Source organism: Jaculus jaculus, chromosome 6, assembly GCF_020740685.1.
Source record: "Jaculus jaculus isolate mJacJac1 chromosome 6, mJacJac1.mat.Y.cur, whole genome shotgun sequence".
Taxonomy (NCBI): Eukaryota; Metazoa; Chordata; class Mammalia; order Rodentia; family Dipodidae; genus Jaculus; species Jaculus jaculus.
This window is the reverse complement of record NC_059107.1, coordinates 67,717,699-67,789,787: the sequence shown is the minus strand read 5'-3', so window position 1 is coordinate 67,789,787 and position 72,089 is coordinate 67,717,699. Positions and strand designations below refer to the sequence as shown.

Here is a 72,089-nt window from a genome sequence, read left to right as displayed (position 1 = left end):
AACTTGTAACAAATGTAGTAGTTTCTTACAAAGTTATTACTTTAAATATAAAAATCCAAAATAATTCTTTAGTTTTTTTTCATACTAGGTGTTAGTGTGTAAATTAATTTTTCATCCTGTTTAAGTTCTCTAAGTTAGGTACCATAATGAATGGAGAACACCATATTTTATGACACTGCATGTCTGGGCTTATGTGGTTTGGGCTGGTGAAGGGCTTGGCATGTGTGGTACCTCTGTGATCTCAGATGATGAAGGGCACTGCATGCCTGGGCCCTCTTCAGTCTAGGCTCCAGTGGGTATGGGGCCTGTGAACTCCAGGCTGTGTTGTCTGGACTCCTGCTGGTGTGGGGCTCAAGGGGGATTGGCTTGTATGGGGCCTATGTTGTCCAGGCTGATGAGTGGCATGGAATGTCCATTAGCTGTGCATTCTGGGTTCCTGTATGTGTGGGACCTGTGAGTTCTGGGCTGGTGAGGGGCATAGCCAGTCAGGATCCCGTATGGTCTGGGCTGGTCAAGGGTTCAGTGTGTGTGCAGCCTGTGCAATCCAGGCTGGTGAGAAGCTTGGCCTATGTGGATCCAGTAAGATCTGACCTGGTAAAGTGCTCAGCATATCTGGGGACTTGGGCAGTCCAGGCTGATGAGGGGCTTGTTGTGTTTGAGGCCTCTGTGGTCTGAACTGGTAAGGAGCATGGTGTGTGGGGGAATGTGCAGTCTGGCCTGCTGAGGGGCATAGCATGCATGGGGCCTGTACAGTGCAGGTTCTTGTTGGTATAGGGACTGTAAGCTCCAGGCTGGTGATGGGCTCTGTATGGGTGGGGCCTGTGCAGTGCATGCTTGTAAGAGATATAGCATATGTGGGGCCTGAGCAGTCCCAGCTCCTACAGCTGTGGGGCCTGTGAACTCAGAACTTCTGTGGTGCTTAGAATGCTTGGGGTCAGTTCAGTCCAGCTGGTAAAGGGCTTGGGGTGTCTGGTGCCTTTGTGGTCTGGGATGATAAAGGGCTTGGTGTGTGTGGGACCTGTGCAGTCAGGGTTTGTGAGGGGCTTGGCATGTGTGGGACCTGTGTGGTCCAGACTGGTAAGGGCCATGACATAGCTAGAACCTATGCAGTCTGAGTTCTTGGAGGTGTGAGCCCTGTTATCTCCCAGCTGGTGAGGGGTTAGGTGTGTTTGGGGCCTTTGTGCTCCAGCCTGCTGAGGTGCATGGTGTGAATGCATTATTGTGTTCCAGGCTGGTGAGGGGCTCAGCATGTCCGGCCTCTATGGTCTGGACTGGTGAGTGGCTCAGCATATGTGAGACCTGTGCAGTCCAGGCTTGTGAGGATCCTATCATGTCTGGGACCAGTACAGTCCACTCTCCTGCAGTTGTGAGAATTGTGAGCTCTGAACAGGTGAGGGGCTCAGCCTGTGTGGGGCCTGGCTGCTGAGGAGTTCAGTGTGTCTACGGCCTATGTATTCAAAGCTCCTGTGATTGTGGGGCCTATGAGCTCTGGTCTAGTGAGGGGCCCTGCATGTCTGAGGCCTGTGAGCTGTTAGGGTTAGGGGTAAGGTTAGGGAGAATTAATATTGTGAAAATGGCCATTGTACAAAAAACAATATACAGATTCAATGCAATACCAATAAAAGTCCCAGTATCATTCTTAACAGAGATTGAAAAAATTAATCTCAAAATTCATATGGAATAGCAGAAAACCTTCCAGATAAGAGGAATGGAAATGTTTGTGGGGAGGAAAATGGGATTGTGGGCAGGGGACATAAACAAAATCCAAAATGAATTAGTACCATAGAAACTTTCCTCCTGGATAGCAGGCTAAAAGATATAACCTTTCAATAGGAGTATGGAAGGATCATCTGTTAAGATGGACCTTGAAGAAGGTGGGATGAAATCTAAACCCTCACCACCCCAGACTGCACAGGCCCCAGACATGCCAAGCCCATCACTAGCATAGACCACCTAGGACCCAGACATGCTGAGCCCCTCACCAGACTGCAGCACACAGGCCACACACACACCAAGCCACTCACTACCCTGGAACTCACAGGCACCACACCCACAGGAGTCTGGATGGCATAGGCCCCACACATGCCAAGCCTAGACCACACCGGCCCCACACAAACTGAGCTCCTCAGGAGCATAGGACCCAGACATACCAAGCCCCTCAAGAGCTTGGACCACACTGGCCCTACACATGGTGAGGCCTTCACCAGTCCCGACTGCACAGGCCCCACACCCACAGAGCCACTCACCAGTCTAACCACAGAGGCCCCACATGCATAGGCTCCAGACATACTGAACCACTCACAAGTGTGGAATGCACAGTCCACAGACACACCTCACCAGCCTGGACCACACAGATTGCACACATGTCAAGCCCCTCTCTAGACCAAGCCCCAGACATGCTGAACTTCTCACCACGATGGACCACATGGGCTCCATACATGCTGAGTCCCTTATCATCCCATATAGTACAGGGCCCAAACCACATGCTTGTCAGTTCTCAGGATAGAAATTTCCCCTTAGGGAGAAAGAAGTATGGACATTAACTAGGTCCCCATTAGAGGATGAGCATGTCATGTTTGATTGTGCAGGATGACTGGGAATACTTTCAGGCATGCTCAACCTTTTGACACTGTGATGCATCACTCTCATCTACATAGTTCATGCTTGAGCACCAAAACACAAGTCACAAAACACAAATAACAAAACCTCATAATATTTTATATAAGTCTGTGATTTTGTTTAGGGATGCATTCACAGCTCTCCTGGGTGCATGCAGCCATTAAGCTGTAGGGTGAACACAAATGTAAGGCATGCTCATGTGGCATAATTGCACTTGGCCTTCAAATAACCCTTTGTTATGAGGAAGCAGCTTTCATTATGATCTACCACCATCCAATAAAACCTCAAGCCTGAGATTATCATAAAATATTCCAAATGAAGTTTGGATGTGGAGCTATAAGGAATAATGGACACAGGGTGAACCTGTGCCCAGGCCTTCCACAATCATATGCTGTTGAGAGCTACATGGAGCCAGGAGGAAGCAAGGTACTGCCTGTGTGAGACACTGACACTTTCTTTGTCTGGACTAGTTAATGTAGAGACAATAGAGGAAAGAGGTCTTGGGATGAACTTGCTCTTAGCAATTATAGTTTTAAGGAGATGACTTGAATGGCCTGCTGTGCATTGTCCCTATAGTTATTGAACTCTAGAAGAAATGAGGGCCTGGGCTGCAGCATCAGGTTGGAGTGCACTTTTCTAGTATGCACTAGAGTTCTATCTTCATCAGTGAAAATAAAACTTTGTTTTTTCCAATGCTGGAGATTGAATTCAGGGCCTCATACATTTAGCTACCGCTGACTTATTAAGTTTCAACATTCCTAATTTGGCTTTGTTTTTAATTTTGAGACACCTTCCTAGGAGGGACTTGAATTCCCTCAGATCAAACAGGCTAGTGCTTGATCCTCCAGTCTCAGCCTGCTGAGCAGCTAGGATTACTGGACTGTGTCATCAGGCCTGGATAAAACAAATAAATAAACAAAAACACCACCAACAATAAAACATATTTAAATGAAGATACACTCAACTATTATCTTACTGTCATAATTTGCTCAATATTATTTAGTAAATAGTTCCTACTATGGAAGTCACCAAGTACTCCTCAGTAATTTTCCCTGAAGATGATTTTTAGTTTTTCCCATGCTTGGCTAGTTCTGCTGAGGGGAAGCATTCTGAAGGTTTTCCTAGTTGCTTGTTCTATTTTAAAATATATGGAAAATGAAACAGGTATATCACTGTTGTTATAGTGGAGTGATATGTACTGTGTAAGTGATAAAAGGTGACATTGGGAAAGTGCCAATGCAGGGCCTGAAAGTTACTCAGTAACACAGGAGCAGTGCTCTTGAATAATGTGGAAAGAGCTTTGATGTGAAAAGAAACACTGAATTGTGGACTTCTGTGGTGGTTTGATTCAGGTGTCCCCTGTAAACTGAGGTGTTCTGAATGATAGGTTCCCAGCTGATGGAGACTTGGGAATTACTTCTTTCTGGAGGCAATGTATTGTTGGGTAGACTTATGGATGTTATAGCCAGTTTCCCTATGCCAGTGTTTGGCACACTTTCCTGTTGTGGTTGTCCTCCTGATGTTGGCCAGAGGGTGATGTCCACCCTCTGCTCATGCCATCGTTTTCCCTTGCTGGGCTCCACTGGGGGGGCGGGGGCTGGTAGTACTGAGGTTAGGACCAGGCCTGTTGATTCCTCCCAAGGGGTTAAGGAGGAAGATGAGCGTCAGATGACTCAGACCTCTCCTAGCCACCGGAGAAAAACCACAGTGAGTCAGGAGTCTTTTCAAAGCAGAAACTCACAGGAACTTGCTTTATTGCTATGAACAGTTGCCTATATAATGTTGGGGACGAAGGTGGGGATTTTAGGATGGGGGCGGCGGGGCGAGAGGTAAGGGCCAATAATGAACTGTGACTATTGAAATGGTAATTTCAACTGCCACGCAAAGGTGGCAGGCAAGAAGCCATTAGGCATCTTTCTGAGTCCTAGCTGGCCAGAGACAGGTCGCCAAACTTTAGCTAGGCTCAGGAAATTCCAATAGGCCTCACGCCTGGGCCTTTCAGGGCCCAACACCTCCCCCTTTTGTTTTTGTAAGAGCATCAGTCACCATGGCCCCTGTCTTAGGTTGTCCCCCTCTGGGGATCTTACCTGTCATTGGGTACCATGTGTTTAGCTCGCTGAGAACCCACTGCATGGCCTGTCTTAGGTTGTCTTAATCAGTCTGAGATCTTACCCATCTTTGGTCACATGGAGGACAGAGGAGGTGGCAGTGGGTCATCTGAGGAACTTAATTCCTGAGTTGCCAGCCTGTGATATCTCTACCTGATGAAGTTTTATTGCCTCTAGCCACTGGTGAATAAATTGTGTAATTTTGTTAATTACACAAGGCCCGACAGTGAGGAGAAGGAGAAGGAGGGGGAGGGGAAGAGGGAGGGGGAGGGGTCCAGGTAAAGGGATAAGGTAGGTTAAAAAGTCATGTAAGCCCGTCCACAGCGGGTTGTCCTGGAGGTCCTGTTGCCTCCTCTCCAAGTGTTCCTGGAGCCTCTTAATCTTGTCTTGGATGATTCCCGATTTATTGGCATAAAAGTGGCATTTTTCCTGTAAAAACAAACATACACCTCCCTTTTCAGCCATTAGTAGATCTAGTACTTTCCTGTTTTGTAGGACTACCTCAGCCAGGGAATCTAGCTGTTGCTGGAGATAGGTCTCCCTCCAATATAATCAAAAGAAGGCATAGGGAGGGCCTCATTTCCAGGAATGATACCTACATCTGGGATTAAGGTGGCTGGGGCACAAAGGCCTGTCCAATTGGTGGGCAGAAAGTCATAGGTCATCCTGCCTCCGCAAATACAAACCATTCCAGAAGGCAGGCAGTATTGAACACTGGGCTCAGTTATGTTAAAAGTACAGAAGGAAGGATGAATGTATCCCACATCTATACTGGAATTACTCGGGGAAGGCAGGGCCCAAATGCCCAGAGGAAACATTGAGAAAAGCTGGATGGGGATGGGGAAGGTGGCTGAGCAACTGTACTGTAAGCAGCCAGGGAGGCCCAGATATTTTAGGTCTCTCACTGGTACCCAAATGGGTCTTTTTATTTTTATAAACTTTTCCCATGGACAAAAATTCCATGAGCTTTATACAAGTTTCTATCAAAAAACTCCTCTCTGTTACAGAGCTTTTGCACTTTAATCACTTCTCAATATAAAATATTATCCCAAAGTTGGGAAACAAACAAACCCTTTGGGATCTCAGCAATATAAATATAAATATTAAGGAATGGCCAGCTCTTATCAGTAACACTGAATGTATATAATCTTGCTTATATGTAGGTGCTAAAGTTTTGCTCTAAAATGGCCCAGAGCTATGGATACAAGGCCAGCCAAATTTCTTTAGACAATTCCTTCCCTGTTTTTTTATTTTTTATGAACCGGGCCCTTTTGGGCCTCGGTGTAGAAAGACTGTGTCTGTCTTAGGTTGTCCTCTACTATATTTGGGCATTCATTCCCTGTCTTAGGTTGACCTAACTTGAGAGAATCTTACCCGTCTTTGACTACCAGCTTCTGCAGGGGCTTTAAGATAATGTCTCAGGAAGCTGGGGTTGGGTTGTAGCTATATCCCATGTATTTTTGTATGGCTATCTATAATGGATCTCAAAAGGCATTTAACAAGTATGGGCAGCAGACACAGAATGAGCAAAAGACAAACACCTAAAGCAGTAAAGCTTCCTATCCAAGAAGTGAGAGAATTCCATCCAGGCAAGGCAGACTTAAAAGCAGATATTAAGTCATCAGCAGCTTTAGCTGCATCAAAAGTAAGATGATTATTTTGTAAAGACCAAATCTCTGAATGTAACTGAATTAGATCCAAGGAAATATTTTTAGAAGTAACACAAACCCTACCTCAAGTCTACATGACACTTTAAACGAGTTCTAACTTTTAACCCTTGTATACAGAGCATCTAACAGGTGAAACTGTATCTAGGGTAAAGATCGAGCCCAAGATCTTAAAGGGAGGTACAGTTTGAACTTTTTCAGGAGCTTCATTAAAGCTGTGAGTATGAAGCATAGTTAGACATTAAAAGTACAAGCCTAAAGCCAAATGTCACAGCACACTTTAGGAACTCCTGCTAGGCACACTTTGTATATCTTTAGATTGAAATCTGAAACCCACCATCACACCTTAAGATAAGTAATTGAATATATTGGGGGCCATCTATTTAAATTACCACATTTCGCCCCTGGCTCCCAATAGATTTATAACTATCACACATTATAAATTTTCAGAAAAAATAAGAATATTTAGGGTAAATAATGCCTTTTTTTAGTTGGTCGTTTTTTTAGTTGGTTGTTTTTGTAATTGAGACTTGAGAGTTTGATTATATCTTTTAATGATAGCCTGGCCCCAGAGATTGTATGGAATGCCTGTGGAATTTGAGATTTTCCAGGTCTGGAGAAAATCTACAAAGACCATGCTTACAAAGCAGGGTCCATTATCTGTTTTAATTTGATCAGGCACCCCGAGAGTGGCGAAACATTGAAGCATATGACTAATGGCATGTTTAGATTTTTTTCCCGGCATGTGCCAATGCCCAGTAGGTGCGGGAAAAGGTCAGTGAGCCCAGTCACCATGAAAGGGCAGACTTCCCTGTCCCCACCTGGGTCAGTCCAAGGGGCCACGTGGCAGTCTCCCAGGAGGTGGATTACCCACCAATTCTAGGTGGGGAGGGTCGGGCACAAGCTGCCAGGAGGGGGCCATTTATTTAAATTACCAAATTCTGCCCCGGCTCCCAATAGATTTATAACTATCATATATTATAAATTGTACTCAGTTCAATTTTAAAGGTCCCCACAGTCTTGACCAATTTAAGATATTAAGGCCTATAAAATTAAACAAGTTGAACACTTCTAACATATAAAGCCACAGAGCAAATATTTTTAACTTGTATAAGGCATAGCAAGGAGTGACTAAAACAATGTAAACTGAACCACCATAACCTAAAATTAGTCTCAGTGCCTGTAATTTTAACTTGCTTGAGGTTTTCTAGCTTAAAATCTTAAGTCTCAGCTGGGCATGGTGGTGCACGCCTTTCATCCCAGCACTCGGGAGGTGGAGGTAGGAGGATTACCATGAGTATAAGGCCACCCTTAGGCTCCATAGGGAATTCCAGGTCAGCCTGGGCTAGAGTGAAACCCTACCTCAAGAAACCCAAACAACAATAACAAAAAACAAATTTTAAATCTGTCAGTCCAATATCTCTAGCTAAGCATATCAGTCTATTACAAATTTAACCTTGATTAAACTCTCTGGGCCTGGGTAGCAGGATGCAGCCAGCCCTTATGCCAGTAGCCCAGTTCCAACAAAGTCCCCTGCAGTCTTTTTTTCCTCTTAAAAAACTCATAAGCCAAACTTCGAAGTTTAATGTTGTCTGTACTTAGCATTCTCAGACTCTCATCAGAATAGTCTATAAAATTTGGCTTACCACTCCAGAAGACACCTTCAGTTGTAAGCACCAAGTCCTTGTCTATTTCTCCAAAACAAAGGTTCCAAAAGATTAACATCCACATGGTCAGGTTCATCTCAGTTCATTCCTCGGTAAATATGAAGATTGCCTCATAACTTATGAGGGTATGCTTATCTGCACATGTATACCAATTACCTCCTCAACGAATGCCTCTCAAGGGGCACTAGTCTGTCAGGTTCCCAGAGCTGCACGTTAGGTGCCAGATGCCGGGCTCTGCCAGCGGGCAGGTAGTGCTGAGGGAAAGACCAGGCCTGCTGGTTCCTCCCAACAGGTTAAGGAGGAAGATGAGTGTTGGATGACTCAGATCTCTCCTAGCCACAGGAGAAAAACCACACTGAGTCAGAAGTCTTTTCGAAGCAGGAACTCACAGGAACTTGCTTTATTGCTATGAACAGTTGCCTATATAATGTTGGGGATGAAGGCAGGGATTTTAGGATGGGGGCGGGGGGGAGAGGTAAGGGCCAATAGTAAACTGTGACTATTGAAATGGTAATTTCAACTTCCATGTGGAGGTGGCAGGCAAGAAACCATTGGGCATCTTTCTGAGTCCTAGCTGGCCAGAGACAGGTTGCCAAACTTTAGCTAGGCTCAGGAAGTTCCACTAGGCCTCATGCCTGGGCCTTTCAGGGCCCAACATTCCCTGCCATCATGTTGCTTCCCACTCAAACCTGTAAGCCAAAGTGAACCTCTTTTTTCCCACAAGCTGCTCTTGGTTGGGTGATTTCTACCAGCAATATGAACTTGACTGTGACAGTAAAGTGATACTGAGTTGTGGTGTCATTTGCTGCTAGACACCTTACTGTGTGGCTTTGGCCTTGTGGAGCTAATTTTCAAGAGGAATGTGGAAGAAGTTGAAACCTTGGCCTAAGAGATGCCTTGCAGTGCTGTAAGTACAGCTTGCTGGACTATTCTGGTCATAGTTGAAAGTAAGAACTATGAACTGTGAGATTTGGCTTATAAGGGTGAGAAAGAGCATTGCTTGGAATGGGCTAGCAGTTGGTGTGAGAAGCTTGCTATTATGCCTGTGTCCTGTGAATTTGTTCAGGGTTGCTTTATGTAGAAATGAATTGGTATGACCAGTGGGATATTGCATAGAAGAAAAATTTGTGGGGGGGTGGTGAACTGCTGCCCATTCAGCTGCAATTGAGAGATTACAACATTTGATAGTGGGCTAGCTGACCTGCACTAGAGAAACAGGAAGAATGTTGACTCTTTTGAAGGGTCCTGGGTGCTCAAGGAGTGTCCTGTTTTTCAAGGACTGCTTTATTCCCCCCTGAATTAACAGATTGGCACCCAACCTGGTATTGTGGAATAAGAAGTGCAGGAAAAAGATGGTATTGAGTTTTCAACACAATCTTGTGTTTTGGAAATGGTTTTGGGCAGTGTGAAGCAGGTTTACTGGATGCCTGCATGGAGACCCCATGGGGCCATGAGGATGAAATGTGGGTTGCAGTGGAGACCCAGTGGAGATGTGGGGACCACGAGATGGCTGCCAAGGAGAGCTGCCAGCCCTGGATGAAGGTTTTCAGGACTATGAGTAGCCTAGCTGAAAGGGTGCAATTGGAACTCCAGAGATTATTACTGGTTAGAATTATTGGACTTATAGATTTGTCTCTGACTAGAGTTGTTGGACTTGAAGCTACAGAATTGATGTTTGCCCTGGTTGTTTTAAATCTTGTTTTGGTTAAAAAAAAATTTTTTTTTGTTATGCCCAATGCCATCTTTTGTAGTTTGAGTATTTATTCTGTGCCATTATGGGTTTTTGAGTCTTTTTTGGTACTATGGCTCAGTTAAAAAACCTTGGATTGGGACTTCTGGCCAAGATGGCGACCGCCTAACTGCACCCCAGATCCCTGGGAAAGAAAGGCAAGAAATTAAGGGTTCACTGAGTCTCCTAGGGGACAGCAATCTCCAATACATTGCCACTGGGAGGTCACAGAGGGAGAAAAACAGGGAATCGCGGATTACCTCGCAGGCAGGTAGCTGTCCCCTCCCCCCAAGCAGCTGCCGTTCCCACAGTCCCAGCTTCAGGAAACTCTCACACTTACTGTAGGAAAAGGGTCCCAGGCCAACATAGTTCATGCCTCACTGCACAGGGGCAATCTCCCTGTTACCCCTGCCCACAAGTGACCTGGGCCATGGTGCGCATGCTGGCCCAATGGAGCTCAGGCTCCTTTGATCAATTTGGGCACAAAATAGCATCAGTGCAGACTGATCCCTGCATGTGGAAGCTTAGTCTGCTCCACCCACTCACTCACTTACTTCTCTGGCCACCGCACATTCACGGAAGCACTGGCCCAGAGCAAGTGCCACATGAGTCCAGACTATGTCTGTCGCTTACACCAGCTCAGGTCCCATCCCCTCCCTGTCTTCCACACCAGCCAGCATCCATTGTCCTGTTGTGCAGAAGCGCAGACTGCTTCTGGATCCCAGTGTTCCCCTGCCAGAGTTTGGGTTACTTCAGTGCTTGGTGCCTCAGTACCCCTCCTAGTGCAAGCACAGGCAGCTTTGGCACATTACCTTGTGAGAGCGCAGGCAACTTTGGTGCCATGGCCAGGAAGGAGCTCAGGCAGCTTTGGCAAGTGAGAGCCAAAGCCCAGGCTGCTGGGCAACTGCCTCAGGCTGCTTCAGATTCCGACTGTGCTTGAGTCCAGGCTGATCCACCCACCTACATGCCCATACACTACAATGGGAAGACCACAGAACAAAAGAAATAACATGAGAAATCAAATGCAAGAAAACCCAGTTAGATCACCCAGTCTTACAATGAACATCTATAATCAAAACATAGAAGAGTCATTAGGATCAGAACACCAAAATGAAGCTATGAGCAGTGCAACCCTGACCAAGCTAGTGGGGGAACTTGCAGAAAAGCAACAAAGGACTGATAATCGTGTGGATGCTGCCATCACTAGACTAGACCTAATAGATAAGAAAATGGAAGGAGTTCACAGACAGTTAAGAGATTTGAGGGAGAATAAAAGAAAAGAACACCTCAAAAATCAGCTTGCCATGCTAAATGAAGACATAAAAAAACACAAGGATGAATTCCAAGAAGCATCAAGAAAATCAGAAAATGATATGAAAAGGGACCTTGACAGAGGGATGGAAATTACACATAGAAAATGCAAACCAAATTGAACAAGTCCAAAACTCTCTAGAAGATCTCAAGAATAGTTAGCCATGTGGAAGATAGAAACTCTGATCTGGAAGACAAGAAGGAAAAAAGAGTTTGAGAGTTGAAAAATTTCAGTAAGTTTAAAAGTTTCTGTGAACAGAATATGAGAGAATTGTGGGATACCATAAGGAGAAGAAATTCAGATCAAGGGCATGGAGTACTTATTTAACAAAATAATTGAAGAAAACTTCTCCAGTCTCTTAAAAGAAAGGCCCATCAAGATACAAGAAGCTAACAGAACTCCAAACAGACTAGACCAAAGGAAAAACTCTCCAAGACATATTGTCATTAAGATTCTAGTCACTGACACCAAAGAGAAAATCCTAAAAGCAGTGAGGGAAAAACAGCATACCACTTTTAAAGGTAACCCCATCAGAATTACTCTAGTCTTCTCAATGGAAACTGTGAAAGCTAGAAGGAGCTGGAATGAAGAATTGCAAAATCTAAGAACCTATGGCTTCCAACCCAAACTACCCAGCAAAAGTATCCCACATAATAGATGGTGAAAGAAAAACTTTCAATGACAGAACTCAGCTTTACAATTATATGAACACAAAACCAAAACTATATATTTCAGGAAATTCTCCACAGAGAAGAATCAAATAATCAAACTCAAATGCCTACAAGAAGCAGATCACATCAACCAAATTCAGAGTAGGCACAAAAAAACTTCAAAGTCGTTGAAAACACCAACCCACATCACAATATGGTAGGGATCAAATCAAAACTCACAGTCATTACCCTAAATACTAATGGCCTTAATACACCCATCAAGAGCCACAAGCTAACAGGATGGATCAAAAAACTAGATCCTGGGCTTGGAGAGATGGCTTAGTGGTTAAGCGCTTGCCTGAGAAGCCTAAAGACCCCAGGTCGAGGTTAGATTCCAAAGGACCCATGTTAGCCAGATGCACAAGGGGGTGCACATGTCTGGAGTTTGTTTACAGTGGCTGGAAGCCCTGGCACTCTCTCTCTCTCTCTCTCTCTCTCTCTCTCTCTTGCTCTCAAATAAATTAAAAAAAAAATTTAAAAAACAAACTAGATCCCTCAATCTGTTGTCTTCAGGAAACCAACTTCACCACTAAAGACAGACACCACCTCAGAGTGAAAAGGTGGAAAACAACATTCCAAACAAATGGGAATAAGAAACAAGCAGGTGTAGCTATATTAATATTGGATAAAATAGAACTCAAACCAAAAATAATCAAAAAAACCCCAAAGAAGGCCACTTCCTTTTCAAGGGAATAAACCATCAAGAGGATATTACAATCATAAATCTCTATGCACCAAACACAGGGGCACCACAGTTCATAAACCAAAACCAACTTGACAACAAAACAGAAATAAGCAACAATACCATCATAGTTGGGAACTTCAATACACCATTATCTGTAATAGACAGATCATCCAAACAGAAACTCAACAGGGAAGTAAGAGAGCTCAACAGAACCATAGATCACTTAGACCTAACAGAAATATACAGAACTTTCCATCCCAAATCCACAGACTACACATTCTTCTCAGCAGCCCATTGAACATTCACTAAAATAGACCATATACTAGGTCACAAAACTGCCTCCACATATTTAGGAATATTGACATAAGTCCCTGCAGGATATAAGATCACAATGCTATATTGCTAGAAATTAACAACAAAAGACCCACAAAGAATCCCAGCAGCACCTGGAAACTGAACAGCACATTTTAAAACAATAAATGGATAGTGGATGAAATAAAAAATGAAATTGCAAAATTTCTGGAATTGAATGACCATGAGAACACATTGTACCAAAACTTATGGGACACAATGAAGGCAGTCCTCAGGGTAAAATTCATAGCACTCAATGCCTTCAGAAAAAAGACTAAGACCCTATTGCTGAAGACTCCATATGCAGCTGACACGTAAAATCGAACGACATGGCTGGAAGCCAGGAGAGAGTCAGTCCCCAGACAGTCAGCGTGTCTAGTGCCAGAAGGTGCTACATGGGCGACTGGGGGAAATGACCAATATCTGTCTAAGCAATTTATGGTCTAACCTAATTAGCAACAAATAACCTGGTGTGATGCCCACACAAGTGCAATAGTGGCACACAGCCATGGTGGGGAACCAACTGCTCTTGATTTGGCTAACTGATCCCCTCAGTGGTATGAGACCCATAGCTGGAGCTGGGAAACAAGTCAGAAACATATCCAAACATAAGTCCACTCTCCAATATCAAGCTACCATTAATCATGGGGTAAAAGAGGGCCTACACCTATTAAACTCTCTATCAAAAACGTAAGTGTTATCTCAATTTTACAGATGCTAACTTACTCTCCATTGGAGAATCTGCTTCTCTTTTTCAGATAGATGCAGATCCTAAGGAGAGAGCTGCCCCAACATACCTCAAAAGGGGCCCGAGTGAAACTAAAGAAAATTGGTGAAACAAGCAAGGGTGATGTTTTCCTGATTAACCAGATACCAGCACACAGGAGACCAACACAGAGAAAAATCAACTCCTACCAAATCAGAGAGCCAGAACCTCAGAGGCCCCCAACACCTCAGCACTGAAGCAGACCAAAAATGAACCCAACATGGCTCAGGGAAATTTTGTGGAAGAGGGGGAGGAAAGAATGTCAGAGTTACATGTTGGGTCATGATATGCAGAGACATTTATCATACCAATAACTGTGGACTAACTCCACAATGCATGACCCATTTACATCAACAAGGAGGGTCCAATGGGAGGGGCTAGATCATGGAATAACCTAAACAATGTTACCAAACTGCCTGTATTTGCTGAAAAGAAAACTAACAAATTAAATTTTAAAGAAAGGACAGAGATCGCAAATCAGTAACCTAACCATCCACCTAAAGGCACTGGAAAAGCAAGAACAATCTAACCCAAAGAGTTCCAAAAGGAAAGAAATGATTAAAACCAGAGCTGAAATTAATAAGCTGGAAACCAGGGAAACAATTAAGACAATTGACAAAATAAAGAGCTAGGTCTTTGAAAAAATAAACAAGATTGACCATCACCTAGACAATTTGATCAAGCAAAAAGAAAAAAGAGATGCTTCTAATTAACAAAATTTGAAATGAAAAAGGAGAGATCACAAAAGACACAAGTGAAATTGGAGAATCATCAGGACTTATTTCAAAAACCTCTACTTCACAAAACTGGATAATGTGGAGGAAATGGATAAATTCCTGGATACATACCATCTATCAAAGCTAAACGTGAGGCAGATTAATCTCAATAAATCCATGACACTCGTGGAGATTGAAAAAGTAATAAAAAAAAAAAAACCTCCCCAAAGAGAAGAGTCCAAGACCATATGGCTTCTCAGCTGAATTGTAACAAACATTCATGGAAGAACTCAACCAATCTTCCTCAAACTGTGCTACACAATTGGAGAACAGGCAAAGCTACCCAACTCCTTCTATGAAGCTAGTATCACCCTAATCCCAAAACTAGGCAGAGATGCCACAAGAAAAGAAAACTACCAGCCTATTTCCCTAATGAACATAGATGCAAAGATCCTGAACAAAATACTCACAAACCGAATCCAACAACACGTCAAAAGCATTATCCACCTTGACCAAGTGGGATTCATCCCAGGAACACGGGGGTGGTTCAACATAGAGAAATTCTGTCAATGTAATATACCACAGAAACAACGTTAAACACAAAAACCACATGAACATTTCGATAGCTGCTGAAAAGGCCTTTGACAAGATAAAACGTCACTTCATGATCAAAACATTGGAGGGAATTGGCATGGTTGGTTAATATCTTAACATAATAAAGGAAATATACAAAGCTCCTAAGGTCCAAATAATACTTAATGGAGAGAGATTGAAAGAATTCCCATTAAGGTCAGGAACAAGACAGTTGTCCACTCTCACCTCTGCTCTTCAACATTGTATGGGAAGTCCTAGCTCAAACTATAAGACAGGAGAAGGAAATAAAAGGGATACACTTTGGAAAGGAAGAAGTTGAGTTTGCTCTATTCGATCATGACATGATTGTATATGTAAGAGACCCAAGAGACTCCATCCCAAAACTTCTGAAGGTGATTAACTAAAATAGCAAAGTAGTAGGATACAAAATTAACACACAAAAATCAGTAGCTTTTCTATATGCAAATAACAAAGATACAGAGAAAGAAATAAGGGACATGGTCCCATTCTCAATAGCAACAACAACAAAAAAATACCTTGGTATAACGTTAACCAAGGAAGTGAAAGATCTATACAGCAAAAACATTAAAACACTCAAAAAAGAAGTTGAGGAGGACTTGAAAAAATGGAAAGACCTCCCATGCTCCTGGATAGGCAGAATTAACATTGTGAAGATGGCAATCCTACCAAAGGCAATATACAGATTTAATGCAATTCCAATTAAAATCCCAACAGTGTTCTTCACAAAGATAGAATAAATGATCTCCAATTTCATATGAAAAGGCAGAAGGCCTCGCATATCCAGCCATATCCTCAGCAAAAGACATACCTCTGGGTGCAACACCATATGTGATCTAAAGCTATATTACAAAGCCATATTAATAAAAACCACATGGTGCTGGCATAAAAATAGGGTATAGGAGACTTCCGGTTAAGATGGCGGCGTAGGTACCACGCCAAAGCAGCCTAGGGGGGAAAAAAGACCAATAAAACTCAACAAAATACACACTTTTACTAAAAAGTGAGGTGTATAGGAAATTGAAGTGGCAGCAGAGTAGAAGAGTTCCAGAGCATCCAGAGCCTGCACAGGCGGGAAAAGCGGCTCCGGCAGCTCGGCCAACTGATACAGCCGCGGCGCACCAGAAAGCCGCCAGACTCGGCTTGAGCTGCAGGAAAAGCCAGGTGCTTTCCCTCACGCTGCGCTCTCCGCAACTCGGGAAACGTGAGGGGAGAGCGGCAGCGAGCAGCGGAGGAGCAGACCGCGAGGTAGAAGAACGCTTGGAGCAGCAAGAGAACCAGAGCAGCTGTGGCTCCCTCCCCTCCCCCACCACCTGAGCCCAGCTCCAGCGAACAGAACAGCAGCCCGGGACCCGGCCATGCCAACAGCGGGACCCAAGCAGGAGCAGAGTTCAGCAGCAACATCAGCGGCTCCAGCACCAGTAAGAGCGGCCCCAGCAGCAACAGTCCCAGGAGTGGCAGCAGCAGCAGAATCGGCAGCAGCAGCTTCAGGGGGATCAGCGGCAGTGGACACAGCAGCAGCAGCTTCAGCAGCAGTGGTGGCTCCAGCAGTGGCAACTACAGCAGCAGCAGCAGCAGCAGCGGTGGGTCCAGCAGCAACACCTTCAGCAGCAGTGGCTACAGTCCCAGCAGGGGCAGCTTGAGCAGCAGAAGTTCCAGCAGCAGGGGTGCTGATATGCAGGGCCACACTTGCCAGGCTCGGTTTGCCCCACAGGAAAAGCAAGTGCCCAGCTCCAGAAATCAGAACAGCAGCCAGACGGCCCAGGCAGCAACTTGACTGAGACCAAAATCATCCAAGGTAACTGGGATTGCACCAGGGAAGGGTCTCACTTGGTCGCAAGCTGACTTGGATCCCTCAACAGACTAGAAATCTTAACCTCTTTCTTGATAGAGGATCTGGTCATTATAATGACTACTCTTGCATACATACTTGGGGCTGTTTTTGATTGAATGTGTACAGTGTTTAGTTAAATTTTAGAATCTACCTGTATTTTATTCCACTCAGCCTGCTTGAATACTCCTATAGCAGGGAAACTCAACCCCTAAGAAGATCTTTGTAGATACTCTGAGAGTGTTAAGAGCCACACCAAACACCTTAAGGTCCTACCCTGAAAATATATTACATCAAATCAATTGATACAGCTAAGAATACACAGCTAGCTAGAAAATCCAAGCATTAACTTAATCCAAAATGCAAAAATATATACATTATAACACAAACACTAAAAAGCAAGACGATATAAACCCACCTAAAAGTACTAATGCATCAGAAATGTCCTCCAGTGAGAAAGAGTTAGAGGAAATGCCTGAGAAAGAGTTCAAAAGAATGATTGTAAATATGTTCAAAGAAGTCAGAGAACAAATCAAAGGAGTCAAAGAGGAACTTAAAGAAGAAATCAAAGGAATCAAAGAAGATGCAGGACACCAATTTAATGAAATAAAGAAGGCAATACAAGACATAAATAAGGAAATAGAAATAATAAAGAAAAACCAGTCAGAATTACTAGCAATGAAGAACACAGTTAATGAAATAAAAAACTCTGTAGAAAATCTTACCAGTAGGATGGATGAGGGAGAGGACAGAATATCTAAGCTAGAAGACCAGGTGGCAGACCTAATGCAGTCCAACAAAGAGAAAGACAAACTTACAGAAAAGTATGAGTGGGAATTTCAAGATATTCAGAACACTATGAAAAGATCAAATATTAGAATTCAGGGCATAGTAGAAGGAGAAGAATTCCAATCCAAAGGCATAGTAGGCGTCTTCAACAAAATCATAGAAGAAAATTTCCCCCAAATTGGGAAAGAGGTGTGAATGCAGATACAGGAAGCCTTTAGAACCCCAGCCAGACAAAACCCAGAAAGAACCTCTCCTCACCATGTTATAATCAAACTTCCAAACACACACACCAAAGAAAAAATATTGAAAGCAGTTAGAGAGAAAAATCAAGTTACCTACAAAAGCAAGCCCATCAGGATTACAGCAGATTATTCAACAGAAACATTTAAAGCCAGAAGGGCTTGGAGTGATATATTCCAAGTTCTGAAAGATAACAACTGTCAACCAAGGTTACTTTATCCTGCAAAGTTATCCATTCAAATAGATGGAGAAATAAAGACATTCCACGGCAAAAGCAGGTTAAAGGAGTATTTGAAGACAAAACCAGCTCTACAGAAAATACTTGATAGAATCCTCCATGCTGAAGAAAAGGAAAAGCACACATATAAGGAACCTAGGAAAAACAAGCAATACTCAAATACTAGTTAACAGAAGAGAGTGCAGGTAGAACCAGAAACACACACACACACACACACACACACACACACAAATGGCAAACAAAAATACACACCTTTCAATAATATCTCTTAATATCAATGGCCTCAATGCCCCAATGAAAAGACATAGATTTGCAGACTGGGTTAAAAAGCAAGATCCTACAATTTGTTGTCTCCAAGAAACTCACCTTTCTACAACGGATAGACATTATCTTAGGGTGAAAGGCTGGAAGATGGTGTTTCAAGCTAATGGGCCTAGAAAACAAGCAGGGGTTGCTATCCTAATATCAGACAGGGTAGACTTTAGTCTGATGTTAGTCAAGAAAGATAAGGAAGGTCACTTTATATTGATTAAGGGCACACTCCAACAGGAGGACATTACAATCCTAAACATATATGCACCTAACATGGGGGCTCCCAAATTCGTCAAACAAACACTAATAGAACTAAGGTCACTGATAACACCAAACACAATGGTGGTGGGTGACTTTAACACCCCACTCTCATCAATTGACAGGTCATCCCGGGAAAAAATAAACAGAGAGGCATCTGGACTAAATGAGGTCATAGAAGGAATGGACCTAACAGATATATACAGGACATTTCATTCAAAGGCTGCAGAATATACATTCTTTTCAGCAGCACATGGAACATTCTCTAAAATAGACCATATATTAGGACACAAAGCAAATCTTAACAAATTCAGGAAAATTGAATTAATTCCTTGCATTCTATCTGACCACAATGGAATTAAACTACAAATCAGTAGCAAGAAAGGCTATAGAGCATACACAAAATCATGGAAACTAAACAATACACTACTAAATGATGAATGGGTCAATGAAGAAATCAAAAAGGAAATCAAAAAATTTATAGAGTCAAACGATAATGAGAACACAACATACCAAAATCTATGGGACACAATGAAGGCAGTTCTAAGAGGTAAATTTATAGCCTTGAGTGCCTATATTAAGAAATTAGAAAGATCGCAAGTAAACGACCTAATGCTTCTCCTTAAAGCCTTGGAAAAAGAAGAACAAGGCAAACCAAAAATCAGTAGACGGGCAGAAATAATAAAGATTAGGGCAGAAATTAATGAAATAGAAACAAAAAGAACAATCCAAAGAATTAATGAAACAAAGAGTTGGCTCTTTGAAAGGATAAACAAGATTGATAAACCCTTAGCAAATCTGACCAAAAGAAAGAGAGAAGAGACACAAATTAATAAAATCAGAGATGAACAAGGTAACATCACAACAGATTCCAGAGAAATTCAAAAAATCATAGGGACATACTATAAAAGCATATACTCCACAAAGTATGAAAATCTGAAAGAAATGGATGATTTCCTTGATCTATATGACCTACCTAAATTAAATCAAAATGAGATTAATCACTTAAATAGACCTATAACAAACATGGAGATCCAAACAGTTATCAATAATCTCCCAACTAAAAAAAGCTCAGGCCTGGACGGATTCACTCCTGAATTTTACCAGACATTTAAGGAAGAGCTAACATCATTGCTTCTTAAGCTTTTCCAGGAAATAGAAAAAGAATGAATTCTACCAAACTCCTTCTATAAGGCCAGCATCACCCTGATACCAAAACCAGGCAAAGAGAGAACAAAAAAAGAAAATTACAGACCAATCTCCCTCATGAACATAGATGCAAAAATTCTCAACAAAATAATGGCAAACAGAATACAAGAGTATATCAAAAAGATCATTCACCCTGACCATATAGGCTTTACCCAGAGATGCAGGGATGGTTCAACATACATAAATCTATGAATGTAATACATTACATAAACGGGTTGAAGGACAAAAATCACATGATCATCTCATTAGACACAGAGAAAGCATTTGACAAAATCCAACATCCCTTCATTGTAAAAGTCCTACAGAGACTGGGAATAGAAGGAACATATCTCAATATAATAAAGGCTATTTATGATAAGCCTACAGCCAACATATTACTAAATGGGGAAAAACTGGAAGCTTTTCCACTAAAATCAGGAGCAAGACAAGGGTGTCCACTGTCCCCACTTGTATTTAATATAGTTTTGGAAGTCTTAGCCATAGCAATAAGGCAAGAGACACACATAAAAAGGATACAAATTGGAAAGGAAGAAATCAAGTTATCATTATTTGCAGATGACATGATTCTATACATAAAGGACCCTAAAGACTCTACTAGCAAGCTGTTAGAGCTGATCAAAACCTACAGCAATGTAGCAGGGTACAAAATAAATACACAGAAATCAGTAGCCTTCATATATGCTAACAACAAACACACAGAGGATGAAATCAGAAAATCACTCCCATTCACAATTGCATCAAACAAAATAAAGTACCTTGGAATAAACCTAACCAAGGAAGTAAAGAATCTCTACAATGAGAACTTTAAAACACTCAACCAAGAAATTGCAGAAGACACTAGAAAGTGGAGAAACATCCCTTGTTCCTGGATTGGAAGAATCAATATTGTGAAAATGGCAATCTTACCTAAAGCAATCTACACATTTAATGCAATCCCTATCAAAATTCCAAAGGCTTTCTTCATGGAAATAGAAAAAACAATCCAAAAATTCATTTGGAATCACAAAAAACCTCGAATATCTAAGATAATACTGAGCAACAAAAAAGAGGCTGGTGGTATCACCATACCTGATTTCAACCTATACTACAGAACCATAGTAACAAAAACAGTATGGTACTGGCACAAAAACAGACATGTAGATCAATGGAACAGAATAGAGGACCCAGATGTAAGCCCAAGTAGCTATAGCCACCTGATATTCGATAAAAATGCCAAAAATACTCATTGGAGAAGAGACAGCCTCTTCAGCAAATGGTATTTTGAAAACTGGATATATATCTGCAGAAGGATGAAAATAGATTCTTCTCTCTCGCCATGCACAAGAATTAAGTCCAAATGGATTAAAGACCTTAACATCAGACCTGAAACTCTGAAACTGCTAGAAGGAAACGTAGGGGAAACCCTTCAACATATTGGTCTTGGCAAAGACTTTCTGAATACAACCCCAATTGCTCAGGCAATAAAACCACAGATTAACCACTGGGACCTAATGAAATTACAAAGGTTTTGCACCGCAAAGGACACTGAAAAAAGCAAAGAGGCAACCTACAAAATGGGAAAAAATCTTCGCCAGCTATATATCTGATAAAGGATTAATATCTAGGATATACTAAGAACTCAAAAAGTTAAAAAATAAGGAATCAAACAAGCCAATCAAAAAATGGGCTATGGAGCTAAATAGAGAGTTCTCAAAGGAAGAAATACGAATGGCATATAAGCATCTAAAAAAAATGTTCTACGTCACTAGTCATCAGGGAAATGCAGATTAAAACTACATTGAGATTCCATCTCACTCCTGTCAGATTGGCCACCATCATGAAAACAAATGATCATAAATGTTGGCGGGGATGTAGAAAAAAAGGAACCCTTCTGCATTGCTGGTGGGAATGCAATGTGGTCCTGCCATTGTGGAAAACAGTGTGGAGGTTCCTAAAACAGCTAAAGATTGATCTACCATATGACCCAGCTGTAGCACCCCTAGGCATATATCCGAAGGACTCATCCCATTTCCTTAGAAGTACGTGCTCAACCATGTTTATTGCTGCTCAATTTATAATAGCTGGGAAATGGAACCTGCCTAGATGTTCCTCAACAGATGAGTGGATAATGAAGATGTGGCACATTTATACAATGGAGTTCTACTCAGCGGTAAAGAAATATGAAGTTATGAAATTTGCAGAAAAATGGATGGACCTGGAAAGTATTATACTAAGTGAGGTAACCCAGACCCAGAAAGCCAAGCGCCACATGTTCTCTCTCATATGTGGATCCTAGCTACAGATGACTGGGCTTCTGCGTGAGAATGAAAATACTTAGTAGCAGAGGCCAGTAAGTTAAAAAGGAGACATAAAAGGTAGAGAAAGGAAGAGGGTAGGATACTTAATAGGTTGATATTGTATATATGTAATTACAATGATTGTAATGGGGAGGTAATATGATGGAGAATGGAATTTCAAATGGGAAAGTGTGGGGGTGGGGAGGGAGGGAATTACCATGGGATATATTTTATAATCATGGAACATGTTAGTAAAAATTAAAACAAACAAACAAACAAAAAACCAGGGGTATATACCAATGGAATAGATTTGAGGACCCAGACTTTGTGTCAAGCCACTATAGCTACTTGATATTTGACAAAGGCCCTAACAATATAGGCTGGAAAAAAAGACAGCATCTTCCACAAATGGTATTAGACAAACTGAATAACCATATGCAGGAAATTGAAATTGATCCAGTCATTTCACAATGCACTACACTGAAGTCCAAAGGATCAAAGACCTCAATATAATATCAGAAACTCGACTACTACTGGCAGAAAATATAGGAAGTACTTTCCATGATATAGGAATGGAAAAAGACTTCCTGAACAAAATCCCAGTAGCTCACGATCTTATATAGTTACTCAACCAATGGGATCACATGATGCTGAAGAGTTTCTTTACAGACAAGCATATAATAAACAAAGCCAATAGATTACCCACAGAATGGGAGTAAATATTTGTGGGATATCCAACTCATAGAGGCCTAATCTATAGAATCTACAAGAACTCAAAAATCTAAATAGGAAAAAGTCAAACACCCCACTCACAAAATGGGGCAAAGAATTGAACAGGCAGTTCACAGAGGAAGAAATACAAGTGCAAACACACACTTAAGACAATGTTCATCGTCCCTAATCATCAAGGAAATGCAACTTAAAACAACTATGAGATTCTACCTTACCCTAATAAGGATAGCAAACATCAAAAAATCAAATGAAAATAAATGCTGGTGAGGATGTGGAGAAGTAGGAACACTCATCCACTGCTGGTGGGAATGTAAGATGGTACTACCACTTTGGAAAGCAATATGGAGACTCCTGAAAATACTTACTGTAGAGATATTAACAGACCTATTTATTCCCTTACTGGGTATCTACCCTAGAACCTTCAAACCACAGGCCATGGAGATTTGTTCAACCATGTTTGTAGTGGCTCAATTCGTAATAACTAAGAGCTGGAATCAACCCAGATGTCCATCACTAGAAGAATGGATAACTAAAATGTGGTATATCTACACAATGTGATTCTATATCAGCAGTAAGAAAAAAATTACACAATGAAATTTGAGGAAAAATGGCTGAACCTGGAAGAGATCACTCTCAGTGAAGTCACCCAATCACAGAAAAAAAATCACCACATAGTCTCACTCATCTACAGCACCTAACCTGACTCTAATCTAAGATGCCTTACATACCCAGCAAGCATCTCATGGACTAGTCAATAGGTCGTGTAGGGATGGAGGGGAGGGCAATGGAGTGGGTGGGAAACACAAATCTAGACCCAAAAGGCAATGGTACCATAAAATTCTACATCCTAAAAGGCACACCAAATGGCTGAACCTTCACCAGGCCCTTAGAGGGAACACGTGAGCCACAAGATACTAGAGAGGGTATGATGAAGAGTGACTTTAATCTTCTACAGATTCTCTCTCTCTCTCTTCCCTCTAATTCTTTTATGTTAGTTATTTTTTACTTCCTTTTCTTAGTGAGCACTGACCTGTAACTCCCAGTACCAGCATGTGGCTATCTTCCACAATGAGCATTTGACCAGAGAGACCTACCAGATTTCCTTAAAGAAAGACAGATTTCTGTCAGAGTACTTGATGACCCACCAAAGGCTAGTGATAAGATCCTATTGCTGAAGACACTTTTGTGGTTGACAAATAAAATGGAATGGCTTGGATGGAAGCTGGAACAGAGTCAGTCCCCAGACAGTCAGTGTGTCTAGTGTCAAAAGGTGCTACATGGGCGACTGGGGGAAAATGACCAATATCTGTCCAAGCAACTCATGGTATAAGCTACTTAGCAATATATAACCTGTCATGTTGCCCACCCAAGTGTAATAGTGGCACATAGCCATGTTGGGGAACCAACTGCTCTCAATTTGGCTAACTGATCCCCTCAGTGGTACAGGACCCATAGCTGGAGCTGGGAAACAAGTCTGAACCCTATCCAAACATAAGCCCACTCTCCATTATCAAGCTACCACCAATCGTGGGCTACAAGAGGGCCTACACATATGAAATCCTCTATCAAAAAAAAAAAAAATGTAAGTGTTATCTCAGTTGTCTGGTGCTAACTTACTCTCCCTTGGATAATCTGCTTCTCTTTTTCAGATAGATGTAGATCCTAAGGAGAGAGTGCCTCATCATTCCTCAAAATGGCCCTGGCTGAATCTAAGAATAATTGGCAAAAGAAGCAAGGGTGCTGTTTTCTTGGGGAACCAGGGACCAGCACAAGGGTGGAGATCAACACAAAGAAAAATCAACTCCTACTAAATCAGAGATCCAGAGACCCAGAGGCCCCCAACACCTCATCACTGAAGCAGACCAAAAAAGAACCCTATATGGCTCAGGGAAATTTTGCAGAAGAAGGGTTGGTAAGAATGTCGGAGCCACATGTTGGGTCATGATAATCAGAGACATTTATCCTACCCATAGCTGTGGGTTAACTCTAGAATGTATGACCCATATACCTCAACACAGAGGGGTTAAGGGGAGGAGGTAGGTCACGGATAAGCGTAATAATGGTACCAAACTGACTGTATTCCCTGAGTAAAAAACTAATTAATAATAAATTAAAAAAATCCCAGAGATTGGGTGGAGAGTTGGTTGGCTCAGTTGTTAAAGGCACTTGCTTGCCAACCCTGATGGCCCCTGTTTGATTCCCCGGTACCCATGTAAGCACAAAGTGGTGCATGTGCTTGGAATTCATTTACAATGGCAAGAGTCCCTGTTGTATCTCTCTAATAAATAAATAAAACATAAAACCCCCTGAGAGACAGAGATTTGGTGCTCAGGCTTTGTAAGTTGTTTCCCTGAGTCCATGTCAACATGAATAAAACTTTTGATTCTCAAAAAGAAAAATAAATTCTTGGCTTATGGGGATGTTTGAACATCACTGAAATTGATAAAAACTATGGGGACTTTTAAAGTTGGATAAATGCACTGCATTTTTCATCATATCATGTATGGTTATCAGTTTATGGGTACCAGAGGCAGAATGTGATGGTTTTATTCAGGTGTCCTCCATAAACTTTGACGCTAGGTATCAGCTGATGGTGATATGGGAATTCAGCCCTTCTGGAGGCAATGCATTGTTGGAGGTGGGCTTATGGGTGTTATAGCCAGTTTCCTCAAGCCAGTGTTTGGCACACTCTCCTTTTGTGATTGTCCTCCTGATGTTGGCCAGGTGATTTCCACCCTCAGCTCATGCCACTGTAAAGAGAGAAAAACATTATTATTCTCTACATTTCTTTATACCTAGCTTAGAGAAAAATAGAAGTCACTGTTGTGCCAAGACCCCCGGTCACACAGGAGTCACCTAGAGAAACTGCCACAGAAGCCGAGACACTCGAATGTAAAAGTGGCAGGTTTCTTTATTGCAAGCCTAAGCCTGGGCTCTGTCCACATAGTATGGCACAGTAGTAGTGAGGGAGAGAGCCTCAAACCTCAGAGGGAAGGAGTTTATAAAGAACAAAACATCACCAAGGTTACATCATATTGCAACTTTTAAAATGATTGGTTCTAAGAGGGTGTACGGGTATTTCAGAGAGGGCACATGTGGGAACTCCAGCCTACTTATCTTAGGTCAGTAATGTGTTTGAAGAACTTTTGCAAGAACTGTTTGCAGAACTTATCTTTTGCAAGAGGCCAGAGCCTCCATGGCTAGGTATCTCTGGAATGTTCTTGGGTAGAGGCTTCCCAGGAATTGAGATGGGGGGTGCTATAGCTAAGCAAGCACAGATACAGAAGCAACAATAGCACATTAGTCAGCTAGTTCCTCATCTAAGGTGGGCCTGGGCTCTTTATTTACTCAAAATGGCTGTCTGATTTAAAATGGCAGCACCACTGTCCAGCCCCTAAGCAAGGTCACAGAAGCCAGATGCAGCATGTTACTTCTCCTTAGTCTCTTATTTCCCCCTCTCTATGTACTTTGGGGACCTATCTAGGATTCCTATTTGGGAGTTCAAATATTTCTGTATGGTAGTGACCAAGGGTTAATAGAAGCAATTTCTTTGGTCCATTAATTGAATGGTGCCCAATCTTTGTTTCATGAATTGTACTACTCTATTGAGGATACAAGGGCCAAAGGTAAGCAGCAGTAGCAGAATAAGCAGAGGCCATAGGAGGGTTGATATTAGGGTAGTAAACCTGGGGGAGCTATTGTACCATGACTCAAACCATCCTCTATCAGCTTTTCTTTCTTGTGTTTTTTCCAAATTCTCTTGTATCTTTGCCATTGAGTCTCTAATTATACCTGATTGGTTGATATAAAAACAACATTCTTTCCTAAGGCCACATGTAGTCCCTCTTAGTAGGTGGGTTTCAATATACCCTTCCGGTAGACACACATTGCCAGCCAGCACAGTAGAAGGCTTCAGGTCCCCCACAGCCCCTTTGATTCTTGCTTTCCCTAAGTGTCCAGGGCATACGTAGAAATAAGAAATTTCCTGATTTGCCAGAGTCCCATGAGTTACTCACTAGTTGATGGAGGTTGAAGATCAAATCAGGAAACCAGGTTCCTGTGAGGCAAGATGTGATTTGGAGTAAGCAATTTCCCCTGTGGCAGTGTTCGTTATTATTCAGGTCAGATTATAAACTTTTTGGGGAGTAGCTGCCACAATACATACAGTTAGGAGCACAGTTAGGATCAGGAGCGTTTGAGTTGAATCTTGAGTGGGGTGCTGTCACGCCCGCCTCACCAGCAAGGAGGACGCCACAATCAGGATTCTTCTGAACACACTTTATTGGGGACTGCCAAACTGCTAGATGCGAAGACGCGAAGACCCAGAACCACGAAAGGCAACTGTTTATATAGGGTTTAGGCTGCTTACCCACAAATGATTGGTCAACTGTGGATATGTGGCCACCAGTGATTGGTTACTTTCTGGATGCCTCATTAGCATCGGCCCGCAACGGGTTGGAGCATGTGCACTGTGCTAAATTTACACCAGCTGTGACCAATAAGAGGCCAGAAACCGGCGCCAGCTTGTAATAGCGTCTGCGCGGCTCCTAACATCTCCCCCTTTTTTTATTATTTAGACACCAAGGGACCAAATCACCGATCTAGCCTTTCCCACTTCTGGCAACAGGCGATCAAGGTTATAAGGCCTTGGAAAACTCACAACTCACCTTATCCTGTGCAATGAGTTATTCCTCAGGGATGTGCAAAGGCTGAGTGTGAAATAAAACTAAAAGTCTTATGCCTAACCTGGTGCAATGAGAATAAGCTCTCAGGGTGCAAAGGCCACAAGACAGCTCAAACGAAGGGAGAAAACGTCCAGGTCAAGCAATAGCAAAATTACACACAGGCACATCATGCAAGTACCAACGAGGCCCAGAGTAAGCACCAATCACTGGTTTCAGCTCCCTATTGTTTCAGAGTTATCAATCAAGCATTAGGTGAATGTCCTGTTTCCAGTGCAGCAAATGCTTGCACTAGCATAGCATTGTCTCTGAGTCTTTGACTTCGCATTTTACAAAAACACCAAAAACATCCGATTGCAGCAGCAATCATAAACAGCATCATGGAACCCATTCCAGCCCATTCCTTCAAATAAAGGGTAGCTTTCTATATCCAGTCCAATAATCCCGTAACCAAAAACAAGTCCACTCATGTTGAATTCACATGGGTCAGCAGTCCAGTTAGTAAGCAAATAATGTGATAACTGGCGTGACAGATTATACACAATCCATTTTCCATTCACATTCCAATTGTGCCAATTACCATAAAGTATCAACTTGTTCTTACACTAAATTAATTCTTTGATTAACAATCATTAACCCTCCTCTTAATTGTGCATTAATAAAAGTTTGAACATCCAAAGTATTAGCTACATTAACTGATAAATTATTCAAAGTCGCCGCAATTTGTATAGTAATAGCAGCCACAATGGCTGTAGTAATCCCAAAATCTCTTTTGATTCTAAACAAAGTCATAGAACTAGGAGAACAGCATATAGTAATAGCAGCCACAATGGCTGTAGTAATCCCAAAATCTCTTTTTGGTTCTAAACAAAGTCATAGAACTAGGAGAACAGCATATAGTAATAGCAGCCACAATGGCTGTAGTAATCCCAAAATCTCTTTTTGGTTCTAAACAAAGTCATAGAACTAGGAGAACAGCATCATGTATTACAGGTAGAGGTTTTGGGAATACTGAGAGTATTCCCCAACGGGGTTCTGTCCATATCCCCAGCAGGTTGAACAGGGGTAATATCATCAGCACAGCAATCACGATCTTCCTTTTCTGGACTCTCTTTGACCACTCGCGTCAGTCTGGCAGGAACCCAAATGGGATTGTCTTGATCCTGTGGAAAAACACAAACAGCTCCCCTGGATCTTATTAAAACAAGATCCGGGCCCTTCCATTGATTAGATATAACATCTTTCCATTTTATTTTTTCTGAAACTGGTGATGGTGGCAGACAATGCCTGTCTGCTGCTGACCTACCCATCACGTCCAAATTTAAAAAATTAAGTGTAAAAAGAGCTAGGGAAATAGTTCCTTTAGGTCCCAACGTCGTGGGGCCTATTCCCCCTTTTTGTTTAGATAAATATGACTTGAGTGTACCATGAGCACGTTCCACAATCCCTTGTGCTTGTGGGTTATAAGGTAATCCTGTCTTGTGTTCTACACCTAAGCGTTGACAAAATTGCTGAAAAGTCTTTGAAGTATAGGCCGGACCATTGTCTGTTTTAAGACTGTAGGGTTTTCCCCAAGCAGCCCAGGCCTCCAAGCAATGAGTGATGACATGGGACACCTTTTCCCCAGCAAGGGCTGTGGCATGTATAATACCAGAGTAAGTATCCACAGAGACATGAAGATATTTCATTTTTCCAAAAGCAGGAATATGAGTTACATCCATTTGCCACAAATGCAAAGGGCGCAAGCCTCGAGGATTAATGCCCAGACAAGGAGTATGTCTGAACTCTGCGCAATTAGGACATTGGAGTACAATATTTCTAGCTTCAGCTCTAGTTAGCTGAAATTTATATCTTAAGGTTTGAGCAGGAACATGATACAGTTTATGAAAATCTACAGCAGCTTCGTACCTGTTTGCAACCCAAAAAAGGTGTTTTGTGGCGACATCAGCCAATTCATTAGCTCTAGCCATAGGGCCAGACAACAGAGTGTGAGCTCGAATATGTTGTATAAAAAAGGGATGACACCTATTTCTGATAGAATTTTGAATATCATGAAAGATCAAATTTTTATTTTTGGAAATTGTTGTCTTATTGGCTTAATGACATGAGAAACAAATAATTGACAGATAGTTGGGCTATTGGCCATGCCTTGTGGCAGGACCTTCCACTGATATCTAGCATCAGGTTCCTCATGATTGACAGATGGTAAAGTAAAGGCAAATCTTTGTCTATCACTCTGATGCAAAGGGATGGAGAAAAAACAGTCTTTAATATCCACTATAATAAGTTCCCAATGTTTTGGCAGCACTGACAATAAAGGCAGACCTTTTTGTATAGGTCCCATAATTTGCATTTGAGTATTAATAGCTCTCAGGTCATGTAAAAGTCTCCATTTTCCTGACTTTTTCTTGATCACAAAAATAGGAGTATTCCAGGGTGATTGTGAGAATTCTAAATGTCCCTGCTCTAATTGTTCCTGCACAAGTTCTTTTGCTGCTCTTAATTTCTCGGAGGTGAGAGGCCATTGGGGTACCCACACAGGTGCCTCCGTCACCCAGGGTATGGGCAAAGCATCCTCAATGGCCCCTAGGAAAAACCCAGTCCTTTTCGATCTAATTTTTGAGTACCAGTCACAGGCTCTGGACTTCCTTGTGACATTTTTCCTAATCCTTTTTCTGGAACACACCCCATATCTCTCATAATTTGTTGACTCTGATTAGAGTAATCATTAGTCAATTTAAACTTCATCTGATGTAAAATATCTCGTCCCCACAAATTTACTGGTAAAGGGAGTACATATGGTATGAATTCTCCCGCACGTCCTTCATGATCCCTCCATCTTAAAGCCTGAGCACTTATACTAGGAGAAGACTCATATCCCAACCCTTGTAGAGTTTGTGAAGACTGATTGACAGGCCAATTAGAAGGCCACCATTTGGTGGAGATAATACTAGTATCTGCTCCCGTATCTAAAATACCAGAGAAAATTTTTCCTTGAATAATTAACTCCAAGGTTGGTCTTTCATCCAGATCCAGTGAGACATAGGCACATCCTCCTCTGGAGGATCCAAGACCTTTTGTTCCTCTAATATCCTTTTTATAAGGGAACAAGCCATGTAGGCTAGGCAATACTAAAAGCTGAGCAATACAATCCCCACAGGAAATAGAAGATATCCCTCTAGGGGAAGAGCACAGAATTTTTACTTGTCCTTCATAATCCTCATCTATAACTCCAGGGTGAACAATTAAGCCTTTCAGAGCTGAAGATGAGCGTCCTAGCACCAAGCCTACTGTATCAGAGGGCAGGGGTCCTTTAAAATCAGAGGGGATTGGTTGACAACCCATTTGTGGTGTTAATACTGCTCCGGTGGTGGCACAGAGGTCCAACCCTGCGGAACCCAGAGTGGCTCTCCGTGGCTCCCCGGTGGCCTCATGGATACCTTGGGTGGCTCGACATTCATGGCCCCATACATTTGAGGGCCCTGGGGTCGAGGGCCCCTCTGTCCGTTTTTTGGCTGGCTATTAGAATCATTTGTGAGCACTCTCCCCTTAATATCTTTAACTAACCTACACTCATTGGCCCAATGTTTACCCTTCCCACAACGTGGACACATCCCAGGAACTTTCTTCTGTACATTAACTCTGTCTTGACTTCCTGGAATCTGACTCTTACACTGCCTTTTTATGTGTCCTCTTTTCCCACAATTATAGCAAGTAATGTCTCTAATCCTCTTTGCAGCAAGGACAGCTGCTGCTATCCCCGCATTAGACAAAGGACCTCCTATCTCTCTGCATGCTTTCATCCAGGCATTAAGCCCTTTTCCTTTCCATGGTGTAATAGCATTTCTACACTCCTTTGTACATTGCTCATAAACAAGCTGTTCTATAAGGGGCATAGCAGTATCAGGGTCTCCAAAAATTCTACCTGCAGCCTCCATTATTCTTGCCACAAAATCCGAAAAAGGTTCATTTATGCCTTGAACTATTTTTGTTAAGTTGCCAGTAACTTCTCCTTTATTGGGCAGGCTTTTCCATGCTCGTACAGCTATCTGGTTAATCTGTCCATATACCTCCACAGGGTAGGCCGTCTGATTAACCGTCCATTGTCCCTGGCCAGTCAACATTTCATAAGTCCAAAATGGCTGACCATTAGCAGCATTTTGTCTAGCCTGAGCGGCACAGGCATCTTGATAGATAGATTTCCAATCAAGATATTGTCCCATTGTTAAGCAGGCTTTCACTGTATTATACCAATCTGCAGGAGTCATTGCATAAGCAGTGAGCCTCTCTACCTGAGCCTGAGTAAAGGAGGCATTAGTCCCATACGTCCTAACTGACTCTGCAAGATCTTTTAACTGTTTATGTCCTATGGGCTCATGATATCGGCCCTGAGCTGGATCGTCAAACACTGGAAATATTTGTTGAATTTTTCTTATTTCTTTTGGCTTGCAGAAAGAAGTTCCCTCCATGTATCTCAGTACTTCCCTATTTGTTAAAGGTGGGGCAGAAGGCACAACAGGTGGGTCAGGGCGATATCTCTCAGCCTGATGCCTGTCAGCTTCCTCCTCTAACAGAGCCTCATCATACAAGTCCAACTCCCCTTCGCTATCTGAAGATTCAAAAGATCTTACAGAAGCAGTCTCAGAACTTGATGAGCTTGCCACATGTAAATGTTTGAATTCACTTAATAAAGGATACAAATCATTACCTTCCAAATCTTTAACCTTAGTTTCCTTTTTATCATTAACCTTCATTACATTTTGTTCCTTCCTTTTATTACCTTCTAAATCTTTAACCTTAGTTTCCTTTTTATCATTACCCTTCATTACATTTTGTTCCTTCCTTTTATTACCTTCTAAATCTTTAACCTTAGTTTCCTTTTTACCATTAACCTTAGTTTTCTTTTTACCATTACCCTTCATTACATTTTGTTCCTTCCTTTTATTACCTTCTAAATCTTTAACCTTAGTTTTCTTTTTACCATTAACCTTAGTTTTCTTTTTACCATTAACCTTCATTACATTTTGTTCCTTCCTTTTATTACCTTCTAAATCTTTAACCTTAGTTTTCTTTTTACCATTAACCTTAGTTTTCTTTTTACCATTAACCTTCATTACATTTTGTTCCTTCCTTTTATTCTGTTTTCCTTTTTGTTCCCTTTTTTCTGTTTCTGACATACTGTCCTGATGTTCCGCTAAAGTCCTCTGGCCCTCTTTCACTTTAATGAGCACACAGGGCAAGAAGAAAATCATAACAATAGCATCAACCTCCCAGGGCAGCATACCTCTCAGAAAAAAGTCCGGATCCGACCGTCCCGTGTGTCAGTTCTGAATCCTCCTTAAAACAGGGGTCTTCGCTGGTGCAAGATGTTCTTCAATTCCCGGGGTTTCCGGCACCACTTGTCACGCCCGCCTCACCAGCAAGGAGGACGCCACAATCAGGATTCTTCTGAACACACTTTATTGGGGACTGCCAAACTGCTAGATGCGAAGACGCGAAGACCCAGAACCACGAAAGGCAACTGTTTATATAGGGTTTAGGCTGCTTACCCACAAATGATTGGTCAACTGTGGATATGTGGCCACCAGTGATTGGTTACTTTCTGGATGCCTCATTAGCATCGGCCCGCAACGGGTTGGAGCATGTGCACTGTGCTAAATTTACACCAGCTGTGACCAATAAGAGGCCAGAAACCGGCGCCAGCTTGTAATAGCGTCTGCGCGGCTCCTAACAGGGTGCTGCATTTCCACTGTGGTTGATAGTCCTCAGGTTCAGCCAGTGGATCTGCTGGTAGGGTGTAGGTGTGATGAATCCAAGTGGCAATTCTGTCCATCTTCACAGTGGTAGGTGTGGTGTGGTCAAGATGAAGATTTAGGGCCCCTTCCAGTGGGGTTCCAGTGTCTCACAGCGATGGTGACACCCAGTCTCCCAGATTACTTACATTTTTTAGGTTTGAAATCAACCCTCTGAACATCTACATCTGTTTTTTTTTTATTATTATTATAGAATTAAAACTATGGGGAAAAGATGTCTTAATGTTTGTTTCCCCTCTTGGAAAGCTCTTCTGTTACTTAATAGGCCATTCATATAACGTAAGGTATTTTTTTTTTAAATCTTTGGTTATACATTTCTCTCTGAGTGTTTAAGACCATGTAGATAGCCATATTTAACTAAGGATTACTTTTGGAGGTCACTTTAGGGACACAGGAGTAGCTCCATAGCTTACTAGTATCTTTTGTCTGTTAGGATGAGTCAGGGCCATGCTGGCCAAGTAGTTTTCCCTTCTTTGGGAAATCAGGAGGACTGATTCTTCCTCAATTGTGACTCTCCTGTTTCAGACTGTACACCAATTTTGTTTGGGTCTTCATATCCTTCCTGCTCAGGAAGACAGGTGACTTACCAGGGGGCCAGTGTAGAAGTGTCCCATAATCTCCAGTGGCCTTATGACCTGGGAGCACAGGCCAAAATATTGGTGCCTCTTTCTCTGATGATTCCAATTGGCTTTGGCTTCTGGGTAGGTAATTAACACACTTAGAAAGGAAGTTACACCAGCCTAGAGGTATGCACATATAGAACACATTTGATTACTGAAATAGACTTACTTAAAGAATGGCACAAGGGGCCTCCTGAAGCTGCTCTGAACTGGTGACGGGAGTCGCATGCAAGCCAGGGAGGAAGCGTGGGCATGGAGCAGGCCACCGTGGAATCCTGGGCAGGCACCGCAGCCTAGGGACACAGAGAGCAGGGCAGGGCACGGTGACCCAGACCCGGCCGTGCTGATGGCCCTGAGCACGCGGCCTGTGCTCACATTCCTGCTGTTTCTGGCCACAGGCGTGGGAGGCCAGGAGCAGGACCAGACCACCGACTGGAGGGCCACTCTGAAGACCATCCAGAACGGCATCCACAAGATTGACATGTACCTGAACGCTGCTCTGGACCTGCTGGGCAGCGAGGATGGGCTCTGCCAGTACAAGTGCAGCAACGGATCGAAGCCTGTTCCACGCTATGGATATAGACCATCCCCACCAAATGGCTGTGGCTCTCCATTGTTTGGTGTTTATCTTAACATTGGCATCCCTTCCCTGACCAAGTGCTGCAAGCAACACGACAGGTGCTATGAGACATGCGGTAAGAGCAAGAATGACTGTGATGAGGAGTTCCAGTGTTGCCTCTCCAGGATCTGCCGAGATGTACAGAAGACACTGGGGCTTGCCCAAAACGTTCAGGCATGTGAAACCACAGTGGAGCTCTTGTTCGACAGTGTCATACATCTAGGCTGTAAGCCATACCTGGACAGCCAGCGAGCTCCGTGTTGGTGTCGTTATGAAGAAAAAACAGATCTTTAGAGATCCTGACAGCTGTTGGACAAACAAGGACAGAAGGATAAGATGTTTGCCAAAAACTGATGTTTTCACAGCATAAAGCTGCCTTATTTTGGGGAAGGGTCATTTTAAGACCTTACACGAATGTATTTTGTCTTTAAAACCTCAAAAGTTTAAGAAACGTGGGCGGCAGGGAAGGGGGTAGTAGCTATTGTCCTGGGTGTTGCTGTCTCAGTGCCACATTGTCTTGACTAATCTCAAAACAGGTGCGTTAAGGGGAAGAAAAAGTGTGAAGAATATGTAACTCAGTGTTCACAACCAGACTTTTAAAAAATGAAACCAAATACAAAATTCATTGTAAAGTTTATTCAGCATTGACTTGTTTCAAAAAAAAAAAAAAAAAAGAAAAGAAAACCTTCCTTAGAAAGAGTTTGTTTACTATGAAATTTACATTATTGCCTGGGAGGAACTGCATTATTTTTCTTCCCTTTCATTACATGGTATGTTTCTCTGCAGCCCACTGAGCTTTCAAATAAGTCAAGCTATTTAAAAGACCAAGGCTACCCAACATGGCTCAGGGAAATTTTGCGGAAGAGGGGGAGGAAAGAATGTCAGAGTCACATGTTGGGTCATGATATGCAGAGACATTTATTGTACCAATAACTGTGGGCTAACTCCACAATTCACGACCCATTTACATCAACAAGGAGGGTCCAATGGGAGAGGGTAGATCATGGATGAGCCTAAACAATGGTACCCAACTGCCTGTATTTGCTGAAAAGAAAACTAATAAATTAAATTTAAAAAAGAAAAAAGACCAAGGCTTCCATGTCCGTCTCCTGTGGATCCATCACCTGGTCCCCTTCAGGGACAAACCCAGGACAAGAGTGAGCAGCACAGCACTCCCATCCTATGAACTACTCTGATCACATGTGTCATCTTTTCTGTGAGTTAGAGGGAAGGATTTAAGGAGGCAAATGACCAGTTTAATGTAGTTGAGAAGAGCACTGTGTGCGGTTCTGCTCTGACGTTTATTCCTAGTGCCTGTTCCCCATCCTAGAGGTGGAATGTTTTTAAAACTAACCTTTTGCTAATTGTGATCTTAATAAAAATTATTCTTGATAATTTTTTCTGGATTATTCCTTGATTGTGGTTTCAACACTTTAATTGTAGAGTAAGAAAGATGAAAAGAGCTTCCTTTGATGAGTGTCTTATTTACATTAAAAATTATTAACATGGCCGGGTGTGGTAGCACAAGCCTTTAGTTCAAGGCCACCTTGAGACTACATAGTGGACTCCAGGTCAGCCTGGGCTAGAGTGAAACCATAACTTAAAAAAAAAAAAAAAAATGACCTTTTTTTTTTTTTTTTGGTGTTTTTTCAAGGGAGGGTCTCACGCTAGCACATGCTGACCTGGAATTCACTATGCGGTCTTAAGCCTCCAACTCACAATGATCCTCTTACCTCAGCCAACCAAGGGCCGGGATTAAAGGCTTGTGCCACCATGCCCAGCTTTATTAACATGTTTTGAGAGCAAATCCCAGGAACTTTGGGCTGCCTCTGAAAATGTCTGTGAATATTGGATATGTCTGTCAATATTGGAATATTGAATATGTGTTTCTGTACTTGCCTTTGCCTACCATTGACAGTTGACTACCTGTCCCAGAACCCCAAACCATGTGTATTTGGATAACCTATGGCCATAGTTACTGAGAACAAAAAGATGTGGTTCTTTGTACATTATCACAGATGAAATTGGGCCCAAGAAGAAAGGGCCACATTCCTGGCTTTGAATATGTGTCATTGCTGGAAATCTAATTTCTTCAACTTGGGATGGTAGAAGCTGTTCTGGTAGATGTGTTCTCTATTAGACCAGGCAGCTGTGTGGCTGGTGACCAAGTAAGCTAACAGAGCTGTGGTTTGAATGTATGAAACCCTAATTGATACTTCTGGGAGTAGAATGCAACCTGCCAGTCCAAAATCCTTCTGTGTGTACTATATCCCATTGTTCAAAATTCACAAAAATTATATTTATTTTTAAAAAAAGAATGGCACAAGGGCTTCTAAAATCATTTTGTCCTGTCTTTAAAATTTTAGTTGTACTATGCAGCATCAGCCTTATGTATGAGGTATAGAAAGTAGGCACATCCCATATTTTAAATATCTAATATTTATAAATATCTCACATTTTAAAATATCTAACATTTATAAATATAGGCAGAACCTGCTACCATTCTTGCAAAAAGTACCAATTAATTTACAAACTAAGTCATTTAACCTAGAAATTGTCAGAAAAGAACAAGTAAGACAGTGTAAAGTCTTAGCACCTGTGTTTGAAAACATCTTTGATTAGTTCAGATACCTGTGTTAGTACAAAATACCCAGAGAACATTGGAAACAGAACCACAGAGCATGAAATTTTTTTAAACCAAAACAGCTAGCTAAATTCTACTATAACCCTTGATAAATCTTTTTGAAAGAAAAAAACATTATTTGACAACCCATGACTTTGGCTTAAACTTGATAGCTATTGGTTTTATGTACCACAGAAATTTTTATTGACATAAAAAAGTTTTATGCCTTACCCATGACTTAAATTTGATAAAGCTTAAGCAAGCTATCTTAACATATCCCAGGAAGATGAAAGTTATTATTACTGAAATTAAATCACTTAAACCTAAGTGATTAAACCTAGTTGTGACCGTTCAATAGAATTAGCATAAATAAGACAGAAGCTATCTTTAAAGTCACAATGTCTTTAGGTATGAGTCCTTTACCTTTGGAAATTAACAACTTCTATGTGAGCATTTATCTTAAGAATAGTTAAGGGCTGGAGAGATGGCTTAGCGGTTAAGCGCTCGCCTGTGAAGCCTAAGGACCCTGGTTCGAGGCTCGGTTCCCTAGGTCTCATGTTAGCCAGTTGCACAAGGGGGCACACATGTCTGGAGTTCATTTGCAGTGGCTGGAAGCCCTGGTGAGCCCATTCTCTCTCTCTCCCTCTATCTGTCTTTCTCTCTGTGTCTGTGGCTCTCAATTAAACAAATTTTTAAAAAAATAAATAACAACAAAAAAAGTATAGTTAAAACCTTGAAGAAAAGAGGAACCTAATTTACTTCACTGAGAGAGTCTTAAAGCCAGTTTTATAACCCTTAAATCATAACAAATTAGCATCAGTGACCTGTTAATGAGTGAGGCCTTACATAAGATTCAGTTTCTCCACTGATTAAAACCTTGGCATCAGGTAAACATTAGATTTAATCCAATTAAATGTTTCAATGAAAGGGCCATTACCCTGATATACACATTAGGTAAGCCTGATGCTTGTCTTATGTAAGGAGTTTGTAACCTGGTCAAATACCTTGACTCAGTTTATCTATTTAACATTTTGTCTAGTGAGAAACTATCTAACAGATGTGACTTTAGGTGTTCAAAAGAGAAGAACTGAATAGAACCACAATGATATGCTGTACTCCTTTTTCTTTGGCCATTTTGTCTCTAGTCATTGAGTCTAGGGGACACATGGCTTAAACTTGCATGGGGTCTTAGATACAGGGGGTTACATCTGTTTTTTCAGAGCCCAACTTTCCATGAATTTAAGTAGCATATGTTGGAAAGCAGGAGCAAAATGAAATTACAGAGCAGAGAGATAAGCATCCTGACATTCCTTATCCTATTCTGAAGTTGTTTGTTTTTACATAACAAATTTACCCATTTGCAAAACACAAATTGATAGACTCTTGTCTATGTTTAACCTGATTAAACCTCCAATTACATCTGTACTTATGACTTTGTGACCCACCTAACATAGGCATCACTTGTGTCTAATGTGAACTGAATTTAGATTAAGACTATATCCCTATATGAAACTTTTAGAGTATCCTTAAGAATCTGTAGACAGTTGAAAAATCTCTAACTTTAGGCATGGTGTTTAGGTTTAGCCTGAAAATTCTTTCCTGCATACGCACATCTTTATCCACCTACTTTAACAGTCTCATCTAAGTACCAAGCAAAAAGCATTTTTAACAAGCATTCTATGTCTCAATATTGAAAAATTCCTTCCCAGTTCCTTCAATCAATTCATCTTATCTATCCCATTATTAACCACCTTTCTTATAAGACTATTATGAAAAACTACACCAAATTAACCAAAGACAATTTTATGTCATTAATACCAATAAGACACTAAACTAAGGCAAATATTGTTGCTATCTTGAGGAAGGCTGGCCTAGAAGTCAGGTCAGTTGCCTCCTCCTTTTAAGTACATTACATTTTTTTTTTAATATCTGACAAATTATAAGTTACCACTTTAGAGAGAATTCTGTTGTTTTTAATAATCGTCTATGAAAGTTGAAGTTGACCTAGAACATAAATTCAGTAATTATACTTATGATATCATGTAACAAAGTTGACACTTTTTTTAACATAAAACTTCAGTTCTTTATAGGCTGTAGTTAAATGTGACCTTTTTTTCTTTCTTTCTTGCTGCTTTTTGGTGTCCTGTTGTGGCTGGGTGGGGCTTTTATACACCTTAAATCAGCCTTGCCTTACTCCTGGCACTCACTGGTGGTCCAGTCTAGTACACGTGGAGGTAATGGCCAAGAAAACTGCTGGGAGGCCAAGGATTCTGACTACTTGAAGGGTAAAGGGGGGGCCTCCAGGACTGCCAGGAAGCCTCTGAAGAAGGCGGCCCACTGGGAGGTTGCTGAAAAGGCATGGGCCTGCTTGGGGGCTACTGGGAGAGGAGACGGAGACATGGCACCTGCATGGGCAGAAGCACCATTGTCTGTCTGCCACCTGACTCTGACCCAAGCCACTTTGGAGTGTTTGCAAAGCCAGCTTGTAGTTTTGCTTCTTAAAGGGAGTGAGGGGAAATTTCCTTCTGAACTTTTCATTTCCTAGCCAGATAAGCTATGTGGGTCCACATGGATGCCCAGAAATCCCGAAATGACCTGGAGGACTTCTTCCCAAAAGGAGCCTGCCTCCCTCTGTGAGAGCTAAATTCCCTTAACTTTCAGAAGAGCTCTTATTCCATGAATCTAATATATATATTGGTGGGAGGCAATGTTACCCATGACAGAGAAAGATTAGAAATGCCAAGACCAGAGGGCAACATTCCTGAGGGCTGATTAACACACAGGGGATTCTCCAAAGATCTGGGCATGAGCCTGTCCACAAATTTTAAGAGGCCGGCGACCTGCCCTACAGGCTTTTAAGAGGTTAGTGTGTTACTGGTTTGTGTGTGTGTGTGTGTGTGTCAGAGAGAAAAAGAAAGAGGGTTTTTGCCAAAACCCAGCGGGCTATCGGGGTCCAGGCAAAGGATGGCTGGCCTTCAGTCAATACTGAAGAGTGGCCTTGGCCGAGAGACATCAGTTGCTAGTTTGTCATGTCTGGTCCTGCACAATGGAGAATGAGAAACCTGCCAGCCCTCAAAGACATGGAGGCAAGGCCTCATGGGCCGATGTCTCCCAGTCCCTCTGGAAGAGCACTCACACCCCTGTCCATCTCATAAGGTCCCTGTTCAGCCACCAGCTGTGGGTTTTTGGATTTTTTTTCTTAGGTGAACCACTGCGGTTCACCCCGAAGGCATCCAGGCAACCAGGGGTGGGTGAGTGTGTGAAGAGAGAAAGACACTCCCAGGAGAAAGTTGAGAAACTCTCTCCTTATCTGCTGCGGTGTTGAAATCCCAGTCTGGTCTAGTCAAAGGGAATAAGGTATCAATGATAGCCTGATTATTGGTGGGATTCCCATCAGTGCCCAGGACCAATTTCTGGGCTTCATTCTGGATTCTCTCTCTTTCCTCTGTAGTAAAGAGTATCTGTAGCAATTGTTGACCAATGGGTCCAGCTGGACGGAGCAGCAGAGCCATTGAGACATCTGGGGTTTGTGGGGTGGCTGCCCTCCAGCTCTGTGTGGCCTCTACTGGACCCTCTGGGTTGAGAAGAGGAGCAGCAGGGGCCTGTGCTTGTGCTGGAGGTTGGGGAGGAGGCAGAGAAGTGGGGGGGGGGGAGATGTCTGCTTCTTCAGTGCCCCCTGCAAGAATTGGGGCTGAGGCTTCAGCATTGGGCTTGGTGTCTCTTTTGGGTATAACTGCCAGCACCTATAAAGGAGAGGGCAAGGAAGGGAGGAAAAACTTCACCCAGGGGAGAGGCTCTTCTATCAGGTTCCTCCAGGACACAATATAAGGGATTTGATCATGGTGTCCACTCCTAGGGCAAAAAACAATATTTTCAACCTCAAGTATAGTATTTAGTTGAACTGTCCCCTCTGGTGCCATCCTACATTGAAGGTAGGCCATTAGAGGAACAAAATGTAATCCATCTGTCTTTTTTTAACATTTACCCCATTGTTATGGGCAACTGCTTTGACATCCTTCCAGTGCATGAGGCAGAGTCCTAAAGGGGCGTAAGGAATCTGTCCCATGTATTGAGTCAGGGGAGGAACGTCTGTAGGATTACGGCAATGACAAGATACACATGTGTTACACAGACACCCATGGCCCCCCAAAAACAGATGTGTTCGCTACAGAGTCAGATTCAGATCCGTGTTGGCCAGAAGAGTCTGAGTCCTTAGGAGACGGCTCAATAATGCCAAACATGGTACGGATGGGAGCAGGTCTCCCCAACAGGTTTGCTCTATCCTCCAGGACACAACCCCTACTCAGATGAGGGGGCAGGATGTCTTGTGCCTCCTCCAGGTGTGTCCTTCAGGCACATTCACCGGGACGTATGACCTGATCAGAAAACAGATGTGGCTAGCCAACAGAGTGAAAGTAAAAAGAGAGCACTCAAGTGGAAAACTTACTTGATCAGTCAGAGAAGAAACCTTTGGGGTGTCTGGTTTGTTGGGGTCTCTGAGGATCAAGGGTGAGCCCTCAAGATGTTGTGCCAAGAACCCCGGTCACCCAGGAGTCACCCAGAGAACCACCACAGAAGCAAAAACACTCGAATGTAAAAGCAGCAGGTTTCTTTATTGCAAGTCTAGGCCTGGGCTCAGTCCACACAGTCCGGCACAGCTGTAGTGAGGGAGAGAGCCTCGACCCTCAGAGGGAAGGGGTTTATAAAGAAAAAAAGATCACCAAGGTTACATCATATTGTGACTTTTTTTTCTCTCAATTTTTATTAACATTTTTCATGATTATAAAAAATATCCCATGGTAGTATCCTCCCTCCCCCCCATATTGTGACTTTTAAAATGATTGGTTCTAAGAGGGTGCACATGGAAATTTCAGGGAGGGCACGCTTGGGAACTCCAGCCTACTTATCTTAGATCAGTAACTTGTTTGCAGAACCTCTTTTGCAAGAGCTGTTTGCAAAATTTACCTTTTGCAAGAGGCTGGAGCCTCTGTGGCTAGGTATCTCTGGAAAGTTCTTTGGTGGAGGCCTCCCAGGAATTGAAGGGGGGGGGGGTGCTACAGCTAAGCAAGCATGGATACAGAAGTAAAAACAGCACATTAGTCAGTTAGTTCCTCATCTGAGCCAGGCCTGGGCTCTTTATTTACTCAAAATGGCTTTGTGATTTAAAATGGCAGCACCACTGTCCAGCCCCTAAGCAAGGTCACAGAAGCCAGATGCAGCATGTTACTTCTCCTTGTTTTCTCAGTCACTTCCTTGTAGGAGTTCATAAAAGAATGAAATGAAATACTTGTTTAAGCAGATGGGGATGGCAGATATATAGGGGAGTCTGATGACGGTAGATAAATAGGAGGCTCTGCCAGTGGCAGGTAAACAGGAGGCTCTACTGATCTGAATAGAATTACCCTGGGCCTGCATTGTTGAGCAAATTCCTTAAGGGCAGATAAGCTGGATATTGGGAGACTCCTGGTTGCAGGCCTACCTCACATCCCCAGCTGTTTCCTGTAACTGACCAACAGACCTGTTTACAAGTTCCTTTTGTAGTTTTTTTTTTTTTTCCTTTCTTCCCTGCCATCCTCTAAGATGCACTGAATTTCCTACTATGTTTAAAATTACTTTTATGGCTGTAACTGTCACATGTGAATTATGATTTATGGTTTAATTTCCATCCTGTTTTGCAATAAACATTTTGTAGTTTTTTTTTTCAGTAAAAGCTGATACTCCAAGCAGTTTGGGGCTGCTCTGAGATTCCACACTTTGATGTGCAGCCCCAGGGCATCAGTTCACTCCCAGTACTTTGTGAGTCAGTGGTCTTGCTTGTGTGACACAGGAACCCAGTACATTCTTGGGGGCTTGTCTGGGATCCACATTTCAGGAACCCCTCCTCCTGAGTCTGGGGTGACGAGACTGGGGAGGTACTCCAATCTTGGCCTGAGAACTGGATCTCCACTCACCTGCATGTTCTTGGAGTTGGAGCTGATAGAAAACTGGTGACACAAGCTATTTCCTAGGAAGACCAGCCCCTTTATTTGCTGGGAAGAAACCTCCAGAGGTACCTTTTTTTAATGCTTCTTTTTGTTTTGGTTTTGGTTTTTTGGTTTCTGATTTCCTGGTTTTGCATGCTTTTCTGGGTTCAAGAGGAAAGCTGGACACAGCATTAATTCCCCTAGATGAGGGATAGATGGGACACCCTTGACCCTCTCTGGCTCCATTCAGAGACTTCGAATGAAGCTATGTTTCTGGTGCAGTTTCAGTTTGGCAGCTGCACAGAATTGTCAGGGAATTGCTAGCATTTTTCTGTTTCATGTTGTGCTTGTGTGTCTTGTCCTTGTCTTTGAGGATATGGGTCAGAATCAGTCCATTGAAAAAACTCCTTTGGAATTGGTTAAGAAACACTAAAGATTTTCAAAAGAAGGCTGCAGAATCTGGTGAGCAGGTCTTTCTTGGTAAGTTAGATACTTATTGTGCAGTTGAATGGCTATCATTTAACACAGGGTAGCCACCAGAGGGCACCTTTAATCTATCTATAAGTTATTCTGTCCAAAATAAAATCTTTTCCTTCCCAGGACCTCCAGACCAGGTCCCTACATCGCTGCCTGGAGAAACCTCATAGAAGAACCAACCTCCTGGTTAAAGAAATTACACCCTCCCTCTGGCCTCACCTCTATCCTTGTAACTAAGCCTAAACCTAAACAGGTTCTCTCTCAAGATGAAGAGGAGATGCCCCTACCATACCTCTCTCCAGTCCCAACATCCTTCCTTCTTCCTCCCCTGCATACATACCCACAGTGGATCACAATATCAGCCTTCCTCTCATCCTGTTTCCCCCAACCTGGCCAAAACTCCAGGAGCCTCAGCTCCAATCCTGCCACTCAGGCAGGCTCACCCAACAGCAAAAGCACTGCCTGGTGCGGCACCTTATATATTTACAGGTTATACTACCTTCTCCACCAGTAATTTGAATAACTGAAAAAATCAGAACTCCTCTTTTTCAGAGAAACCCCAGAACCTGATATCTCTTCCAGAGACTATTTTTTTACACCCACCAGCCTACTTGGGAGAACTGCTAGCAACTTTTGCAGACTTTCTTTACCACAGAGGAACATAAAAGAATCAGAAGGGAAGCCAAGGAACCAGTGTTGGGAGCTGCCAGCCTCCCCATGGAACACTGTAATGTTATTGTTGAGGTTTTCCCTTCCACATGACCATACTGGGATCCCAGCAACACTGAGATAGGGTGTCCCTTAACCTCTTTCACCAGACTCAGCTGGGTAGTCTCCAGGAAGCCACATGGAACCCCACAAATTTGTCTAAGGTGAGTGAGGTGACCCAAGAGCCCGTTGAGTCTCATGCTGCTTTCCTAGAAAGGCTACAGGAAGTATATAGGACATACTCCCCCATAGATCTTGAGGCCCCTGAGAACAGGTGAGCTATTAACACTGGTTCTGTAACTCAGTCTGTACCAAATATTAGGAAGAAGATTCAGAAAAACTGAAGGCTTTAAAGTTAAACTTGTTTCAGAATTAGTAGAGATTGCTGCCAGGCTATGTAATAATAAGGATGCTCAAGAAGATAGGCTAGGAAAGTAGCTAAGGTTACTGATGGCTACCTTCCAGAAGGCACAAGGACCCATGAGACAGCCCTTTCAGAACTAAAGAGGAAATGTTAGAGGACCTCAGGAAGGCAGGATGAAACCCTCACTTAAAAAGAACCAATGCACCTAAAATAGGTCATTGGAAAAATGAATGTCCTCAATGAGGTCAGAAGACTACACCCATCTTGGAATTAACAGACTGAAGGGGTCAGGGCTTGAGGTCCCCCCCACCCAAGCCCAGACTAACCCTATAAGTGAGGGGAAAAACCTATCAGATTCCTGGTCGATGCTGGAGCACATTTTGCAGTGCTTCAGAAAGCTGATAATTCCCTCTCAGGAGAACAGACTTGATCCAGAGTGCAACTGGATCAAAACTTTACCCTTAGACCACCAAGAGACAAGTGGATCCTGGACAATGTACTATGACTTACTCCTTCCTTGTTATTCCTGAGTGCAGTTTCAGTTTGGCAGCTGCATATAATTGTCAGGGAATTGCTAGCATTTTTCTGTTTCATGTTGTGCTTGTGTGTCTTGTCCTTGTCTTGGAGATATGGGTCAGAATCAATCCATTGAAAAAACTCCTTTGGAACTGGTTAAGAAACACTAAATATTTTCAAAAGAAGGCTGCAGAATCCAGTGACCAGGTCTTTCTTGGTAAGTTAGATACTTATTGTGCAGTTGAATGGCTATCATTTAACACAGGATAGCCACCAGAGGGCACCTTAATCTATCTATCCATCAATGGGGAGAGACTATATAAACTGAAAGCAAAAATTCAATTTGGGACCCGAGATGTAAGTGTGTCTATTGATAAGCCAGAAATTTTAGTAACTGTGGCACTAGGAAAATATTTATTAGAGAGCCCCATCACAGGCAAAATCAGGATTTCTTGACTACCTTGCAAGACAAGTTTCCAAAGGAATGGGCTGAAAACAATAGCCCCAGACTGGTGGCTCACCAGGTACATTGTACAATTAAAAAGTACGGCAACTCCAATGCAAGTCAAACAATATCCTGTGCTGCTAGAAGCATAATGGGGCATAAAGAAACACATAGATTACTAGAGGCTGGCTCTTCCCCCCCCCCCCCCCCCCGAGGTAGGGTCTCACTCTGGCTCAGGCTGACCTGGAATTAACTATGTGTTCTCAGGGTGGCCTTGAACTCATGGCAATCCTCCTAACACTGCCTCCCAATTGCTGGGATTAAAGGAGTGTGCCACCATGCCTGGCTAGGCTGGCATTTTGGTACCTTGTCAGTCACCCTGGAACACCCTCCTGTTGTCAGTAAAAAAGCCAGAAACAGGAGATTATGGTCCAGTCTAAGATCTAACAGAAGTAAATAAACGGGTACTAGATATACATCCCACTGTGCCCAATCCTTCCAGCATGATTCCACCAGAAAGACAAATATATACAGTGCTGGACTTTCTTTAGCAACACATTGGCAAAGGGAAGTCAACCCATTTCTGCCTTTGAATGGACAGAAGTGGAATGAGGCACCAGCAGGCATTTGACCTGGACTAGGCTTCCACTGGGATTTAAAAATTCCCCTACTCTCTTAGATATGCTCTCCATAAGGATTTGCAGGATTTTTTTGCAATGAGACACCTGAGGCAACTCTCCTGCAGTACCTGGATGATTTCCTCCTAGCTGCAGAAACAGGGGAGAAATGTCTCGCTGCCACAGAGCATCTCCTGGACACCTTACAACATCTGGGCTACCAGGTGTCAGCCAGGAAGGTTCAGCTATGCATGTATAAGGGAACCTACTTGGGATATGAACTCTAAGTATAAGTGGATGCTGTTGGCCTCTAGAATTCAGGCCATCACCCAGATCTCCATGCCTCAGACTGAGACAAATCTGAGAATTCCTCAGAGCTGTGGGGTTTTGCAGCATTTGGATCCCAAAGTTTGCTAAATTAGCCAAACCTGTGTATGAAGCCACTAGAAGGCAAGAAAATGATTGTAATTGGACTATAAATGAGGAGCAAGCATTTCAAGAACTAATATCAGCCCCTACCCTGACACTCCCAGAGTTAACTAAACCCTTCCACTTTTATATGGATAGGAAAAGGGGGGCCACCAGGAGCGTCCTAACCCAGAGACTGGGGCCATGCCATTTCCCAGTGGCGTACTTATCTAAAAAGTTAGACCCAGTAGCCACTGGTTGGCCCCCTTGCCTCTGGACTATTGCAGCTGCTGCTATTCTAACAAAGGAGACTCTAACCTCTTCCCTTCCATAAAAATAGCACCTCCTCTGTCCCTCCTTCCCTGGGAGTACCCCCCAATCCTATCCTCTGTGTGTTGAACACAATGTATTCCTTTGTCAATGCAACTGATGTGAATCTAACCAAGGACTGTTGGTTCTGCTTAAACCCAAAACCTCCCTGTTACAAGGGAATAAGAACTAATAGTATAATTGGAGAGGGAGAACTACAAATAAGAAAGCTCAACTATACCAGGAAAGAAAAAGAATGCCCTTGTGGGGGACCTAACCCAGTGTTAACACTAGGAGACATTAGGGGGAAAGGACTATGTCTCATACCCTCTAACTCTTCCTTATCCTCCTCCCCCTTGTTAGCAATACTGTGAAAAAACTTTAGATCTGGTTAGCTGATCCTAATATGCCAGCCCCTATCAGGATCAGCTGCCTTAGGCACTGCCTATCTAGTATTAGGGGAGAAAAATCTTAGACTAATTAGTGAACAAATAAATTGAGATCTATGCCACTTAGAAAGCTCTGTAACCCATTTAGAACAACAGATAGATTCATAAGCTGAGGTTGTATTACAAAATAAAAGGGGGCTTGATTTACTCTTCTTTGAAGGACTCGGGAACCAGAGGGATGCTATGACAGGCTTCAGTGTCACCAGTAGGCCTAAGTTTCTGTCTCCCAGTAAGGTTTAAATAAGAATTTAACAGTTACTGAAAACAGACCACACACTGCTTATGTCATACATTTCTATGGTCATAAGATAAGTTGCTTAAGTTCCTCAAACACGCATAGCCAATCACAATAAAGGTTACCTAATGTGCTTGAAGTTCCCCTAGTCCCCTGCCCAACAGCTGTGCCCACCAGCATCCAAAGCCTACCAGAAAAATACAAGTGTAGTTACTGTGTAAATCTACCAATCATGTAACTATTCCCCTACTTCTCTGTTCAAATCCCTATTAAAAAAGAAAAACCTGCCCCCTGTTACTCAGAGCTCTTGCACAGATCCACTGCACTGGTGAAGTCAAGAGTCTGAGCTTAATTCTGAAATAAAGCTCCTTGCCTTTGCATATGTGTTTGGTTCTCCTTGGTGGTCACTGGGGCACTGAGAACTGGGCATAGCATTCATGAAAAAGAAGGGGGTAGTCTACGTATTACCCTAGGTGAAACTTATTGCTTTTATGCTAACCAGTCTGGAATAATCAGAAACATCTTAGCCTTAGTCCGAGAAAACATTAAAGAAAGCGACCTCCAAAGACAGGCTACTGAAAACTGGTTTCAGTCTATGTATAATTGGTTAACTACTCTTATTTCTGTGGTTGGTGGCCTACATTTGTTAGTATGGCTAGGCCTCACCATAGGACCCTGAATTATTAATACTTTGGTCAGATATGTTAAAAATAGAATTAGTTCTACTAAACTTATGGTATTATGCACACAATATACTGCACCCCCCCCCAAAAAAAAAAACACTGAACAAACCCTAGACATTATCCCTCATGAGTCAAAGATTTAACTCAGTGCCGTGTCAGAGGGAGAAATGTAAAGACAGCAAAATGTTATCTTTCTTTAAATTTCTTTATACCTACCTTAGAGAAAAATAGAAGTCACTTCCTTGTAGGAGCTTATAAAAGAATAGAATGAAACACTTGTTTAAGCAGATGGGGATGATAGATAAATAGGAGGCTCTGCTGGTCTGAATGGTTGAGCAAACCCCCTAAGGGCAGATAAGCTGGATACTGGGAGACTCCTGGTCACAGGCCCACCTCACACCCCCAGGTGCTTGCTGTAACTGACCAACAGACCTGTTTACAAGTTCCTTTTGTAGTTTTTTTTTTCTTCCTTCCCTATCATCTTCTAAGATGCACCAAATTTCCCACTATGTTTAAAATTACTTTTAGGGCTATAATTGTCACATGTGAATTTTGATTGATCACTTACCACCCATCCTGTTTCTGCAGGAAACATTTTGTAGTTTTTTTCAATGACCACAATTCACATGGGCATATTAATTGCACATGAATCTGGTACAGGTATTCTAGTGTGGGGCCAGGAAGAAGGGGAAACAGATTCAGTACACAATTAGCAATTTATCTCCACCTTTGAAAATGAGGGTTTGGATTAGGTTATTTAAATTCTCTTTTAGGTCTAAATCCAACTACTGGGAGCATATAAGAACGGTGAATTTCTATATACATGTCTTTGTGTATAAATTGATCCACATCTGACAACATCAAAATGAAACATATCCTTAGTTATATGAAAAATGACCAGTTCTTGAAGGTGAATGACAAGAATATTTTCATTTAGACTGTAAATAAAATTCATGGGATAAGTCTGTCAGATTTGGAGGGTACCTGGCAGATAATACAACCAAGAGAGGTAAAATAACAGTCCCAGAATGAGTTCCACTTGGAGACACTTTCCTTTTCAAGAAAGAAAGAATGGTAGTGCTGAATTGAGAAAACAGAAGGATCATGGAATTGGAGGGTCTGGAACTGGAGGACAAAGTAGCAATGGGAGCATGACAATGAAAGAGTGCCCATGTCTTCACTGGTTATCCTTTACTTCTCTTCCTGAGTTCTATACCCAATGTGAAGAATTCTATGATGCCACCTGTGGTGGTTTGAATGGAAAATGCCCCCCTCCCATAGCCTCATGTGTTTGAATACTTACTCGTAGTTGATGGTATCACTTGGGAAAGGTTGTACATTTCTTTCTGAGTGTTTAAGACCTAGCAGACAGCCAAAATTTAATCAAGGATTAATTTTGGATGTCACCAATGGCTCTCCAAAGGAGACTTTAGGCACCCAGGAGTGGCCCTATAGTTTCCTGGTGTTGTCTGTCTGTTAGGATGAGTCAGGACCATGCTGGCTAAGTAGTTTTCCCTTCTTTGGGAACCCAGGAGGACTGATTGCTTCTCAATTGTGACTCTCTTGTTTTAGACTGTACACCAATTTTTGCTTGGGTCTCCATATCCTCCCTGCTCAGGAAGATGGGTAACTTACTAAGGGGTCAGTGTAGAAGTATCCCATCATCTCCAGTGGCCTAATGACCTGGGAGCACAAACCAAAATACTGGCCTTTTTAGCTCCAATGATTGCAATTGGCTTTGGCTTCTACATAGTGACTAAAACACTTAGAAAGGAAGTTACACCAGACTGGATGATGTACATATAGAGCATATTCGATTACTGAAATAGACTTAATTAAACTATGGCACAAGAGCATCTTAAAATTATTTTGTCTAACCTTTTAAAATTTTGTTGTAAAAGGACAAGTCAGACAGTATAAAGTCTTAGCACCTGTGTTTGAAAACATCTTTGAATAATTCAAATAACCTATGTGAGTACCAATTATGCAGATAACATTGGAACAGAACCACAGAACTTGAAATTATTTCTCTCAGGCGAGGACTATTGTTTGAGCATGAGGCTGTACCCTAAAGTAGAGAATTTGTCCTAAGAGTTAATTTTTGTTATTGTTATGCCCAGTTCTTGGCAGCCCCAGTGACCACCAATGAAAACCAAACATGTATGAAAGGGCAAGGAGCTTAATTTTCAGGCTTAAGCTTGGTCTCTTGACATCACCAATGCAGTGGATCCATACAAGAGCCCCGAGAAGCAAGGGGGCAGATTTTTTTTACAGGGATTTAAACGAAGAAGTAGGGAATGGGTACATTATTGGTTGATTCTTTAGGACATTGGCAGCAAGGCTGGTGGGTGGGAGTTAGGTAACTAAGCAACAAGCAGCAATAACATTTGTATGTATTTTTATTGGCCGAGACAGGGAGGTAGGAATGATAAATCTCTTAATTGGCTGGGGCAGGTTGGTAGGAGGGACAAGTCTCAGGTCCTGGACAGGGGGCAGGGCAGCTGCCCCTTAGTTTCTTTGTTTAAGCTGAAACTTGTAACTTAGGCCTAATCAGGGCAGCACTCTACTGAAGCCTGTCATGGCATCATTTAGTTTCTGGGTCCTTCAATTATAAGCACTGGACTTAAGATGCCAGAAATGAGACAGTTACTTTACATATAATAGAGCAGAATCTGGTCTTAGTTGAGCCAAAACAGCTAAGCTCTAATATAACCCTTGACAAATTGGTTTTGAGAGAAAAAACACCATTTGATAACATTTGACAACCAATGGGTTTATCTTAATCTTCTTTTTTTTTTAATTTTTTTAAAATTATTTATTTATTTGCGAGCGACAGACACAGAGAGAAAGACAGATAGAGGGAGAGAGAGAGAATGGGCGCGCCAGGGCTTCCAGCCTCTGCAAACGAACTCCAGACGCGTGCGCCCCCTTGTGCATCTGGCTAACGTGGGACCTGGGGAACCGAGCCTCGAACCAGGGTCCTTAGGCTTCATAGGCAAGCGCTTAACCGCTAAGCCATCTCTCCAGCCCTATCTTAATCTTCTTGATAGCCATTGATTTTATGTACCTTAGAAAATTTTATTAACATAAAACAATTTTGTGTTTTACCCATGACTTAAATTTGATAAAGCTTAAACATGCTATCCCAACATATTTTAGCCTGAAAAATTAGCTTTTTGTTTGTTAAAAGTATGTAGACAGTTGAAAAATCTTTAGGCATGTTATTTATGTTTAGCCTGAGAATTCTTTCCTACACACACACACATCTTTATCCACATACTTTAACATTCTGATCCAAGTACCACTCAAAGAGCATTTTTATTTTTTTTTTTAATATTTTTTGTTCATTTTTTATTTATTTATTTGAGAGCGACAGACACAGAGAGAAAGACAGAAGGAGAGAGAGAGAATGGGCGTGCCAGGGCTTCCAGCCTCTGCAAACAAACTCCAGACGCGTGCGTCCCCTTGTGCATCTGGCTAACGTGGGATCTGGGGAACCGAGCCTCAAACCCGGGTCCTTAGGCTTCACAGGCAAGCGCTTAACTGCTAAGCCATCTCTCCAGCCCTCAAAGAGCATTTTTAATAAACATTCTATGTCCAACATTAAAAAGTTCCTTCCCAGTTCCTTTAATCAACTCATCTCACCCCATAGTTAAAAATATTTCTTGTAAGACTATTAAGCGAACCTACACCAAATTGACTAATCCTATCACTCATTGACAAGAAAGTAGTCTAGATTAAAGATAATTTTATGTCATTAATAGCTCTAACACACTTGGAAATTATTTTATTAGGAGTAACTAAGACAAATTTTTGTTTCTGTCTTGAGGTAGGCTGGCCCAAAACTCAGGCCAGTTGTTTCCTCCTTTTAAGTAGCAAGACATTACAAATTATTTTTAATACCTGGAAAATTATGAGTCACCACCTCAGAAAGAATTGTGTTGTTTTCAATAATCCTTATGTAAGTTGAAGTTGACCTAGAGCATAAACTCAATAATTATATTTATGATATCATGTAACAAAATATGGCATTGTTTATGTAAAATTTCATTTTACCATAGGCTTTAGTTAAACATGACCTCTTTTATTTTATTTTATTTTTGCTACTTCCTGGTGTTGGCGCAGCAGGTGGTGGCTGGGCAGGGTGGGAGCTCACATACAACTTTGGAGCAGCCATTGTTGATGATGCTATCTTTTCTCCAGTATATGTTATCTACCTTTGTCAAAGATCAAGCAGCTGTACCTACTTGACCAAAGATCTGGATTTTCAATTCGGTTCCATTGGTCTATATTTCTGTTTTGATGCCATGAATTGTGCTGTTTTTGTTACTATGGTTTTGTAATATAGTTTTAGATTAAGAATGATGATACCTCTGGAGGTGTTTCTTTGAAGTATATGTTTGGATATCAGAGGATTGCTGCCATTCAATGTGAATTTTGAGATCATTTTTTTCTATCTCTGTGAATAATGATGCATGAATTTTTACTGGCATTACATTAAATCTGTATATTGCTTTTGGTAGAATTGCCGTTTTCACAATATTAGTACTACCTATCCGGGAACATGGGAGGTCTTCCTCAATTTCTTTTCTTGAATTTTTAAAAAACATTTTCATTATACATGTCTTTCACATCCTTGGTTAGTCTTACTAGAAGGTATTTAACTTTTATGTTGCTTCTGAAAATAGAACAGCCTATTTTTGTTTGTTGATTTTGTATCCTGCCACTTGACTGAAGGAATTAATCACCTTTAGAAGTTTTGTATAACTTCTATGACTTGACTTTTTCCTTTGCCATTTGTATCCCCTTTATTTCCTTCTCCTCTCTTATTACTTGGGCTAACACTTCTATTACTATGTTGAGGAACAGTGGTGAGAATGTCCTCCACACCACCCATCTTGTTCCCAATTTCAATGGGAACTCCTTTAGTCTTCCCCCATTAATTATTATTTGGGTTTTAGGTGCTTTATATCTAGTCTTAATTGTGTTAAGATATAAACTCTCCATGCCTATTCTCTCTAGCATTTTGACCATGAAGTGTTATTGTGTTTTTGTCAAAGGTGAGATGATCATGTCGTTTTTATGTTTAAGCTTACTCATGTGTTGACAGGTGTGATGGTGCACACATTTTAATCTCAGCATTTGGGAGGCAGAGGTAGGAGGATCGCCATGAGTGTGAGGCCAACCTGAGACTACATGGTGAATTCCAGGTCAGCCTAAGCTAGAGTGAGACCCTACCTCAAAATAAATAAATAAATAAATAAATAAATAAATAAAATAAATTTTATTCATGTGGTGTACTATGTTGACAGATTTCCTTATGTTGAACCATCATTGCCTCCCTGTGTTGAAGCCTACTTGATCAAGGAGTATAAGGTTTTTGATATGTTGTTGAATTCAGTTTCTGAGGATTATGTTCTATATGTTTGCATCAAAATTTATCAAGAGCTGGGCATGGTGACACACACCTTTAATCCCAGCATTCAGGAGGCAGAGGTAGGAGGATTGCTATGAGTTTGAGGCCACCCTGAGACTCCATAGTGAATTTCAGGTCAGCCTGAAATCCTACCTTGAAACCCTCCCCCCAAAAAATTATCAGGGATACATGCCTGAGTCTTATTATCATATTGTATCTCTCTCTAGTTTGGTATTAGGGTGATGCTAGCTTCATAAAAGGAGTTGGGGAGAATTCCCTATTCTCTGATTGTGTGAAACAGTTTGAGAAAAAATGGTTTCAGTTCTTCAATGAAGGTTTTGTAGAATTTAGCTGAGAAACAATCTTGTCCTAGACTTTTCTTTTGGGGGAGTTTTTTGTTGTTGTTGTTTTCACCTTTTCACTCTCAAAGGATGTGATGGGTTTGTTTAGGAGATTAATTGGCTCAGGGATTAGTTTTGGTAGGTAGTATGTGGCTAGGATTTATCTATTTCTCCCTGATTATATAGTTTGATTGATGCCTGTTGTGATCTTCCTTTTACATTTTTTTAAATTTAATTTAATTTAATTTTCTCTCAATTTTTTAAGACATTTTCCATGATTATAAAAAATATCCCATGATAATACCCTCTCTCCCCCTCCTTTTCCCTTTTGAAATTCCATTCTCCATCATATCCACTCCCCATCTCAATCAGTCTCTCTTTTATTTTGATGTCATGATCTTTCCCTCCTCTTATGATGGTCTTGTGTAGGTAGTGTCTGGCACTATGAGGTCATGGATATTGAGGCCAATTTTTTGTCTAGAGGGAGGACGTTGTAAGGAGTCCTACCCTTCCTTTGGCTCTTACATTCTTTCCACCACCTCTTCTGCATTAGACGCTGAGCCTTGGAAGGTGTGATCGAGATGTTACTCAGTACTCTAGTCACTTCTTTACAGCACCATGATACCTTCTGAGTTGTCCCAAGGTCACTGCCATCTGAAAAGAGAAGATTCTCTACCCAAAGTGAGAGTAGCATTAATATATGAATATTAATTCATATGAATATGAATTAATGAGTATGAATATTAAGAGAAGTGCTTACTGGGCAGTTTGATAAGCATAGTAGATACACTTATCCAGACATCAGCAGATGTTACACCCCTAGGGCTCATGACTACCCTGCCTTAAGTTTTCAGTATCAGGGATGTATTCCCTCCCTTGGAGCAGGCCTCCAGTCCGATTGGAGGGCAGTTGGTTTCCACCATGACAGACGTGCCACTATTGCAACTGTTGGCACATTTGGCTGGGCTGGCCAATTATAAGGCTTGCAGTGTCCACTGTGGAGTATCTTCACTGGTGGTGTATTTTTCTCCCATTGAACTTCATGTAGAATGGCTTCTTCCAGCTTTCTGTCAGCTGGTCTACATGGAGAAGGTTATCAACTCAGTTCCAGCAGGATTTCTCAGTGGCTTGCAGCCCAAGTATGTGGAGTCTTCAGCAATAGGGTCTTACCATAGATTCCTTGTGGGAAACCAAGGGCCTTGGCAATGGCCTATAATGTTTTGGGGGTATCAGGGACCTCCCTGGCCAACAACTCACTGGAAGGTATCCCACCCCTGGCACTATAAATTTTCTGGCAATGATCTATGGCTCCTGAGTGTTCCATTGTCCAAAACCAAAGGATTCCATTTGATTTATTTATATCCTCTTAGATTTTGATTAGCCCTCCCTCCACCCTTCCTTTACTCAATCTCCACCCCTGACCTCACTTTGGGCCTTTTCACCCCATTAATCTATTCTTTTACTTATATACAATACCAACTTATTAAGTACCCTCCACCCTTCCTTTCTTTTCCCTTTGAATCTCTTTCTTAGCTTACTGGCCTCTGCTACTGAGTTTTTTCCTTCTCACACAGAAGCCCAATCATCTTTAGCTAGGATCCATGTATGAGAGAGAACATGACGCACTTGGCTTTCTGGGCCTGGGTTACCTCACTTAGTATTCCCTGATGATTCTTACAGTTTCAATGATGTCTGTTGTGACCTTCCTTTTTCATTTTTGATTTTGTTAATTTGAGACTTCTTATCTGATTTATTTTTCTAATGAACCTGCTTTTTGTTTCATCAACTTTTAAAAGTGTTCTCTTAGTTTACAATTCATTAGTTTCTGCTCTGATCTTTATTATTTCTTTCTGTCAGAGCTCTTAGGGTTATATTCTTCTTGTTTTTCCAATTCCTTCAGGTAGACACTTAGGTTATTACATTGGTGTTTCTCTGTCTTTGTTATGAAGGTACTATGGGTTTTCCCCTTAGGGCTGCCTTCATTATGTCCCATAAGTTTTGGTAAGTTGTGTTTTCATTATCATTCAATTCTAGGAATTTCACCATTTCTTTTTTATTTCTTTCTCAACCCCCTCCATTGCTTAAAAATGGGTTGTTTGGTCTCCAGTAGCTGGTGAAGTTCCTGATGTTCCTCTTGTTAATTTCTTGCTTTGTGATCTGGTATGATGAAAGAAATTACTTCAATTTTCCTGAATTTAGGCATGCTTTATGGCCTAATATATGGTCTATTTTGGAGAATGTTCTGTGGGCTGCTGAGAAGAATGTGCATTCTGTAGAATTGAGGTGGGAAGTTCTATAGATGTCTGTTGGTCTAGTTGATCTATAGTGTTGGTGAGCTCTTTTATTTCCCTGTTGATTTTCTGGTTTGATTATCTATTGATGATAGTTGGGTATTGAAGTCCCCAACTATGACAGTATTTGTGTTTATTTCTGGTTTGTTTTATAAACTGTGGTATACCTATGTTTGGTGCAAATAGATTTATAATTGCCATGTCCTCATGTTAGATCATCCCCTTGATTACAAAGATTACTTTTGGTTTGAAGTCTGTTTTTTTCAGATATTAATGTATCAACACCTACTTGCTTTGTATTGCCATTTGCTTGGAGTATCTTTTTCCATCCTTTCACAGTGAGTTGTCTGTCTTGAATGGTGAGGTGGGTTTCTTGGAGACAGAAAATTGACAGGTTTATTTCTCTTATCTACCCAGTTAATTTGTGACTGTTAATGAGTGAATTAAGACCATTAATGTTTAAGGTTATACCCGTGAGGTTTGATTTAATCCCTGCCATGATGGGGTGCTTTATGGGGTTTGGTGTTTTCTTGGACTTTGTACTTTTTTGTTCTTGTTTTGGTTATTGTGATTTTCTTGTTAGCACTTGAGATTTGTTGTTTGAGTCTTCTGTGTGGAGTACTCTGTATAGTATTCTCTGTGTGTTTGGCTTTTCATTCATATAATCATAGACTTGACTTTTTCATGGAAAGCTTTCCTTACACCATGTATTTTTTTTTCTTTTTTTTTAATTTTTAAAATTTCTATTAGCATTTTCCATGATTATAAAAAAAAAATCCCATGGTAATTCCCTCCCTCCCCACCCACCACACTTTCCCCTTTGAAATTCTATTCTCCATCATATTACCTCCCCATCTCAATCATTGTACTTACATTTATACAATATCAACCTATTAAGTACCCTCCTCCCTTCCTTTCTCTTCCCTTTATGTCTCCTTTTTAACTTACTGGCCTCTGCTACTAAGTATTTTCATTCTCATGCAGAAGCCCAGTCATCTGTAGCTAGTATCCACATATGAGAGAGAACATGTGGTGCTTGGCTTTCTGGGCCTGGGTTACCTCACTTAGTATAATCCTTTCCAGGTCCATCCATTTTTCTGCAAATTTCATAACTTCATTTTTCTTTACCACTGAGTAGAACTCCATTGTATAAATGTGCCACATCTTCATTATCCACTCATCAGTTGAGGGGTATCAAGGCTAGTTCCATTTCCCAGCTATTATAAATTGAGCAGCAATAAACATGGTTGAGCATGTACTTCTAAGGAAATGAGATGAGTGCTTTGGATATATGCCTAGGCGTGCTATAACTGGGTCATATGGTAGATCAATCTTTAGCTGTTTTAGAAACCTCCACACTGATTTCCACAGATCAGATTGCATTCCCCCCCAGCAATGTAGAAGGGTTCCTCTTTTTCCACATCGCCGCCAACATTTATGATCATTTGTTTTCATGATGGTGGCCAATCTGACAGGAGTGAGATGCAATCTCAATGTAGTTTTAATCTGCATTTCCCTGATGACTAGTGATGTGGAACATTTTTTTAGATGCTTATATGCCATTCATATTTCTTCCTTTGAGAATGCTCTATTTAGCTCCATAGCCCATTTATTGATTGGCTTGCTTGATTCCTTATCATTTAACTTTTTGAGTTCTTTGTATATCCTAGATATTAATCCTCTATCGGATATATAGCTGGCGAAGATTTTTTCCCATTCTGTAGGTTGCCTCTTTGCTTTATTCACTGTGTCCTTTGCAGAGCAAAATCTTTGTAATTTCATGAGGTCCCCGTGATTAATCTGTGGTTTTATTGCCTGAGCAATTGGGGTTGTATTCAGAAAGCCTTTGCCAAGACCAACATGTTGAAGGGTTTCCCCTACTTTTTCCTCTAGCAGTTTCAGAGTTTCAGGTCTGATGTTAAGATCTTTAATCCATTTGGACTTAATTCTTGTGCATGGTGAGAGAGAAGAATCTATTTTCATCCTTCTACAGATATCTATCCAGTTTTGCCAACACCATTTGCTGAAGAGGCTGTCTTTTCTCCAATGAGTAATTTGGGCATTTTTAAAGTATTATGAGGGATATCTTCACTGGGTACAGTAGCTTGGGTTGGAAGCCATAGTTTGTTAAACGTCAAATGTTCCATTTTAGACCCCTCTGGTTTTCAGAGTTTCCATTTAGAAATCTGAAGTAATTCTGACGGGATTTGCCTTCGTATGTAGTGAGCTGTTTCTCTTTTACTGCTTTAGCTCACTCTCTTTTTCTGTTCATTGTTAGGAGTTTTAACTATGATGTGGCTTGAAGAGTTTCTTCTTTGGTCCTGTCTGTTTGGTGTTCTGTAGGCTTCTTGTATCTGGATGGGCCTCTCTTTTGAGAGATTGGGAAAATATTCTTCATTAATTTTGTTGAATATGTTCTCTATGTTTTTGTCTCTGACCTGTAATTTCTGTCTTTCTGGTATACCTATGATCTGGATGTTTGGTCATATTAAGGTATCCCATAGTTTCCCCATATTATGTTCACATGATTATTTTGAACTTAGCAAAGTTTTGGCCTCCAGTAAGTCCTAGGCCAGAATGAAGGGACCAGAACCAGGGAACTGGAAGTTAGTGGTCTGGGGGAACAGGGATATCTAGCCAACTGACTCTGCTTGCACACCATCTGGAGCAAGGTATCCAGGAGTTGGGAACTTAGGGGTCATTCAATCAGGAAGGCCAAGCAAGGCCCTAATTTAATTTTTAGTTTAGTTTAATTTAATTTTTTTTTTGAGGTAGGGTCTCACTGTAGCCCAGGCTGACCTGAAATTCACTAAGGAGTCTCAGGGTGGCCTTGAACTCACGGAGATCCTCCTACCTCTGCCTCTTGAGTGCTGGGATTAAAGGCATGTGCCACCATGCCCAGCTTTAGTTTAATTTAATTTTTATTTTGAGACAGCTTCAGGTAGCTGGCCTTGAACTCATTAAATAGCTGAGCATAACTCTGAATGCTAGGGATTACAACTAAGTTGTGCACCTCCATGCCTAGCTTGGAGTTACTTTTTATTTTTAAGATAAATTGTGAAATGCAATTCTCTATCAGCAGATGAAACTTGTCAGCTAGTGACTGTATTCATGAATATTTTTAGTGCCTTCTGCTTTAAAACCTGTCCTCTGCTGGATGATCCCAGCTTCCCCAGGAAGTCCTCCCTACAGTCTTATTCCAGGCAGGATGAGAGACATTTTCATCTGTTTCTCCCCTTGTATCTCTTTAATTATAGCCTCTTATGGGACTTGCTCACTTATGTCTTGTGAGAATCCTTACAATTCTGGGGAATCATTGAAATCATGATAGTTTATGTATATTTTTGCAATATCTTACATATGTATTTTAAATAAGTAATCATGACAATAAAAAAGAATCAATTTTGTAATAAGGCTATACTAACATTTCTGAAAATCCTGGTAACAAAAGATAATAAGTACATAGGTTTATTATTGTAAACTGATATATTGTATTAAAAAGAATCAATTTTGTAATAAGGCTATACTAACATTTCTGAAAATCCTGGTAACAAAAGATAATAAGTACATAGGTTTATTATTGTAAACTGATATATTGTATTAAGATTATATGTTTTGATATGTTAAAAATGATATGTTCCTGATAGAGATATTTAATCACAGAGACTTAAAGGAAGAAAACTTTAATATAAGACACACACCAGATAAAGGAAAGATATTGTGTATCTACTTAATACTTAAGGTTGCCATTCTTAAAAATAGTATCTTAAAATCCCCAAGGCATATATTTCTCCAAGCAATGGCTTTTTTTACTGACAACTTCTAAACTTACAGATAATCAACCCTATCCCACTTTCCCCTTCACAACTTTGCTCTCCATCATATCCCCTCCCTCTGTAATCATATTTTTCTCCAATTATGAGGGTCTTGTGTAGGTATTGCTAGGCATTGTGAGGTCATGGATATCGAGGCCAATTTCTGTCCAGACACTTGCATGTAAGGAGTGGTACTCTACCTTTGTCTCTTACATTCTTTCGGCCACCTCTTCCACAATGGACCCTGAGCCTTGGAGGGTGTGATAGTTATGTTTCAGTGCTGGACTCTCCTCTGTCCCTTCTTCTCAGAACTATGTTGCCTTTTGGCTCATCCAGTGGTCATTGCCATCTGAAAAGAGAAGATTCTAACCAGAAGTGAGAGTAGCAATACATGAATTTGACAATTAAGTATAGTGCTATAAGGCAGTCTGGTGAGAATAACATAAATTTATTCAGACAAGAATAAGCTTTTTTCCCTAAGGGTCATTATCTCCCCTGCCATAGGCTTTTAATTATGTTTTTAGTACCAGACATAGAGTAGGCCTCCCATAGAGTAGGCCTTCAGTCCAATTACAGAGCAGTTGGTTTCCTCCAGAGCAGACATGCCACTATTGCACTTGTTTGGTCACTTGGCCTGTCTGGCCAAACTTGAGGCTCCCAGTGTCCAATGTTTTCACTGCTGATGACTTCTGTCTCCAATAGGGTATGCAGTGAAGCTTTTTCCAGCTTTCAGTTGGCTTGTCTACAGGGAGAAAGTTTTCTGCTCAGCACAAGCTTGATTTCTCAGTGACTTTACTGCTCAAGCATGTGAAGTCTTCAGCAATCAGGTCTTACCATCTGTTTCTCAAGGGAAACCAAGGGCCTTGGCAAAAGGCTATAATGTTTTGGAGGCAATGGGGAACTTCCTGGCCAACAACTCACTGGAAAGAATGCCATTCCTGGCACTGAAAATTTTCTAGTAAGAATGTATGGCTTCTAGATGTACCATTATTCAAAAAGTAGGTTTTCATATGTCTTGTTTAGAATATCTTGAATTTTGATTGGTCCTATCCTACCCTTCTTTTACACAATTTTTTTCTCCTGGCCTAGCTTAGGCCTTTCCCCTCCCTGTAATCTGTTCTTCTATTTACATATATGTATATATGTATATTTACATGTTTCTCCTTAAGTCCTTACCTCTCCCCCCTCCCTCAGCTACCAATTTTTGGTTCCAGATCACACACAAATCCATACATTTGTAACTAATATACACATATGAGAGAGAACATGTGATGTTTGACTTTCTGGGCCAGGGTTACCTCATTTAGTATAATCCTTTCCAGATCCATCAATGTGGAGGAGATGATAAATTCCTGGACGAATACCATCTATCAAAACTAAACTCAGAGCAGATTAATCAACTCAATGAACCAATCAAACTCATGGACATTGAATAAGTAATAATAAAAAACACTTCCCCAGAAAGAAGAGTCCAGGACCAGATGGCTTCTCAGCTGAATTCTATCAAACCTTCATGGAAGAACTCAAACCAATCATTCTAAAATTGTGCCACACAATTGAAGAACAGGAAAGCTACCCAACTCCTTTTATGAAGCTAGTATCACCCTTATTCCAAAACCAGATAGACATGCCACAAGAAAAGAAAACTACCGGCCTATTTCCATAATGAACATAGATGCAAAGATCCTGAAGAAAATCCTCACAAACTGAATCCAACAACACATCAAAAGCATTATCCACCTTGACCAAGTAGGATTCATCCCAGAAACACAGGGGTGGTTCAACATATGGAAATCTGTCAATGTAATACACCACATAAACAAGGTTAAACATAAAAACTACATGATCATTTTGATAGATGCAGAAAAGGCCTTTTACAAGATACAACATCACTTCATGATCAAAACACTGGAGAGAATTGGCATGGTTGGTTCATATCTTAACATAATAAAGGCAATATACTAAGCCCCAAAGGCCCAAATAATACTTATTGGAAAGAGACTGGAAAAATTCCCATTGAAATGAGGAACAAGACAGGGTTGTCCTCTCTCACCTCTGCTTTTCCTAGATCAAGCAATAAGACAGGAGAAGGAAATAAAAGGGATACAATTTGAAAAGGAAGAAGTTAAGTTAGCTCTATTCGTTGATGACATGATTGTATATGTAAGAGACCCGAAAGACTCCATCCCAAAACTCCTGAAGGGGACAAAATCAATGCACAAAAATTAGTGTCATTTCTATATGCAAATGACAAAGATACAGAGAAAGAAATAAGGGACATGGTCCCATTCTCAATAGCAACAACAACAAAAATACCTTGGAATAACGTTAACCAAGGGGGTGAAAGATCTATACAATGAAAACATAAAAACACTCAAAAAAGAAATTGAGGAGGACTTGAGGAAACAGAAAGACCTCCCATGCTCCTGGATAGGCAGAATTAACATTGTGATGATGACAATCCTACCAAAGGCAATATACAGATTTAATGCAATTCCAATTAAAATCCCTACAGTGTTCTTCACAGAGAAGGAAAAAATGATCTCAAATGATATATGGCAAGACAGAAGGCCTCACATATCCAAACATATCCTCAACATAAGAAATAACTCTGGAGGCATCACCATACCTAATCTAAAGCTATATTACAAAGCCATAGTAATAAAAACAGCATGGTACTGGCATAAAAACAGGAGTATAGACCAATGCAATAGACTTGAGGACCTGGAATTTGGGTCAAGAAACTATAGCTACTTGATATTCGACAAAGGCCCTAACAATATAGGCTGGCAAAAAGGCAGCATCTTTAACAAATGGTGCTGAACAAAGTGGATAACCACATGCAGGAAACTGAAATTTTATCCATACATTTCACCATGCACTACACTCAAATCCAAATGGATCAAAGACCTCAATATAGGAACAGAAACTCGAATACTACTGGAAGAAAATTTAGGAAGTACGTTCCATGATACAGGAATGGAAAAAGACTTCCTGAACAAAACTCCAGTAGCTAATGATCTTAAACTGTCACTCAACCAATGGGATAACATGAATCTGAAGAGTTTCTTTACAGACAAGCATACAATAAGCAAAGCCAATATATTACCCACAGAACAGGTGGAAATATTTGCAGGTTATCCAACTGATAGAGGCCTAATCTCTAGAATCTACAAAGAACTCAAAAGTCTAAACAGTAAGAAGTCAAACACCCCACTCACAAAATGGGGCAAAGAGCTAAACAGGCAGTTCACAGAGGAAGAATTACAAATGGCAAACACACACTTAAGAAAATGTGCATCATCCCTAATCATCAGAGAAATGAAAATTAAAACAACTATGAGATTCCACCTTACCTCAATAAGGATAACAAACATCAAAACATCAAATGAAAATAAATGCTGGCGAGGATGTGTAGAAGTAGGAACACTCTTTCAGATTTTCAAACTTAGAGTCATGTATATTCTTAGAGTATGTCCTTATGATTTTCTGAATTTCATTGGTATGTGTTGCAATGGTCTTTTTCATCTGCAATTTATCTATTTATTTATTTATTTGAGAGCGACAGACACAGAGAGAAAGACAGATAGAGGGAGAGAGAGGGAATGGGCGCACCAGGTCTTCCAGCCTCTGCAAATGAACTCCAGACGCGTGCGCCCCCTTGTGCATCTGGCTAACGTGGGACCTGGGGAACCGAGCCTCGAACCGGGGTCCTTAGGCTTCACAGGCAAATGCTTAACCGCTAAACCATCTCTCCAGCCCATCATCTGCAATTTTTTTAATATAGGAAGTTTAATTTTTATCCAAAGTAATTGGTTACAAAACATTAGAAGATATAATTGCTTTCAGCAATTACTTTGCTTGTTGTGGATGTCACTGAATCATTGTCTTAGGCCAGCATCATGTATAAACATTCAAATATAAACCACAAATACTGATTAGTTCATTAGAAATGAGAGCATATTCAGTACTCAAACATTCAATCATATTGATGTTATTAGTAAACTTTGGGTCAATTTACTTATACTTAAATTATTACTCACTGTAACAACATATGAAAATAATGATTATTTGTAAATTCTATTGTATTTCACAATCTATATTGTATAATAGTATTAAAAAGATTCAAGTTTTGAGGGACTTGAGAATGACATATTGAGGAGTAAAATCAAATTCCGGGACTATTTCACTATACTAACCTTCAAAATGTAAATATTTATCCAAATAATCACGATTCCTTTCATTGACCACTAATCATAGGAAAAGTTATTGTTTAAGAAAAATGAAAATGATGCCCTAGGTTATATATTTCTGTTCCAAATACATAAGGGTCTTCAACCTTGCTCTCTGATTTTCTGGAATTTTATGAGACTAAAGCTAACAATAAATAAGATGGGAAGGGTAAGAGTACAATTGAGAACATAAAAGGTCAAAAGAAGAAATGAAGGGAGAGAAAAGAAATTTTTCCCTAATGAACTGCCTTCAAATCCTTAATGACAAATTTCCTATGGCCGAGCACAATCCACTATTAAATTATGAGGATGTCAAAAGCCATTGTTCTGACCCACAGAGTCCCTTGATTTAACCCTGTTAATGCTCTTCTTTTTTAAAAAATTCATTTTTTTATTAATTAATTTTGTACTCAGTGAATACAGTCAAGTTGGCACTATTGTTAGGATGATCCATGTCCTACCCCCGCCCCCTGGCCCCTCCTTGTTGAGGTATATGGGTTATGCATTTTGGAGTTAGCCCACAGTTATGGGTAGGAGAAATGTTTCTATGAATCATAACCCAACATGTGGCTCTTACATTCTTTCTGCCCCTCTTCTGCAAATTTTCCCTGAGCCATGTTGGGTTCATTTTTGGTCTGCTTCAGTGATGCGGTATTGTGGGGCTCTGGGTCTCTGGATATCTGATTTGGTAGGAGTTGATTGTTTTCTGTGTTGATTTCCTTCACCCTTGTGGTACCAGGTTCACTAAGAAAACAGCACCCTTGTTTGTTTTGCCAATTGTTCTTAGTTTCAGCTAGGGCCCTTTTGAGGTATGATGGGGTGGCTCTCTCCTTAGGATCTGTGTTTATCTGGGTATGTCTCTGTACCATGACCCAACATGTGGCTCTGACATTTTTTCTGCCCACTCTTCCACAGATTTCCCTGAGCCATTTTGGGTTCATTTTAGGTCTGCTTCAGTAATGAGGTCTTGGTAGCCTCTGTGTCCCTAGATATCTGATTTGGTAGGAGTTGATTTTTCTCCATGTTGATCTCCTTCACCCTTGTGCTGGTACCAGGTTCACCAAGAAAACAGCATCCTTGCTTGTTTCCCCAATTATTTGTGGTTTCAGCTGGGGCCCTTTTGAGGTATGATTGGGTGGTTCTGTCCTTAGAATCTGCATCTCTCTGAAAAAGCGAAGCAGATTCTTCAATGGAGAGTAAAGTTAACACCATATTAATGGGATAACCCTTATTTTTTTATAGAAAGTTTAATAGGTATAGGCCCTCTTGTAGCCCATGATTGGTGGTAGTTTGATAAGGAAGAGTGGGCTTATGTTTGGATATGGTTCTGACTTGTTTGGCAACTCCAGCTATGGGTTCCATACCACTGAGGAGATGAGTTAGCCAAATCAAGAACAGTTGGTTACCCACCATGGCTGTGCACCACTATTGCACATGTGTGTGCATCAAGACAGGCTATTTGCTGCTAAGTCAATAATGAGTTGCTTGCACACATATTGGTCATTGTCCCCCAGTTGCCCATGTAGCACCTTTTGGCACTAAACACACTGACTGTTTGGAGACTGACTCTCTTGTAGCTTCCAGCCATATCATTCCATTTTACATGTCAACTGCATATGGTGTCTTCAGCAGTAGGGTCTTACCACTAACCTTTGGTGGGTCATCAAGTACTCTGACAGGAATCTGTCTTTCTTTTAGGAAACCTTAAAGGTCTCTCTGATCAAAAGCTCATTGTGGATGACAGCCACATGCTGGTACTTGGAGTTACAGGTAAGTGCCCCCTAAGAAAAGGAAGAAAAAGATACCTGATATAAAAGAGTTAGAGCAAAGAAAAAGAGAGTGAGAAAGAGAGAAAGAGAAAGAGATGTAGAAGATTAAGGTCAGTCTTCATCTTGCCCTCTCCAGTGTCTTGATGCTCAGGTGTTCCCTCTTAGGGCCTGGTCAAGGTCCAACCATTTGGTCTGTCTTTTAGGATGTTGAATTTTATGGTACCATTGCCTTTTGGGTCAAGATTTGTTTCTCCCACCCCATTCCTTGCCCTCCACTCCCTCCTTACCCACACTATTGTCTGGTCCTGAAGATGCTTGCTGAGAATGTTGGCATCTTGTTAGTTTCAGGTGACGTGCTGTACATGAGTGAGACTGCAGCATTTATCTTTCGGTGATTGAGTAAGTTCACTTAGAATGATCTGTTCCAGGTTCAACCATTTTTCCTCAAAATTCATTGTGTCATTTTTTCTTACTGCTGTGTAGAATTCCATTGTGTAGATATACCACATCTTTGTTATCTATTCTGCTGATGGACATCTGGGTTGATTCCAGCTCTTAGCTATTATGTATTGAGCCACTACAAACATGGTTGAGCAAATCTTTCTGGCTGTAATTTAAAGGTTTTAGGATACATGCAAAGCAAGGGTCTGTTGGTATCTCTATATTCAGTTTTTTCAGGAGCCTCCATATTGCTTTCCAAAGTGGTTGTACCTTCTTACATTCCCACCAACACTGGATGAGGTTTACTAATTCTTTATATTCTCACCAGCATTTATTTTCATTTAATTTTTTGATGTTTGTTATCCTTACTGGGGTAAGGTGGAATCTCATAGTTGTTTTAAGTTTCATTTCCCTAATGATTAGGGATGATGAACATTTTCTTAAGTGTGTGTTTTCCATTTGTATTTCTGCCTAGGTGAACTGCCTGTTCAGCTCTTTGCCCCATTCTGTGAGTGGGATGTTTGACTTTTTTTTTTAATTTTTAAATTTTTATCAGCATTTTCCATGATTATAAAAAATCCCATGGTAATTCCCTCCCTCCCCCCAACACTTTCCCCTTTGAAATTCCATTCTGCATTATATTACCTCCCCATCACAATCATCGTACTTACATATATACAATATCAACCTATTAAGTACCCTCCTCCATTCCTTTCTCTTCCCTTTATGTCTCCTTTTTAACTTACTGGCCTCTGCTACTAAGTATTTTTATTCTCATACAGAAGCCCACTCATCTGTAGCTAGAATCCACATATGAGAGAGAACATGTGGCGCTTGGCTTTCTGGGTCTGGGTTACCTCACTTAGTATAATACATTCCAGGTCCATCCATTTTTTCTGCAATTTTCATAACTTCATTTTTCTTTACTGCTGAGTAGAACTCCATTGTATAAATGTGCCACATCTTCATTATCCACTCATCAGTTGAGGGACATCTAGGCTGGTTCCATTCCCCAGCTATTATAAATTGAGCAGCAATAAATGTGGTTGAGCATGTATTTCAAAGGAAATGAGATGAGTCCTTTGGATATATGCCTAGGAGTGCTATAGCTGGGTCATATGGTAGATCAATCTCTAGCTGTTTTAGGAACCTCCACACTGATTTCCACAATGGCTGGACAGAATTGCATTCCCACCATATATAGAAGGGTATAGAAGGGTTCCTCTTTTTCCACATCCCCGCCAACATTTATGATCATTTGTTTTCATGATGGTGGCCAATCTGACAGGAGTGAGATGCAATCTCAATGTAGTTTTAATCTGCATTTCCCTGATGACTAGTGACGTAGAACATTTTTTTAGATGCTTATATGCCATTCATATTTCTTCCTTTGAGAATGCTCTATTTAGCTCCATAGCCCATTTTTTGATTGGCTTGTTTGATTCCTTATTACTTAACTTTTTGAATTCTTTGTATATCCTAGATATTAATCTTCTATCAGATATATAGCTGGCAAAGATTGTTTTTTCCCCATTCTGTAGGTTGCCTCTTTGCTTTTTTCACTGTGTCCTTTGCGGTGCAAAATCTTTGTAATTTCATTAGGTCCCAGTGGTTAATCTGTGGTTTTATTGCCTGAGCAATTGGGGTTGTATTCAGAAAGTCTTTGCCAAGACCAATATGTTGGAGGGTTTCCGCTACTTTTCCTTCTAGCAGTTTCAGAGTTTCAGGTCTGATGTTAAGGTCTTTAATCCATTTGGACTTAATTCTTGTGCATGGTGAGAGAGAAGAAACTATTTTCATCATTTTGCAGATATATATCCAGTTTTGCCAACACCATTTGCTGAAGAGGCTGTCTCTTCTCCAATGAGTATTTTGGGAATTTTTATCGAATATCAGGTGGCTATAGCTACTTGGGCTTACATCTGGGTCCTCTATTCTGTTCCACTGATCTACATGTCTGTTTTTGTGCCAGTACCATGCTGTTTTTGTTACTATGGCTCTGTAGTAGAGGTTAAAATCAGCTATGATGATACCACCAACCTTATTTTTGTTGGTCAGTATTATTTTGGATATTCGAGGGTTTTTTGTGATTCCAAATGAATTTTTGGATTTTTTTTTTTTTTTTTTTTTGTATTTCCGTGAAGAATATGTTTGGAATTTTGATGGGGATTGCATTACATGTGTAGATTGCTTTTGGTTAGATTGCCATTTTCACAATATTGATTCTTCCAATCTAGGAACAGGGGATGCTTCCCCACTCTAGTGTCTTCGTAATTTCTCTCTTGAGTGTTTTAAAGTTCTCATTGTAGAGATTCTTTACTTCCTTGGTTAGGTTTATTCCAAGGTACTTTATTTTGTTTGATGCAATTGTGAATGGGAGCCATTCTCTGATTTCATCCTCTGTGTGTTTGTTGTTAGCGTATATGAAGGCTACTGATTTCTGTGTATTTATTTTGTATCCTGCTACATGGCTATAGGTTTTGATCAGCTCTAACAGTTTGCTAGTAGAGTTTTTAGGGTCCTTTATGTATTGAATCATGTCATCTGCAAATAATGATAACTTGATCTCTTCCTTTCCAATTTGTATCACTTTTATGTGTGTCTCTTGCCTTATTGCTATGGTTAAGACTTCCAGAACTATATTAAATAAAAGTGGGGACAGTGGACACCCTTGTCTTGTTGCTGATTTAAGTGGAAAAGCTTCCAGTTTTTCCCCACTTAGTAATATGTTGGCTGTAGGCTTGTCATAAGTAGCTTTTATTATATTGAGATATGTTACTTCTACTCCCACTCTCTGTAGGACTTTTATCATGAAGGGATGTTGGATTTTGTCAACTGCTTTCTCTGCTTCCAATGAGATGATCATGTGATTTTTGTCCTTCAACCCGATTATATAATGTATTACATTTATGGATTTGTGTATTGCTGGAGCCTGCTAGCTGAAAGGGTTCGAACCTGATGGGGAGTGAGGATTAAGGAAAGACAGAAGAAAGCATGGACTCCAGTCCAGGGCTGAAGTCAGGACTGAAGACATTGTTTATTTCACAGCATTCCTTTTTATATCTTATTTTTTTAATTTTATTTATTTATTTATTTGAGAGTGACAGACACAGAGAGAATGACAGATAGAGGGAGAGAGAGAGAGAATGGGCGCGCCAGGGCTTCCAGCCTCTGCAAACGAACTCCAGACGCGTGCGCCCCCTTGTGTATCTGGCTAACGTGGGACCTGGGGAAGCGAGCCTCGGACGGGGGTCTTTAGGCTTCACAGGTAAGCACTTAACCGCTAAGCCATCTCTCCAGCCCTATATCTTTTTTACAAACAGTTTTTCCATGGACAAAGATTTTAGGAGCTTTACAAGTTCTTATCAAAAAACCTTCCTGTTTCAGAGTTTTTGCATTTCAATCATTTCTCAATACAAAGGACCAGCCAATGGCTGAAGATACCTAATCTTGCTTACAGATAGGCTGTCTATGGTTGTGCTAATGTTTTGCTGCCTGAGGGCATCCCACACTGAAGATACACATCTTACTTTCAGGAAGGCTGTTAAAGTTTTGCTAATGTCCTGCAGCCAGAAGCCCAGGGATATGGATACAAATCCAGCCAGAATGGCCCCCGACAGTGTATGTTGAACCATCCCTGCATCTCTGGGATAAAGCCTACTTGGTCAGGGTGAATAATCTTTTTGATATACTCTTGTATTCTGTTTGCCAATATTTTGTTGAAAATTTTTGCATCTATGTTCATGAAGGAGATTGGTCTGTAATTTTCTTTTTTTGTTCTATCTTTGTCTGATTTTGGTATCAGGGTGATACTGGCCTCATAGAAGAAGTTTGGTAGAATTCCTTCTTTTTCTATTTCCTGGAAAAGCTTAAGAAGCAATGCTGTTAGCTTTTCCTTAAAGGTCTGGTAAAATTCAGCCGTGAATCCATCTGGGCCTGGGCTTCTTTTAGTTGGGAAATTACTGATAACTGTTCGGATCTCCATATTTGTTAAAGGTATATTTAAGTGATTAATCTCATTTTGATTTAATTTAGGTAGGTCATATAAATCAAGGAAATCATCCATTTCTTTCAGATTTTCATACTTTGTGGAGTATATGCTTTTATAGTATATCCCTATGATTTTTTGAATTTCTCTGGAATCTGTTGTGATGATACCTTGTTGGTCTCTGATTTTATTAATTTGTGTCTCTTCTCTCTTTCTTTTGGTCAGATTTGCTAAGGGTTTATCAATCTTGTTTATCCTTTCAAAGAACCAACTCTTTGTTTCATTAATTCTTTGGATTGTTCTTTTTGTTTCTATTTCATTAATTTCTGCCCTAATCTTTATTATTTCTTCCCATCTACTGATTTATGGTTTGCCTTGTTCTTCTTTTTGCAAGGCTTTAAGGTGAAGCATTAGGTTGTTTACTTGTGACCTTTCTAATTTCTTAATATAGGCACTTAAGGCTATAAATTTACCTCTTAAATTTACTGCCTTCATTGTGTCCCATAGATTTTGATATGTTGTGTTCTCATTATCGTTTGACTCTATAAATTTTTTGATTTCCTTCTTGATTTCTTCATTGACCCATTAATCATTTAGTAGTGTGTTGTTTAGTTTCCATGATTTTGTGTATGCTCTATAGCCTTTCTTGCTACTGATTTGTACTTTAATTCCACTGTGGTCAGACAGAATGCAAGGAATTATTTCAATTTTCCTGACTTTGTTAAGATTTGCTTTGTGTCCTAATATATGGTCTATTTTAGAGAATGTTCCATGTGCTGCTGAAAAGAATGTATATTCTGTAGACTTTGGATGAAGTGTCCTGTATATATCTGTTAGGTCTATTCTTTCGATGACCTCATTTAGTCCAGATGCCTCTCTGTTTATTCTTTTCCGGGATGACCTGTCAATTGATGAGAGTGGGGTGTTAAAGTCACCCACCACCACTGTGTTTGGTGTTATCTGTGACCTTAGTTCTTTTTTTTTTTTTTTTTTTCAGAAAGATTTTATTTTTATTTATTTGTCTTAATTAATTAATTGATTTTTTTTTTAAATTTTTATTAACATTTTCCATGATTATAAAATATATCCCATGGTAATTCCCTCCCTCCCCACCCCCACACTTTCCCGTTTGAAATTCCATTCTCAATCATATTACCTCCCCTTTACAATCATTGTAATTACATATATACAATATCAACCTATTAAGTATCCTCCTCCCTTCCTTTCTCCACCCTTTATGTCTCCTTTTCAACTTACTGGCCTCTGCTACTAAGTATTTTCATTCTCACACAGAAGCCCAGTCATCTGTAGCTAGGATCCCCATATGAGGGAGAACATGTGGCGCTTGGCTTTCTGGGCCTGGGTTACCTGACTTAGTATAATACTTTCCAGGTCCATCCATTTTTCTGCAAATTTCATAACTTCATTTTTCTTTACC

At 41.1% G+C, this 72,089-nt stretch overlaps 1 protein-coding gene across 1 annotated transcript; it reads left to right on the top strand.

Annotated features, from left to right (window-relative positions):
* Window positions 1-34,288: 34,288 nt before the first annotated feature.
* Window positions 34,289-34,888, top strand: LOC101611492 (group XIIA secretory phospholipase A2-like). The gene has a single exon (XM_045153596.1). It carries the CDS (start codon window positions 34,289-34,291, stop codon window positions 34,853-34,855), a length of 567 nt encoding a protein of 188 aa, XP_045009531.1. The 3' UTR covers window positions 34,856-34,888.
* The last annotated feature ends 37,201 nt before the right edge of the window (window positions 34,889-72,089 follow it).

Coding starts and splice junctions, on each gene's coding strand:
- LOC101611492 (XM_045153596.1), top strand. CDS start 34,289: ATGGCCCTGAGCACGCGGCCTGTGCTCACATTCCTGCTGTTTCTGGCC.